At 41.3% G+C, this 72,016-nt stretch overlaps 1 protein-coding gene across 1 annotated transcript; it reads left to right on the forward strand.

Moving 5' to 3' along the window:
* Positions 1-11,064: 11,064 nt before the first annotated feature.
* Positions 11,065-57,492, forward strand: AMPD1 (adenosine monophosphate deaminase 1). The gene is made up of 16 exons (XM_056560170.1): positions 11,065-11,140; positions 17,722-17,896; positions 19,326-19,482; positions 26,454-26,504; positions 32,296-32,461; positions 33,424-33,643; positions 35,963-36,092; positions 37,425-37,619; positions 38,818-38,949; positions 42,372-42,535; positions 44,186-44,312; positions 44,844-45,007; positions 47,953-48,073; positions 52,049-52,222; positions 53,662-53,772; positions 57,308-57,492. Exons 1-16 carry the CDS (start codon positions 11,065-11,067, stop codon positions 57,464-57,466), a joined length of 2,322 nt encoding a protein of 773 aa, XP_056416145.1. The 3' UTR covers positions 57,467-57,492.
* Positions 57,493-72,016: the final 14,524 nt, after the last annotated feature.

Genomic DNA, 72,016 nt, shown 5'->3' on the forward strand with positions numbered 1-72,016 from the left:
AATTTTGCTGAAATGGTTTTTGGGGGAATGTCGCATTTAGGAAGCCCCTGTGGTGCCAGAACTGCAAAAAAAAACAAACACATGGCATACTATTTTGGAAACTGCACCCCCCAGGGAACGTAACAAGGGGTACAGTCAGCCTTAACACCCCACAGGTGCTTGACAAATTTCCGCTAAAGTTGGACGTGAAAATGAAAAATTCGATTTTTTTCCCCCACTAAAATGCTGGTTTTACTTCAAATTTTTCATTTCACAAGGGGTAATTGGCTGAAAAAGCCTCCCAAAATTTGTAACCCCATTTCTTCTGAGTATGGAAATACCCCATATATGGATGTAAAGTGCTCTATGGGTGAACTACAATGCTCAAAAGAGAAGGAGGGCCATTGAGCTTTTGGAGAGTGAATATGTTTGGAATGGAAGTCAGGGGCCATGTGTGTTTACAAAGCCCCCCCCCCCCCCCCCCCCCCGTGGTGCCAGAACAGTGGACCGCTGTAAAATCAGCCACCCCTGTGCAAATCACCAATTTAGACCTCAAATGTACATGGCACGCTCTCACTTCTGAGCGATATTGTGCACCCCCAGAGTACTTTACGCCCACATATGGGGTAGTTCTGTACTCACGTAATTGCGTTACAAATCTGTTTTTTTTTTCCTTTTACCGCTTGTGAAAATTTAAAGTATCGGGCAACACCAGCATGTTAGTGTAAAAATAAATTTTTTTTACACTAACATGCTGATGGAGACCCCAACTTTACCTTTTCATAAGGGGTAAATGGAGAAAAAGTCCCCCAAAATTTGTAACGCAATTTCTCCCGAGTACGGAGATATGTGGCCCTAAACGTTTTCGACAGGGCTCTGAAATGAGAGACCACCAATGTGCATTTGCGGACTAAATTGGGGATTTGAATACACCACAAAAATACCCTACGGCAGTGTTTCCCAAACAGGGTGTCTCCAGCTGTTGCAAAACTCCCGGCATGCCTTGACAGATAGTGGCTGTCCGGCAATACTGTGAGTTGTTGTTTTTCAACAGCTGGAGGCTCCGTTTTGGAAACACTGCCATACAATACGTTTTTTTTATTTTTTATTGTGGGGGGGGGACTGTGTAGGGGTATGTGTATATGTAGTGTTTTACCCTTTATTGTGTGTTAGTGTAGTGTTTTTAGGGTACATTCACACGGGCAGAGGTTTACAATGAGTTTGAGCTGGGAGATTGAGCTGCGGCAGAAAATTTGCTGCATCTCAAACTTGCATAAGAACTCGCTGTAAACCCGCCTGTGTGAATGTACCCTGTACATTCACACGGGGGGGGGGGGCAAACCTCCAGCTGATGCTTCAACTCCCAGCATGCACTGACAGACCATACATGCTGGGAGTTGTACTCATGCAACAGCTGGAGGCACATTGGTTGCGAAACACAGAGTTTGTTACTTAACTCAGTGTTTCGCAACCAGTGTGCCTCCAGCTGTTACAAAACTAGAACTTCGACCACGTACAGTCTCTCAGTGCATGCTGGGAGTTTTAGTTTTGAAACAGCTGGAGGCACACTGGTTACAAAACACTGAGTTAAGTAACAAACTTGGTTTCACAACCAATGTGTCTCCAGCTGTTGCAAAACTGCAACAATTAGCATGCATTGACAGTCAAAGGGCATGCTGGGAGTTGTAGTTTTTCAACAGCTGGATGCACACTGCTACAACTCCCAGCATGCCCTTTGGTAGTCTGTGCATGCTGGGAGTTGTATTTATGCAACAGCTGGATGCACACTTTTTCATAGAAAAATTTGCCTCCAGCTGTTGCATAACTACAACCCCTAGCATGCACAGACTACCAAAGGGCATGCTGGGAGTTGTAGTTGGAACTCCAGCTGTTGCAAAACTACAACTCCCAGCTTGCCCTTTGGCTGTGCATGCTACGAGTTGTTGCTAAGCCACAGCAGGAGGTGAACAGCCCTCACCTCCAGCTGTATCCTGCCATCGGGACCAACACCGCTGCTGCCACCGATCCTGCTGCTCCTGTCGCCGCCACCGATCCCGATGGGACCCCCGCCGGACCAGGTCAAGGTAGTAGACCCTCACCGGCACCGATCGCCGCCTTCTTCGCTGTCCCGATTGCCGCCCAGCAGGGGGTTGATTGGTCGGTCGCTCCGACTGATCAATCACGTGATCGTGAGGCAGCACCCATGCCACCTCACTCCTGCTGGGTAAGGGTGAATGGGGCTGTCCCGGACAGCCCCAATCGCCCTTTTTTCCGGGTCACCGGGTCACCAGAGACCCGATTGACCTAGAAAAGCCGCAAATCGTTGGTCTGAATTGACAATGGGGGGGGGGGGGGGGTCTCTGTAACCCCCAGGGGTTTGCACGGGGTGCCTGCTGATAGATACGCCCTCAGTCCTTAAGGACTTTAAAACGGGGGCGTATGGATACGCCCGGCATCCTTAAGGGGTTAAGCTTGCAGTCTACTCCCAGTCTTTGCTTGCTAAAGAGTTCTGTTTGTCTTCTAGCTAACTTTATACTGTATCTGTGATATCTGGCATTTTGACTTTGGCTCTGCTCTCTGACTCTCCTCTCTGGTAATAGCGTTTTTGTACTTCGTGCTCTCCTGGTTCGTGCATTTCACAACCTTTTTCAGTTTTATAGTTTATTGTTTTGACCTTTTCACTGTCCCTCACTTATTTAGGAAGGGACTGTCCCCGTGATTACAGACCTGTCGCCTAGGACGGGTACGTAAGTAGGCAGGGATAGGGGAGTGGGCGAGAATGGTGTGCATTCCTTCCCTGCCCGTATGTGACATACATATCCTTTTTCTGGAATTTTTTGGTCTCCCCTCCTGTCTCCAATAGATTTAGTTCATAAATAATTTTATATTTATATACACACATATTTTATAACAAATTTTAACCACACTTGTGTGTATCATGTTTCTGTTATGATATACACACATATTTTATAACCAATTTTAACCACACTTGTGTGTATCATATTTCTGTTATGATGAATTGATTCAATAAAATTATATTTCATATGTATTTTATTTATTTACTTACATTTACCTCATTGGGGGTTATATGTGTGCGCATCTTGTGCATTTATAGGTGTATATTGTTTGTTTTCCTAACCCCTTCGTATATTTATTCTCTGTGATTTAGGGTAAGGCTATATTAGTCCCTTTAAATAGGTTTTCTAGGATTTATATCTATCTCTATAAATATAGGCCACCAATTTTTGATTTTAAAAAATTGATCGGTGCGATATATTGTTTCTATAAAAATAATAAAAAAACTTTGTTACATAAACGTGCCAGAGTCTAGTATTACAAAATAAAAATAGCTTTCTGATCCCAATGATTTTTTATGACTTGATTCAGATTATATTTACTAAAGTAAAAGTGTCTGTATTGCATTATTGAGACCACACAACATGAACAGACAACCCCTTTAACCCCTTAAGGACCCAGCCAATTTTCACAGTAGGACACGGCCATTTTTTGCACATCTGACCACTGTCACTTTAAACATTAATAACTCTGGGATGCTTTTACCTTTCATTCTGATTCCGAGACGTTTTTTTTGGTGACATATTCTACTTTATGTTAGTGGTAAAATTTTGTCAATACTTGCATAATTTCTTGGTGAAAAATTCCAAAATTTGATGAAAAAATTTGAAGCTCTCTGCTTATAAGGAAAATGAATATTCCAAATAAATTATATATTGATTCACATATACAATATGTCTACTTTATGTTTCCATCATAAAGTTGACATGTTTTTACTTTTGGAAGACATCAGAGGGCTTCAAATTATAGCAGCAATTTTCCGATTTTTCACAAAATTTTCAAAATCGAAATTTTTCAGGGACCAGTTCTGTTTTGAAGTGGATTTGAAGGGCCTTCTTATTAGAAATACCCCACAAATGACCCAATTATAAAAACTGCACCCCTCAAAGCATTCAAAATGACATTCAAAAGGCCTGTTAACCCTTTAGGTGTTTCACAGGAATAGCAGCAAATTGAAGGAGAAAATTCAAAATCTTCATTTTTTACACTCGCATGTTCTTGTAAGACCCAGTTATTGAATTTTTACAAGGGGTAAAAGGAGAGAAATCTTCCCAAAATGTGTAACCCAATTTCTCTCGAGTAAGAAAATACCTCATATGTGTATGTCAAGTGTTCGGCTGGCGCAGTAGAGGGCTCAGAAGGGAAGGAGCGACAGTGGGATTTTGGAGAGTGAGTTTTTCTGAAATGTTTTTTGGGGGGCATGTCACATTTAGGAAGCCCCTATGGTGCCAGAACAGCAAAAGAAAAAACCCACATGGCATACTATTTTGGAAACTACACCCACCCCTCAAGACACGTAACAAGGGGTCCAGTGAGCCTTAACACCCCACAGGTGTTTGACGACTTTTCGTGAAAGTCTGATGCGTAAATGATTTTTTTTTTCGACTAAAATGCTAGTTTTCCCTCAAATGTAAATTTTTTACAAGGGGTAATAGGACAAAATGCCCCCCAAAATTTGAAACCCCCCACATGTGACCCTATTTTGGAAATTACACCCCTCACAGAATTTAATAAGGGGTGCAGTGAGTATTTACACCCTACTGGCGTTTGACAGATCTTTGAAACAGTGGGCTGTGCAAATGAAAAATTACATTTTTCATTTTCACGTACCACTGTTCCAAAAATCTGTCAGACACCTGTGGGGGTCACATGTGGGTATTTATTTTTTTGCGTTTATGTCAGAACCGCTGTAAAATCGGCCACCCCTGTGCAAATCACCAATTTAGGCCTCAAATGTACATGGTGCGCTCTCACTCCTGAGCATTGTTGTGCACCCGCAGAGCATTTTACGACCACATATGGGGTATTTCCGTACTCAGGAGAAATTTTGGGGGTCTTTTTTTCCTTTTAACGCTTATGAAAATACAAAGTATGGGGCAACACCAGCATGTTAGTGTAAACATTTTTATTTTTTTACACTAACAAGCTGGTGTAGCCCCCAACTTTTCCTTTTCATAAGGAGTAAAAGGAGAAAAAGCCCCCCAAAATTTGTAGTGCAATTTCTCCCAAGTACGGAGATACCCCATATGTGGCCCTAAACTGTTTCCTTGAAATACGACAGGGCTCTGAAGTGAGAGCGCCATGCGCATTTGAAGACTAAATTAGGGATTGCATAAGGGTGGACATAGGGCTATTCTACACCAGTGATTCCCAAACAGGTTGCCTCCAGCTGTTACTAAACTCCCAGCATGCCTGGACAGTCAGTGGCTGCCCAGAAATGCTGGGAGTTGTTGTTTTGCAACAGCTGGAGGCTCCATTTTGGAAACACTGCCGTACAATACGTTTTTAATTTTTATTGGGGGGGGGGGGACAGTGTAAGGGGGTGTATATGTAGTGTATTACTCTTTATTATGTGTTAGTGTAGTGTTTTTAGGGTACATTCGCACTGGTTGGTTACAGTGAGTTTCCAGCTAGGAGTTTGCGCTGCGGCAAATAATTTGCCGCAGCCCAAACTTGAAGCAAGAAACTTAATGTAAACCTGCCCGTGTGAGTCAAACCTCCAGCTGTTTCAAAACTACAACTCCCCGCATGTACTGACAGACCGTGCATGCTGGGAGTTGCAGTTTTGCAACAGCTGGAGGCACACTGGTTGGAAAACCTTCAGTTAGGTTCTGTTATCTAACTCAGTATTTTCCAACCTGTGTGCCTCCAGCTGTTGCAAAACTACAACTCCCAGCATGTACTAATCACCAAAGGGCCTGCTGAGAGATGTAGTTATGCAACAGCTGGAGGTACGCAACTACAACTCCCAGCATGCCGAGACAGCTGTTTGGGCATTCTGGGATTTGCAGTTTTGCAACATCTGAAGGGCTACAGTTTTAGAGACCACTGCAAAGTGATCTCCAAACTGTGGTCCTCCAGCTGTTGCAAAACTACAAATTCCAGCATGCCCGGACAGCAAACATCTGTTTGGGCATGCTAGGAGCTGTAGTTTTGCAAGATCTGGAGGGATACAGTTTAGAGACCAGTAGATAGTGGTCTCAAACTGTAGCCCTCCAGATGTCGCTAGGCAACTCACCGGCTTCCGTAGGATCCAGCCGCACGACATCGCCCCCCGCCGATCTCCGTCACCGCCCGCCGATCTACGTCGCCCGCAGCCTCCGGATCGGTGAGTGGATCTTCGGCGTCGGTCCCTGTCGGTTTTCCCCGTCCTGCCCCGCCTATTGTGGGTGGGCAGGACGGGGAAAACGAAAGTAAACCCCCCCGCCCCCGATCTGCTATTGGTGGTCGCGTCTAGACCACTAATAGCAGAGATAGGAGGGGTGGCACCCGTGCCACCTCACTCCTATCCCTTCAGGGGGATTGTGGGTGTCATGGACACCCATGATCCCCCTTCTATTCCGGGTAACCATAGGCCCGTAATGATCCAGAATCGCGCAAATCGCAAGTGTGAATTCATTTGCGATTTGCCGCGATCGCCGACATGGGGGGGGGGGGGGTCTGATGACCCCCCTGGGCCTTTGCACGGGATGCCTGCTGAATGATTTCAGCAGGCATCCCGGTCCGATCCCCACCCGGTGCGCGGCGGGGGCCGGAATTGTCCATGATGTACGCGTACGTCATGGGTCTTTAAGTACCAGGGTGTCATGACGTACACGTACGTCAAGGGTCCTTAAGGGTTTAAAGGGGTAATCTGGTGGAAAACATTTTTTTTTTATCTACTGGTGCCAGAAAGTTAAACAGATTTGTAAATGACTTCTATTAAAAAATCTTTACCCTTCCAGTACTTTTTAGCAGCTGTATGCTACAGAGGAAATTCTTTTCTTTTTGAATTTATTTTTTGTCTGGTCCACAGTGCTCTCTGCTGACACCTCTGTCCGTGTCAGGAACTGTCCAGAGCAGCATTGGTTTGCAATGGGGATTTTCTCCTGCTCTGGACAGTTCATGATACAGGCATCAGGTGTCAGCAGAGAGCACTGTGGACAAGACAAAAAAGAAATTTAAAAAGAAAATAATTTTCTCTGTAGCATACAACTGCTAAAAAGTAATTTACAAATCTGTTTAACTTTCGGGCACCAGATGATTTCCACCAGAGTACAACTTTAATATTGAACAACCATACATGTGTCATCCTGTAAGCTACAGTGGGGCAAAAAAGCATTTGGTCAGCCACAAATTGCGCAAGTTCTCCCTCTTAAAAAGATGAAAGAGGCCTGTAATTTTCATCATAGGTATACCTCAACTATGAAAAACATAATGAGAAAAAAAATCCATAAAATCACATTGTCTGATTTTTAAAGAATGTATTTGCAAATTATAATGGAAAAGAAGTATTTGGTCAATAACAAAAGTTCATCTCAATACTTTGTTAAATACCCTTTGTTGGCAATGACAGAGGTCAAGTGTTTTCTGTAAGTCTTCACAAGGTTTTCACACACTGTTGCTGGTATTTTGGCCCATTCCTCCATGCAGATCTCCTCTAGAGCAGTGATGTTTTGGGGCTGTTGCTGGGCAACAAGGACTTTCAACTCCCTCCAAAGGTTTTCTATGGGGTAGAGATCTGGAGACTGGCAGGACCTTGAAATGCTTCTTACAAAGCCACTCCTTCTTTGCCCGGACGGTGATTACACAGATTAGTCGTCCTGGTCCCTTAGTAGAAAAACAGCCCCAAAGCATGATGTTTCCACCCCTATGCTTCACAGTCGGTATAGTGTTCATTGGATGCAACTCAAAATTATTTTCCCTCCAAACGTTGAGTTAAGTTTTTACCAAAAAGTTCTACTTTGGTTTGTTCTACTTTGGTTTCATCTGACCATATGACATTCTCCCAATACTCTTCTGGATCATCCAAATGTTCTCTAGAAAACTTTCAGACGGGCCCGGACATGTACTGGCTTAAGTAGGGGGACACGTCTGGCACGGCATGATTTGAGTCCCTGGTGGCGTAGTGTGTTACTGATGCCTTGGTTACTTGGGTCCCAGCTCTCTGCGGATCATTCACTTGGTCTCCCCCCCCCCCCCCCCCGTGTGGTTCTGGGACTTTTGCTCACCGTTCTTGTGATCATTTTGACACCACGGGGTGAGATCTTGCATGGAGCCACAGATCAAGGAAGATTATCAGTGGTCTTGTATGTCTTCCATTTTCTAGTAATTGCTTCCAGAGTTGATTTATTCACACTAAGCTGCTTGCCTATTGCAGATTCAGTCTTCCCAGTCTGATGCAGGTCTACAATTTTGTTTCTGGTGTCCTTCGACAGCTTTTTGGTCTTGGCCATAGTAGAGTTGGAGTGTGATAGTTTGAGGTTGTGTACAGGTGTCTTTTATACTGATAACAAGTTCAAACAGGTGCCATTAATACAGGTAAGAAGTGAAGTACAGAGGAGACAAAGGTAACAAGTGGAGGATAGAGGAGGACAGAAGAAGTTACAGGTCTGTGAGAGCCAGAAATGTTGCTTGTTTGGAGGTGACCAAATACTTATTTTCCACCATAATTTGCAAATAAATTAATTATATCTGTCATAGTTGAGGTTTACCTATGATGAAAATTACAGGCCTCTCTCATCTTTTTAAGTGGGAGAACTTGCTCAATTGGTGGCTGACTAAATACTTTTTTGCCCCACTTTAAGTGGTGAGAAAATTATTGGCCAATTAAAAATACTTAAAAGTGCATTTCTGCACAGGCTGAATAGGAAATGGTATAGTGATCAAATGCTTTAATACAAAAATAATCTCGGATACGGTATCAGGATTCAATAAAAAGACTCAGATTCAAAACTGTCCAGAGAATTTATTGCATAAAGAAAATGTTAATTCAGCACACCTCTTTTCTGCACTTAGTATCCCTTAGGCTATAATCACATGATGTAAAATGTGCAAAATGTCATTCCACACATTTGCATGTTCTGGTGGCATTAGGGCCACGCGGAGATGCGCCATCTTTATAGGTTCATTGTTTCCTGCAACGCTAAAATCTGCTGTGGAAATTCCACCGTGTGCACAGTGCAGCAGAATCTTATTGAAATTAATGGGACTCTGCTACAGCGGAATTTCAGAGCAGAGTATTTCTGAGGCATTCCTTTTGGAAATTCCGCTGTATGAACATGGCCTTAGAGATCATAGAAGAGTGATTACTATAGCCATTGTTGTCCTCAGTCATACTTACTTGTTTCCTGTATAATGTCAGGAAACACTGAAAGTTCCTCAATCAAAGAGACTGTTCTTCTACTTCCAGAAAGTGATATGAGAGCAGCAATTTCCTTTTTATTAGCCTAGCAGGAGAGAACTAAAGTCCAAGGGTTGTCCACTTATTTTAGGAGTCTCTCAGACCAGGGATTAAAGGTGTACTCCAGCCCCAAGACATCTTATACCCTATCCAAAGGATAGGGGATAAGATGTCTGATCGCGGGGGTCCCACCGCTGGGGACCCCCACAATCTAGCATGCAGCACCCACCTGTAAGCACTGCTGGAAGCGCTGGAGGCTTTCAGTGTTATGTCTCCCGACCACGGGGACGGAGTATTGTGACATCACGACTCTGCGCCCGTGTGACCTCACGCTGGAAGCCTCCAGCGTTTCCAGCAGTGCTTACAGGTGGGTGCTGCATGCTAGATTGCGTGGGTCCCCAGCGGCGGGACCCCCACCATCAGACATCTTATACCCTATCTTTTGGATAGGGGATAAGATGTCTTGGGGCCAGAGTACCCCTTTAAGCAAGTATAGTGATATGATATTGCCATTTTATCATAGTGTAATGGCTTTATGTTCATTTAAAGGGGTTATCCAGGATTTAAAAAAAATTATAAAATGAACATTCATTGCAGCTTTCTTTCAAACACATCAGCACACCTATCCTCAGGTTGTGTGTGGTGTAACAACTTGGCTCCTTCCACTTCAATAGGAGCTGAGGAGGTGCAGTAACCCAACTCGGCCACTACACAATGAATAAAGTCGGAGCTTCTGGCCCTGGAATGCTCTGTGCCTTCCCCCCACCAATGAGGTTTTGATGGCCTGTATCAATAATAATAATAAAAAACTTTGATGTCTGTATATCTGGTGCTTTAGGACAAAGAAAAGGCTGATGTCAAAATGTCTGGTGGTCAAAGGAGGCTTTTTTCCTTTATACCTGGGATCCAGTGGTTGCTCACTACAAGCTTAACCCTTGCTGAGACTTTAACAAGAAGCTGAATGCTGATCATTCAGCTCCCCATTATTTGCCTATACTGATTATAGAGATTAGGGCAGGGATGGAGACTTCCCTTTGCTGTAACTGAACAGCCATTTAGTTTTCTGTATGATTAGGCAGAGTGTATCATGAAAACTAAGTAGGAGCTTTTGGGTTCTGCAAGGTAGCAGAATTTTCATTAGGAGTTTTAAAGAGTGTTTCCATTTGTTACATCACCATTTATTTTGTCGAAAATGCAAAAGTAAGCAGTTTAGCAAATACAACATAAAAAGTAAGCAAAATTGCTTACTTTTTATGTTATGCCCATTCTCCGTTTTTATTGTTTCCAACTTGTTGTCTAGGATACCGACCACCACTCCGCTGTTGAAGCAGGTAGTCAGGATCTTGGAAGTGCACTACCCTGCCTGGTCACTTTCTGTGTATTTTCCTATAGATTGTTAAACACTTAGGGGGAGATTTATCAAAACCTGTCCAGAGGAAAAATTGCTGAGCTGCCCATAGCAACCAATCAGATCGCTTCTTTCAATATTCAGAGGCTGAAAGAAGTGATCTGATTGGTTGATATGGGCAACTTGGCAACTTTTCCTCTGAACAGTTTTGTATAAATCTCCCCCTTAGAGTATTGGCAGTAAGTAGTCTTTAAAGGAAATCTGTCAGCAGTTTAACCTGCACTAACCTGTCGGTACCAACAGATTGTGCAGGTGACACTGATGACGATGGTACTCACCTTTTCCCGTTCTGTGGTGGGAATCACCGGTAATCTTGACCATTAGCTTCAGCTCCGGTTCTGGCTTGGGGCACAGATGGAGCTTAGTGACATCACCGCAGCAGTTCTCTAGCAGCAGACCCAGCAGGGAACAGCAGCGGTGACGTCACTAAGCTCCGCCCATGCCCAAAGCCTGGTGCCCGGAGCTGGAGCTAACGGCCAAGATTACCGGAAATCCCCACCATGGAACGGGACAAGGTGAGTACCGTTGTCATCAGTGTCACCTGCACTACCTGTTGGTACCTACAGATTATTGCAGGTGACACTCGTGACAGATTTCCTTTAAAGTGCAAGTCCAGTGTTGCTCTCTTACCCACTCTGCAAGTTTAGCGTGCCAGAAATTTAAACAGATTTGCAAATTTCTTTGATTTAAAAATCTTAATCCTTCCAGTACTAATCAACTGCTGTATGCTCCACAGGAAATTGTATTTCTTTCTGGAATTCTTTTCAGTCTGACCACAGTGCTCTCTGTTGACAGTTTTAAATAGAAGTAATTTACAAATTTGTTTAACTTTCTGGCACCAGTTGATTTAAAAATAAAATTGTTTTCCACCTCAGTACCCCTTTAACCATGTCAGAATATGAACTATTAGTGCACAATATAATTGCTAATCAAAGGGAATCTGTCAGTTGTATTTACAGCTACAGACCCTGTAAGATAACTGATAGGGTATTAAACAAAAACCTACCATATCCTGGAGCCGATGGTGGGGGCAAGACTTATAAAATTGCCTTTTCATTTCCCAGTCAAGTGTCAAGTAGGCAGGGCCATGCTGCTTGAGTGCCACAACCTGGCATGGCTCCTCACTTGCCCTCACCTCCTTGTAGATGGATAGGTTGTGAGGGGAGAGCAAGCAGGGAGACCAGACAGTCTGTGGCACATGAAACAGAATTTGCCCACAGTGCTCTCTGCTGACACCTCTGTCCATGTCAGGAACTGTCCGGAGCAGGAGAGGTTTGCTATGGGGATTTAATCCTTCTCTGGACAGTTCCTGACATGAACAGAGGTGTCAGCAGAGAGCACTGTGGTCAGACAGAAAAGAACAACTCAACTTCCTCTGTAGTATACAGCAGCTGATAAGTACTGGAAGGGTTAAGATTTTTTTTATCTTTCCAGTACTTATCTTGTTTCTTTGTGCTATAAATGCACTTACTTTTGTTTTGTCTAATCTGAATTCAGAAATGAAAATTACATTAAGACAAAGTGAAAACTGACATTACACCTTTACAACAATACTCTAACCACAGCTTGCGAACAGGACGCCCCTCTAAATATTAAATGCCCATACCACTGTCATTCACAATCTTGGCACAGATTAAACTGGATTATTCCTTTCCACCAAATACACTCTGAAATGTATTAAAGGGTTTCTAAAATCATAGCTGGATGATCCTAGGGCAAAATAGTCCTGTCGCCAAAGGGATAAACACTTATAAGACTGCTTGATGTTGTGATGTTACTGAAAGGCATACAGTATGTAATGTTAAATAGTAAATACTTTTGTGTCTAAGAAAATTGCTCATTTTATTTTTGGCGGAATGTAAATTCCGCATGACAGGAATGTGTTAAAGGGGTACTCCAGTTTAGGAAAATTTATTAACAAGTTAGAAATAAATATTATTATAAGTGTCTAATCCAGGGGGTCCGACCACTGGGACTCCTCATGATCTCCTGCTATGGAGCTCCGGCTCTCCTCATGAACGGAGCGGGGGTTGGCATACGCCCTCCATGCATCTCTATGGAAGCGATGTACTCGTGTATCTTCGGCTCTCCCATAGAAATACATGGAGATACATGTTTTATGTGGTGGTGGTGGAAACAGCTCCATGCGTGGGGAGAGCCGGGTCACCGGGCAGAAGATTTTGGGGGTCCCAGTGGTTGGACCCTCCGCAATCAGACCCCCCGCGGTCAGTCACAATTTTCCTAAACTTCTTCAATGCCTCTGCACCTTTGTCCATGCATAAGGTGTTTGTGTCATGCCGGATTGCTGAAATTGGTGAAAAAAGAGCTATACCTCTTGTCAAGGTCTTCCTTGGTCATCGCATAATGCTATATTATGTGAAGACACTTCTTTAAATTCTCTTATTATTGAATTGGTTATTAACTGGATACTATGCCAATGTATGCGTTAGGGTTTTCTCATCTCTTAAAGTGATGGCATATCAGTATCATTTTACATCATCTTATGATGATGGGAAGTCTGATTTCTTAGAAACCTGCTAATTGTGGGAATTAAGGGGACACAGAAAGAGCCACATCATTCTCATGATCTGTGAAGGTCCCAGAGATTGGACCCCTATATGCCATCACTTGGGATGGGAATACCCCTTTAAACCTAATATATACTTCAATATACATTATTAGTTCTCATACACTCCCCAAAATGCACCTTGTAAGTTATAACTTGGCCCAATATGGTAAAGTCATCGCTATTCACATCACATGCCATTTTCAAATAGCTGTATGTATAGTCTATCTGAAAAGTCTTCAAACCCTTTAACTTTTTTCACATTTTGTTATGTTGCAGCCTTGTGCTTAAATCTATACAATTCAAGTTTTCTCCCAGCAATCTGCATTCAGTACCCCATAATGAAAATGTGGAAACAGAATTTTAGAAACTGTTACAAATTTATTTAAAAATAAAACATAGAATTTTGTAGTGACGTAAATATTTAGACCATTTATTCAATATTTAGCTGATGCACCTATGGCAGCAATTACAGCCTCCCATATGATGCTACAAGGTTTGCACACCGGGATTTGGGATTTTTTTCCATTCTTCTCTGCAAATCCTCACAAGCTCTGTCAGGATGGATTGGCTAACTCTGAACAAGAACTTATATTATTCCATGAGCGGTTCAATACATTTCACCCCACCACTTTCTGTACACCACTATAAGAATTTGAAATAACACAATACAGATGTCCCTGAACCAAATACCTATTGATCGACCCACACATGGGACAGCTTTCACCCGAAACACATAAACTAAATGCAAGGCCATCAGATACAATGGTATCTGTTCCAACTCAACAGATGTATATGAATACTTACAACATCTCAAAAGGACATTCCCCAATCATGGCTTGATGACCAAATCCACCAGGATACTCAAGCCAACTACTAAGGTACAAGGACAAAGAAATCAACAATCATGTACCACTGGTGGTGACCTACTGCCCTTGACTAGAGGTACTGAGAAAAACTGTAAGAAAACTACAACATATACTACATGTGAATGACCTTCTAAAAATAACATTCCGAAACTCTCTTCTGCTATGTTACAGAAAACCCTCAAATCTGAGAAACACATATAATAAGAAGCTTACTGCCCTCTAAGACACAACAAGGAACCTATCCTTGCAATGCGCATCCCTAACACACAACGGGACTTTAAGATTCCTGGGACATACGCTTGCTCTACATCTAATGCGTGTTCCTGATTCTCTACAGAAAATGTCAAGTTAGGGGTCTTTAGTTTGGGGACACAGGACAGAGACTGAAAGTAAGGATGAGGTCCTATCACCACATAAGTACAGTAAAACACATCTACCTGTGGCCAAACATTTCTGTAGTAATGAAGATTATCTGAAAGTTGTGATATTTAAAGGCAACTTCAAATCACAAAATGACAAAAGAGTCTGGGAATTCAGATTTATGACAATGTTTAACAAACTGAAAACAGGACTGAATCTCTCCTAAGGTTTTATGGCCCTTCATAAGAGCTCTTTAAACGACCACCAAATGACGAGGCAAAGTACTATAGTGATTCCTGTGCTTCAACTTTTCTATTCTTAGTAGTTTTACAACCTTTCGTCATAGAATCTAAATTACTAGCACTGTAGATACTTTTATTATTAGACCTGTATTTTGGCAGACATTTATAGTCCAAGTGTAAAATAGCATAAATTGCACAGTGGAACATGGTGTAGTACTTTTGCATTAAAAAATAGACAAAGAAAAAAAGCTCTATATACAATGATACATTCCTCCCAATGTCCCTTAGACTCCATGCTCTAGTCTGGCCAACACCAAAACAGCAAACCGGAGGCCACTAAAAGCAATACACTTATATTTCCCTTCCACTGAACCAAGAAAACTATGACTTCTACAGGTAGACAAAATACTCTTGCCAAATATGTTTAAGAATACATTTATGATTTGCAATCTAAAGAAATATTTCAAACTTAAGGGGTTGTCACACCAGTAAGACCTATCCCCTATCTACAGGGGATAAGTGTATGTTCTCGGGTGGACTAGTCCATGATCACTGTCTATGGGAGCTATCAGAAATAGATGAGCAGTGTACTCTACGATGGGCTTGTTCACATCATAATTTGCGCATAAGAGTCACATATATGTTAACATTGTTGACAAAGCATGCATTGGCATGACACCATCACAACATGGTTAAAGTATACAAACACAAAGATTGCAGCGGCACATTATATATATATATATATATATATATATATATATATATATATATAAATGTTATCAGAATTTTTTTTATCTCAGAATTTTTTACATTTTTTTATATCAGAATTTTTTAAGGCTCTCAGCGCACTTTTTGATCAAAACGTGTCCCCCAACGTGGAGGTGGCCATTTTCGGATGGGTCCCTAACATACATTATGAGTCCATCACAACATGGTTAAAGCCCTCTTTATGCTATAATTCCTTATTCTAATGATTCACACACTTTAGCTTGCTTATTTGCTAAAACTGTTTTTTCTTTTATATTTATTCCATAACTATTCCTTCTTAGTCCCTTTATTGGGACACATTTTTTCTTTGTTAAGTGGATGTTTGTAAAGTAATATTTTTTAGTGGGCACCACATGTAAAACTTTTCCACTTTATATGAAATGACTATAGTTATAAAGATACTTAGTATGTCCTGAACTTGTCGCCTTGTGGTTGTTTTCAACTTTCTGACAGTTGTGTGTCTCTCCTTATACTGTTGTTTATCAATAAACATTTAAAGATATACTTTTTTTTTTGTTTTCCATGTTTTGCAGGTAGTATGTACTTTGGAGTTGGAAGTTACTTGTAACATGTCCATTATACTTTTCTTTTGTGTCTTTTTGATAAAGAATTATATACCTTAGCTAGAATACAGTCATGACTGTAAATGTTGGCACCCCTGAAATTTTTCTAGAAAATGAAGTATTTCTCACATAAAAGAATTGCAGTAACACGTTTTGCTATACACATGTTTATTCCCTTTGTGTGTATTGGAACTAAACCAAAAAAGGGAGGGGAAAAAAAGCTAATTGGACATAATGTCACACCAAATTCCAAAAATGGGCTGCACAAAATTATTGTCACCCTTAACTTAATATTTGGTTGCACACCCTTTGGAAGAAATTACTGAAATCAGTCGCTTCCTATAACCATCAATAAGCTTCTTACACCTCTCAGACGGAATTTTGGACTACTCTTCCTTTGCAAACTGTTCCAGGTCTCTCTTATTCCCAACAGCAATTTTAAGATCTCTCCACAGGTGTTCAATGGGATTTAGATCTGGACTCATTGCTGCCACTTCAGAACTCTCCAGCGCTTTGTTGCTATCGATTTCTGGGTGCTTTTTGATGTATGTTTGGGGTCATTGTCCTGCTGGAAGACCCAAGATCTCGGATGCAAACCCAGCTTTCTGACACTGGGCTGTACAGTGCGACCCAAAATCTGTTGGTAATCCTCAGATTTCATGATGCCTTGCACACATTCAAGGCACCCAGTGCCAGAGGCAGCATAACAACCCATTGAACCTCCATCATATTTCACTGTAGGTACTGTGTTCTTTTCTTTGTAGGCCTCATTCTGTTTTCGGTAAACAGTAGAATGATGTGCTTTACCAAAAAGCTCTATCTTGGTCTAATCTGTCCACAAGATGTTTTCCCAGAAGGGTTTTGGCTTACTCGAGTTCATTTTAGCAAATGTAGTCTCGCTTTTTTATGTCTCTGTGGGCATTGGGGTCCTCCTGGGTCTCCTGCCATATCGTTTTATTTTATTCAAATGTCGACAGATAGTTCACGCTGACACTGTTGCTCCCTGAGCCTGCAGGACAGCTTGAATATCTTTGGAATTTTGGGGGGGATTTTTATAATGCCCACACCTGTTACTTTCCCCAGGTGAGTTTAAAGGAGCATCACATGCTTGAAACAAATTTATTTTTCCACAATTTTGAAAGGGTGCCAATAATTTTGTCCAGCCCATTTTTGGAGTTTGATGTGACATTATGTCCAATTTGCTTTTTTGGTTTAGTTCCAATACACACAAAGGAAATAAACATGTGTATAGCAAAACATGTGTTACTGCAATCCTTTTCTGTGAGAAATACTTCATTTTCTAGAAAAATTAAAGGGGTGCCAACATTTACAGCCATGACTGTAACTTGGAGGTGTTTTTTCCCATATGAACATAAAATTCAAGAGACCACAGCACATACCAATGTATACAAAACTCTTTCTATTCAGTTTAATCTAGCATAACAGAGCATCAGGAATTAGTGTCCATAATTTGAAGTTTGTCTTTTATATTACATTGTGCAAGACAGTTTGAATATACAGCTGGCCCGCTGATAAACCACCTAGATGAAATGAAAAGGACATGGCAACATTGGGACGGCCCATTACTTATGGTTGGGGACATCTTCTTATCCATTTAAAGACCTACTTACAGCTGAAACAAGTTCAACTGTTGGATGTTGTCCAGTGTTTTATAATTGCATGACGAAGCTATGTTTACTCTCACTGATAATTGTATTGCTTTTTCAGAAAGTGCTGATGACATCCGGACTCTGGCTGAGAAAGTATTTGCTACAGAAGTTCTTGATGTGGGTAGCAAGGAAGAACTATCTCCCTTTGATGTAGAAGAAAACTGTCCCATTGCACAACATGAGTTGGCAGATCACATTGCTAAGCAGGACACCAAAGAGGCTCAGGATAAAAGGTATTTCCAATGAAGATAGTGTAATTTCCTATAGGAATTAAGTAATACCAACCATTGGGATGCATCAGGGCTGTACACATGGTATTGCTGTAGGGGGCCCAGTCTAAAGCAGCTCATCCTTACATGTCACCTCACCTGTTTCCCAGTATTCATCATACAGCATTTGTACAAGGACCTAAAGGGCAATAATGTGAAAAATGGGACCAATTTATTTCATGCTAATAAACCGTCTGCAGTAACCCACTAAATATGTGGTATAAACCCCAGATTACAACATAAGCCACAACGTGTAAAAAGAGGACTAATCCTTATGCTAGAGAAGGTTTAGTTTATCATCTCAGGTTTCCACCAAAATCACACAGCGGGGTCCAAGATGTAGTTTTTTCTGTGCTGGTTCCTGGTGCTTCTGATGACTTCATAAGCCTTGTTAAGGTCCCACCATCAGGAAAGCTGCACACAAAAACACAGCAATGTGTGAATTGTTTTTAGTTTATTACTGGGATATCTGTTTGATTTCAGCAAGAACCCATGGGGGAGATTTATCAAAACCTATGTAGAGGAAGAGGGGTGCAGTTCCCCATAGTACCAAATCAGATTGCTTCTTTCAGTTTTCAGAAGCCTTTAAAATAAATAGAAAAAGTGATCTGATTGGTTGCTATGGGCAACTGCACAACTTAGCCTCTACACAGGTTTTGATAAATCTCCCCCTATATGTTTTTCTACAACATCTTGTTGCATGCTATGTTAAAGAAATCTGTATTCAGTACAGGTGTGTAGTGCAGGTGACACTGATGACAACCATACTTATCTGATCCCTTTCTGTGCTCCGGTTCTCCTGCTATCTTTCTCTGTAGCTTCCGTTCTGGGGCACTTTTTTCACAATTTTGTTGCTGCATCTCCATAACCTGCTGCTAAAGTTTTAGGTGACTTGTTAAGATAACCTGTCATATGTGTACATGAGCAGTAGCACTCTTTCATGCCATTATATAGCATTTTTTTTGCAGATTTCTGCTCTGCAGGCTTCATCTCTAATTTTCAGTTTCCCTCTGAGCTAATAGGTTGAGCTTAAATTCTATGGCTTCCATACACTGCACCTACCCTGAGGAGAGGATCCTGCTTTTCTATATTTTAATATCACACCCTTTGAAGCAGCAGAAGCAGTATGGAGGACATTATAGAGCAGTACTGATGAGTTTAAGCTGTGGATAAAGCAATAAACTGACTGTAAGCTCTAGAAGTTTTTCTGCAGTCTCTCTGTCAGCCTCTTGTTCTGTCCAACTTCTCTCTCCTCCTCTCCCTTTTTTGCTCATCCCCTTAACATAGATATGTGTGGGCAAGATCCCTTTGGGAGTATATATATATTAAGTTAAGTTATGTATATTTACTTGTACTATTGATTTATGCTAAGTTTGGTATTTATTTTTAATAGGAAGAGGCGCATACTGCTGTTAAAGTCATTTGTTTCCAAACTTTCTAATGGTGGAACAAGGCCTTGTGGTGTGACATCTGTAGAAGAATCATCCCCTCTGTATAAAATCGTGCCGGATTTCCAAAGAGTACAAATCACAGGAGACTTTGCATCTGGGGTAAGGGAATTATATATAAACAGTGCAAATTACATTATTTTACTATGATATTACATCTCTCTTCTGTAGTGCTCCATCTTAGGCTCCTTTCACACTGCCGTTAGTGCCCGGCAGTGTGACGGCCGTTAGAAGATAGGGGGAGAAAAATTTGTGCTTGTGACGCCTTTTTCTCCCGCTATCTTCCTTCGAAATAACAGACGTCAGAGAATTCCATTCAAGTGAATGGGATCCTCTGTGCCCGTTATGCCTCCCGTTGGGCTCCATCACACTAACGGCCGTTAAAGGCAGGAAAAAAAAAGGGAGCCTTAACGGCCGTTTGTGGCGGAGCCCAGCCGCAGTCTGAAAGTAGCCTTGCTTTCTTTCTCATCCTCACTAATATATTCACACAAATGAACATCTAAACCGACTCAATTAGTCACTGGGAATCTATCTATGATATCTGTGTAAAATCCACAGCAGAAAATAGTAACAACAAGATGGATGAGTTTTAGGATGTCTTATCTACACTCAGAAAACGACCTGCAGTGCAGAATTACTTAGCAGTTCAATTTACACTGAATGCCCACTTTATTAGAAACCTGTCCTTTCACAATTGTAACCTCCCTGTATGGAAAGACACCGATACAAATGAATGCAGGGAGAGCAGATGCCTTTTCTGACAACAAACTATAGTTTATGCAAGTTATTTTAGATATCTATACATGACAGAAACAAAGTTTTCTTCAAATGTTCACAAAGAGATTATTTTTTTTTCAAAATTCAAAATTCCAGCAGGTTAGAAGTTTATATTCACCAAATTTGGTGTACCGCTAAATGAAAATTCCAGAAAATTATGTCATGGTTTTACAAGCTTTTGTTTTAAGGCCTACTTGCAGCTTTTCTTAAAGGGTCACTCCGGCGCTTAGACATCTTATCCCCTATCCAGAGGATACGGGATAAGATGTCACGCCCCCTCCCATAGGCTTGCATTGAGGAGACGGAGCATGACATCACACGGGGACTGAGCCGGGACGTCACAATGCTCTGTCCCCGTGATCGACAGTAATCAGACCCGGAGCGAACACGCTCTGGGGACTGATTCTAACGGGGTGCGGCGTGCAAGATCACGGGGGTCCCCAGCGGCGGGACCCCTCGCGATCTTATCCCCTATCCTTTGGATAGGGGATACGATATCAAAGCGCTGGAGTAAACCTTTAAAATTATGAGAAAATCAAAAGAAATCAGCCAGGACATTAGAAATATAATATTAAAGTGGTTTGTGCTGCTGCTGTGTATAGATCAATTAAAACTACCTACAAGTACAGTTGTAATGTTTCTGGATGATAACATGCATTACATAATAAGTAATCTGAAGACTTTTCCATGACAAGACTGTGAGATGACATGTCGGGGCTGCCGGCTGCACATTTGGATGTACTGAGAGAATCTATGTTAGGCTGTGTCTCCCTCCTTGATAAATTCGGCTATGATATGGGTCTCAGTTTACAAATGGATGTCAGCTGTTGACCTGTATAAATATGATATTGCTATTTATTAGGCCTACTTGAAATAGACTGCGTGTCTTCTAGACTATTCTGCATAGCCATTAAAGGGGTAATCCACCATAATGTGATTTTAGTTGTACGTACCTGGCAGAACTGGGTATTTCCTGTTGTATTTCCTTCTCTAAACTACACATCCCATAGTTCCATAGTTTGTAAGTATGAGGTCACTTTCCTTCCTCCGACATATCAGCCAGCACACCCATTGAAACACACCTATGATCCCCTCAATGCAATACACCAGTGTATTTTAATCAGGGTGCCTACAGCTGTTGCAAAATGAACTCTCTCCCACCCAGCGGTCGTTCCACCCATTGAAGCAAGACAGACTCCCTCTGATCCCCTGACTAGTGATGTCAATGGTAAAAAGGAATAAGCAAATACAGTATGCTCAATGGGCACAAAGTACCCAGCAGAACTAAGTCTCAATCTAAAACCCCCAGTGTGTCCCAATAGGGCATATAGAAAAGCTGGCATTCTAGGAACGACATTGAAGGAGTAGTCCAGTCTAAAAAAAAAACATATCCTATCCACAGGACCACTGCACAAATCGGTGGTCGACACGCCCCCTCAATGCATCTCTATGGAAGAGCCGGAGATACATGAACACTGTATCTCAAGCTCTCCCATAGAGATGCATGGAAAGAGCGCGTTGGCTTTGTGCCGTGGTCGACACACCTTATTCATATGGAGGGCCAGGGTGTCAGGCAGGAGATCGTGGGGGGTCCCACTGGTCGGACCTCCCATGATCTGCCACTTATCCGGGGATACTTTTTTTTTTAGACTGTATTACTCCTTTAATAATAATGAGAAGAAGAACAATTAGAAGAACACATTAGTTGTGAAAGCATATTAAACTTCAGCTATCCAGTGTGTACACTGTGTGCCCCAGATATAAAAAGACTGCACTCAATCAAATAGAAGAGCAGTATTTATTGGTCTACAGTGGAAAGAAATAGCATGCTCCATGTACTCATTAATTTAGGCATGCTTTGGCTGTTATGGGGACATGACCAGTATTTTAGGATATTAGTTAAAAAATATTTTAGGGGATAAGGGGATCGCCAATAAGGAGATATCACGTGGTGGCGATAATGTATTGACCTCTGCTCTGCAAAGCAACATTTTTGGCACACATAGTTGTGGTGTCAGTATGCCTAAAACAGCTGCACTTGTTGGCTGTTCCCGCATCACTGTATGAAAAGTGTAGCAAGACTGGATAAATCATAGAAGACATCCAACAGAAGATCACAAAAAGGAAGGCCACCTGTGGTTGACTCAAGAGGCAAGTGCTGATTGACACATTTAGTATTTTAGACATGACGTACAGTAGTTTAGAGTAGGGTGGTTTTGCACCATGTTTTTGCAATACAGTTCCCGTATAAGTTTTCAATTTGAAAACCGTATGGAACTGTATGCATTGACTCTCTATTGAAAACCGTATGCCAAACGATGTTTAGCATCGTTTAGCATCTTCTACGGTTTTGTCCGTCTTTTTCCCATACCCAAAACCGCAGCCTACCACGGTTTTTGGTTTGGGTAAAAAAACGTATGGAAACCATATACGTTTTTTTTTTTTTTAACATGGGAGTCAATTGGAACCGTACAGAACTGTATGTGCATACGGTTCCATACGGTTTGCACCATACGGTTTTTGACTTTGCACAGTTTTTTCTTGGAATTTCAATCAATCAAGTGAAACTTTATTCATAATAGAGTGAAAAGTTAAAACCATATCCGTTTTTTTTCTTAAAAAACGGATGCAACCGGACATATTTTTTCAAACCATATACGGGTTAAAATTCATACACACGTTTTCATACAGTTTAGTCAGGTTTTGAGGAATCCGTTTTTCATCCAAAAACCTGATACCTGAAACTGTATTTCAAAAACATGGTGTGAACCCCCCCCCGTAGCCGTATTAGGCTGGGTTCATACCACATTTTTGCAATACAGTTCCCGTATAAGGTTTTTGATAAAAGAACTGATTCATCAAAACCTGACTAAACTGTATCAAAACATGTGTACAAATTTTAATCCGTATACGGTTAAAACACGTCTAAGGTTTGAAAAATTAGATCCGGTTGCATCAGTTTTTTAAGAAAAAAAGTATAAGTTTTTAACTTTTCACTCCATTGTGAACAAAGTTTCACTTGTTTGGTTGAAATTCCAAGAAAAAAACTGTGCAAAGTCAAAAACCGTATGGTGAAAACCGGATGGACCCGGTTTTGTATGGTTCCCATTGACTCCCATGTAAAAAAAAAACCATATACGTTTCAATACGGTTTTTCAAACCGTAACTATGGTTTTGGGTACAGGAAAAAAACTGTCAAAACCGTACAGGATGCAAAACGGACACAACCTGATGCATCTTTTGGCATACGGTTTTCAATGGAGAGTCAATGCATACGGTTTTCAATACGGTTCCATACGGTTTTCAAAATGAAAACGTATACGGGAACTGTATTGCAAAACCGTGATGTGAACCCAGCCTTAGTCCAGTGATTAGGATGCTAAATCATAGAATGTTGCAGAATTTTGTAAGACCTTTTTTTATTGGAATAACAGTATTTTATAAAGACAAGCTTCCCTTTATCAAGCCAAAGCATTTCTAAGCACGTAAGCAGAAAACAGATTTCATCTCACAAAATATGCAAGGATTAAAACAACAGATGTAGAGAATTCACACTAAGTTGGGCAATAAATTGTCCAGCTATAGAATGAGGGACTACATACAGTCATGGCCGTAAATTTTTATAGAAAATGAAGTATTTCTCACAGAAAAGGATTGCAGTAACACATGCTTTGCTATATACATGTTTATTCCATTTGTGTGTATTGGAACTAAACCAAAAAAGGGAGGAAAAAAGCTAATTGGACATAATGTCACACCAAACTCCAAAAATGGGCTGAACAAAATTATTGGCACCCTTTCAAAATTGTGGGAAAAAAAATGTGTTTCAAGCATGTGATGCTCCTTTAAACTCACCTGGGGCAAGTAACAGGTGTGGTCAATATTAAAATCACACCTGAAAGCAGATAAAAAGGAGAGAAGTTCACTTAGTATTTGCATTGCGTGTCTGTGTGTGCCACACTGAGCATGGACAACAGTAAGAGGAAAAGAGAACTGTCTGAGGACTTGAGAACCAAAATTGTGGAAACATATCAACAATCTCAAGGTTACAAGTCCATCTCCAGAGATATAGATTTGCCTTTGTCCACAGTGCACAACATTATCAAGAAGTTTGCAACCTATGGCACTGTAGCTAATCTCCCTGGGCATTGACGGAAGAGAAAAATTGATGAAAGGTGTCTGGATGGAGAATAGTCTGGATGGTGAATAAGCAGCCCCAAACAAGTTCCAAAGATATTCAAGCTTTCCTGTAGGCTCAGGGAGCATCAGTGTCAGCGCGAACTATCCATCGACATTTAAATGAAATGAAACACTATGGTAGGAGACCCAGGAGGACCCCACTGCTGACACAGAGACATAAAAAAAGCGAGACTACATTTTGCCAAAATGAACTTGAGTAAGCCAAAATCCTTCTGGGAAAACATCTTTTGGAAAGATGTGACCAAGATAGAGCTTTTTGGTAAAGCACATCATTCTACTGTTTACTGAAAATGGAATGAGTCCTACAAAGAAAAGAACACAGTATCTACAGTGAAATATGGTGGAGGTTCAATGATGTTTTGGGGTTGTTTTGCTGCCTCTCGCACTGGGTGCCTTGAATTTGTGCAAGGCATCATGAAATCTGAGGATTACCAACAGAGTTTGGGTCGCACTGTACAGCCCAGTTTCAAAAAGCTGGGTTTGCGTCCAAGATCTTGGGTCTTCCAGCAGGACAATGAGCCCAAACATATGTCAAAAAGCACGCAGAAATGGATGGCAACAAAGCGCTGGAGAGTTCTGAAGTGGCCAGCAATGAGTCCAGATCTAAATCCCATTGAACATCTGTGGAGAGATCTTAAAGTTTCTGTTGGGAAAAGGCACCTTCCAATAAGAGAGACCTGGAGCAGTTTGCAAAGGAAGAGTGGTCCAATATACCGGCTGAAAGGTGTAAGAAGCATATTGATGGTTTCCTCCCTTTTTTGGTTTAGTTCCAATACACACAAAGGGAACAAACATGTGTATAGCAAAACATGTGTTACTGCAATTCTTTTCTGTGAGAAATACTTAATTTCTAGAAAAATTTCAGGGGTGCCAACATTTATGGCCATGACTGTAGCTAAGGATGAGAAAAGGGAGGGGTGGGGGAGCAGAGTGAGAATGGTGATACTGCAGGGCATGGGGACATGCAGGAGAGCAGACAATCAAGCACAGGTTATAAGAAGTTTTGATGATGAGCTAAGAAGCTTAAATCCACATTAAGTCATCTGTTCTTGGAATCATAAAAAAAAGTTTGGCTTCAAATTTATTTTTTCTTGAGTTTTTTTGAAGTTTCTTTTCAGTATCTTTATTTTATGGTCATGTATGGAGTGACCTCTTTGGTTAAAATGGTGTCCAACTGAAGTGAAATAGTCATTTTTCTATGGTGGTTGATGGAAAATCGGTGTATATTCATCCTTTCATGCAGTTTCTGGCGGGTTTCACCAATGTAACACCCCCTGTCCCATTGTATCATGTAGACCACATTCTTAGTTGTGCACTGTGCAGGAGTATATACCCTTAATTTTGTGATTAATTAATCACATAATTAAAATCAGAATTTTGTGGAGACACCATGGTGTGAGGACATGCTCACGCACTCTATCCTCTCCGCTCGATCTCCTCCCCTCCCCCCACTCCTCTTCCCTTTGGAGAAGAGCTGTGTGACCACTGGAGTTGTGAATCAAGAGCCCGGAACGTGTTGGGCTGAGGAAAGCTGCTAAGTAAACCAAGAGACGTACCTGAGGGAGTTGACGATGAAACGTGGAGGAGCGCTGTTGGAAGGACGGCCGTGTGTCCTGGGCTGAGGTGATCCGTGCCTGTGGGATGGCAAAAGGGCGAGGTGGGGAGAAGGGAGCCAGCCCCCCTACGCCACAGTGCTGGATGGGGAGGAAGCTGCAAGATCGGCTTGGAGTCTGTAAGTGTACAATTTTTCATCTGTCCCTGGGCTAATTTGGATTTCTACATTGGATACATCTCCACCATGATGACTGTGGGGGCCAGCAAATGGATGGGGCACATTTTATTACTTAATCCTGCATTGAGCTTTGTGTTTCAGATGTATGCGAGGATTACAGTTGGCAGCTTAACGTCTATAGGGGGTCCCTCTGACTAATGTAAGGACTTGGAGGGGGACCAAAGGGTTGATAATGGGCAACCTCTCTGGATATGCTTTGAAGTATTATACATATAAAAATATAATTAGGCTCTGAAGTGCAACATACTGAAAACTATGGGCTGTGTGGCAGGGACATTAATCTGCTCTTATATTTGTCGTACAGGATTCATGGTATCTGCTACAGCTGTTTGTGTATTCAACTGACCTTCTAACCGTGAGTTATATGTGCAAAGGCTATGATACCCTGTCATAATTTTGGCACAATGAGTGTATATACAGTTTGATAGAAAGGGTCCATTTCCGGTTTTCAGGTGGGTTTATGAGTCCAAGATGCACCTGGAAAGGTCGAACAACAGGAAGAAAATAATGCCCCCAAAAGCAATCAGAGGAGATCAGGAGGGGCCAGCTCCCCCAAAAATGTCTCTACACCTGGCAAGCTGGATACATTTGTGAAAACTCCACTAGTAGGCACAAAAACCCACGGCTCTAAGCCACTCTTCCCCGGCAGTATGGTTTCTGGCTCTCGCTTTACCTTGTTGCAGGAAAACTTAAACCCCTTAGAAGAAGATGAGGTCCAGGAACCCTCCCCCCCCCCTCTTTCTGGACACCATATTAAAAGGAGTTCATCAATGGAATAAACTCTCTGAGTAATTTAACTACCCAAGTGAGGTCATTGTCTTCAGAAATAATGGTTATACGTGATGACATTAATAGGATAAGGGACAAAACTTGTTTTATGGAAAAAACCATGGCCATAATGGAAAAGGAGTTAGTGGAGGTAAAAGAGGTCATGAAGGAATGGAGAAAAGAGCTTTCCCATCTGAAAGAGAAAATTACTGACATGGAGGACAGAGCGAGGAGAAACAATATTAGGATGGTTGGGATGCTGAAAGGGGCCGAGGCAGAAGAGATTATAAAGCTTTGTACAACTTGGCTCCAGGATAATTTGGGATTGGAAGGCCTCTCCCCGTTCTTAAGTTTAGAAAGAACACATAGAGTTCCATTTAAGAGACTCCCGGTAGGGATTCCCCCAAGAACTATCCTTAAAAAAGTCCTATGCTCAAATAATCTGACATTTTGTTCAGGAGGGCTAGAGAAAAAGGGGCATTTTTGTTTAATGGGGAAAAAATAATGTTGTTTCCTGATTTCTATAGAGCCACACAATTAAAACATGCATCATTTAGAGAGGTCAGGAACGATTGATATCTGCAAATGTGTCCTTTTCTATTTTGTTTCCAGCAAAATCCGGGTTATGTATAAGGGACTCAATGTTATTCTTTAGGGACTCTATTGAGGATTGTGAAGGTCTATGAGGATGAATTTTTTCTCTTTTTCTCTTTTTATGTGTAAGTTGTTTTGTTGGTCAGGAGGAGGAGTAAGTGGGGATGGTGGTGTTGGGGGAGGGTGGAAAGGAGGGTAGAGGAAATGTGGTAAAGTAGAGAGATCTATGCTGCTCTGGACAGTTCCTGATACAGACAGAGGTGTCAGCAGAGAGCACTTTTGTCAGAAAAAAAAAGAAATCCAAAAACTCCAGAAATCCAAGAAAGAACTTTCTCTGTTATATACAGCCATTAATATGTACTGGAAGCATAAAGATTTTAAATAGAAGTAATTTACAAATCTGTTTAACTTTCTGGGACCAGTTGATTTAAAAAAAAAAAAAAAATGTTTTCCGCCGGAGTACCCCTTTAAAAGTCATGTTGCTCTTACATTCTCTTGTCAAATGTTTTGAGACAACTTTGAATTTTCATGGTTTCTTCAATGAGCAGAAAGCACTGAAGACCTGAGGCAGGTAAGCAGCCCCAAACCATTATGCTCCCTTTAACATGTTTCACAGTTGGGATAAGCTTTTGGTGTTATTGTGCAATGTTCTTTTTCCTCCACATAGTGTTGTGCATTTGTTCTATAAAGTTACACTTTTGTCTCATTTGTCTATAGAACTTTGTCCCAGAAGCATTATGGGACATCCAAGTGGCCTCTTCCTGTATAAAATTCTTCCATGAGCACCATTCTTTTCAGTGTTTTTCTAATGGAGAGCCAGTGAACGGACATTTTTATAGTTTGTAGTCTGTTGTAGGTCATTTATTGTTACTCTTGGGGGTCTTCCTCACCTTTCTGGATTGCCCATTGTGCTCTTGCAGTGATGCTTACTCCTAGGAAGAGTTGCCACAATCCTAAATCTTCTCCATTTGTAAACAATTTGATGTACTCACTTTAGTAATGCTTTTGTATATCTTTTGAGCTTCATTCATCTCTGAGGTCTTCTGAATGCTGGAATAAGGCAATAATAAGGCAATATTCACACTAACCAGTCTTCGTATAGAAGAACAGATTTGTCCATAACCAGGCTTTGTGACCCTTTTTGTAATTGGCTAAACTCTTGTGAATCCCAAACCATTAATCTTATCTCATTAACACAAAAGTTCACAAAATGTTCTCCTTGCACTTTTGATGTTTAATAAGTGATCTGGATAAAATACATAAAGAGGGGAACTTATCAACTGGATATACCTGCAAAATTGCGGACGCGGTGGCTTTTTAAATTATCATCTAATTTTGAGCATTTTTTTATGTTGTCTGCGCTGGTTTTGTCATTTTTCTTGTGATGCGCTTCCAGGGGTGTGGTTAGTAGATGCGCTGACTTTATCACTTGTGCTTAAAATTATCATTGCGGCTTGCGCAAATGTATTCCAGGGACTATCTGGTGTAGGAATTTGTGTGAGCGATTCACCTTTTTACGTACTATCCAAGGACATGTAATTTGCGCAAATTTATGAAGTGACATGTGCAACATAATAACATTTTTTGCAGCAAGTGGTAAAGTGACACACTTTCTCAGTAGGTTTCACATTGCGCAAAAAAATTCTGCACTAATGATGAATTCACCTTGAAGAGTACAACTGTTTGCATGTTATTTCAGTTAAAATATCATCTAAGCTATGCTAAACTAATAACAATAAGACCACATTTATTAGTCACCATATCAGTAGAGAAATCCAGGTAATTCCAAAGGGTTCACTTACTTTCTCTTGTAACTGAACACACATTGGGGCAGATTTATCAAATTGTTGCAGAATCAAACATTTTTATATAAATTATTATTTTTCTTAGTAATGGCTGTGACATGTTCCTTAAAAAGTCTCGTGGTTCATGAGAAAGGTCTTTACTACTAAAAACTTTTGCAAAACAAACCATTTTAAATGACAAAATTTAAGAGTCTTTTATGGTTATTCACAGCAAAAAACAAAAACAAAAAAAACTGTGCAACAGCGCACCCTAATGTTAGAACATGACTTGAGCACTAAATAAATACTATTTCCAAAGCAATTATATTTGTATATACAGAGGTGACATTTAAAACATCAAACAGAAATAATAAAAAGTTTCATATTCCTATTTGGTGCCTAATAACTGAGATAGGTAATATAGGATTGCTGGAAATTGATTAATCATTTTTAAAACCTGTATATTTTGTCTGAATTAAAATACTGTTCACTTTCAGAGTTAGAAATGCCAAAATTCTTTATGCTAGGCTTTCATACTGTTTTTTTTTCTGAACTGACACTGCAGTTGTTGAAACAAAGTCAGAAGTGGATCCAACAGTAAGGAGAAGTATAAGTCCTTCCTTTATATTTCCGATTGCTTTTGAATAAAAAAAAGCCTGTGTGGAAACCTAGCCTTAAAGGGGTACTCCAGTGGAATTTTTTTTTTTTAAATCAACTGGTGGCAGAAAGTAAAACAGATTTGTAAATTACTTCAATAAAAAAATCTTAAAGGGGTACTCCGCCCCTAGACATCTTATCCCCTATCCAAAGGATAGGGGATAAGATGTTAGATCGCCGCAGTCCCGCTGCTGGGGACCCCGGGGATCACTGCTGCAGCACCCCGCTATCATTCATGCGCAGAGCGAGTAATGATGGGCAGTACAGGGGCCGGAGCATCGTTATGTCACGGTTCCGCCCCTCGTGACATCACGGCCCGCCCCCGTCAATATAAGTCTATGGGAGGGGGCGTGGCGGTCGTCATGCCCCCTGCCATGGACTTGCATTAAGGGGACGGGCCGTGATGTCATGAGGGGCGGAGCCATGACGTCACGCTGCTCCGGCCCCTGTATCGCCCGTCATTACGCACAGAGCGAACTCGCTCTGTGCAGTAATGATGGCGGGGTGCCGCAGCGGCGATCCCTGGGGTCCCCAGCAGCGGCATCTCGGCGATCTAACATCTTATCCCCTATCCTTTGGATAGAGGATAAGATGCCAGGGGTGGAGTACCCCTTTAATCCCTACAGTACTTATCAGCTTCTGTATTCTCCACAGGAAGTTCTTTTCTTTTTGAATGTCTCTGCTGACACCTCTGTCCATTTCAGGAACTGGCCAGAGCAGGAGAAAATTCCCATAGCAAACCTCTCATGCTATGGACAGTTCCTGACATGAACAGAGGTGTCTGTGGTCGGACAGAAAAGAAATTCAAAAAGAAAAGAACTTTCTGTGGTGCATACAGCAGCTGATAAGTACTGGAAGGATTAAGATTTTTAAATAGAAGTAATTTACAAATCTGTTTAACTTACTGGCACCAGTTGATTTAAAAAAAAAAAATTGTTTTCCACTGGAGAACCCCTTTAAGGGTAGGGTCACACGTCCCCTATTCTGATGCTGATTTAGCTACTTATAGATTTTAACCTCTGCCCTGCGCACTGCTCCCCCTCTATGACACGGGCTCAGAAGCTTAGAAGATGTCATAACCCTTGTCTAATGCCGGACATCACCGATTGCAGTGATGCCCGGCATTGACTCCTTAGACGCTGCGATCAAAGTTGACCCCGGCATCTAAAATAAAAATAAAACAACATTCCAGGCAGCTCGGCTGTGCTGATCGGAACCACTGATCACCCTTCCTTTTCCCATAAAAAAAAAAATGTAAACAAAAATGAACGTAAACATATGTGGTATCACCGCGTGCGTAAATATCCGAACTATAAAAATATAACATTAATTAAACCGTATGGTCAATGGCGTATAGAGAAAAAATACCAAAATTGCGTATTTTCGGTAATTTTGTATATCATAAAATTTTTTATAAAAAGCAACCAAAAAGTTCCATCAAAACAAAAATGGTACCGATAAAAACTACAGATCATGGCACAAAAAATTTGCCCTTACACATCCTTGTATACGGAAATATAAAAAAGTAACAGGGGTCGGAAGAGGACAATTTTAAATGTACAAATTTTCGAGCACAAAGTTATAATTTATTAACAGAAGTAAAACAAAATTAAACCCATAATTTTAATCGTGTAAACCTACAGAATAAATTTAAGGTGTAATGTTTAACCCAAAAGTGCACTGCATGGAAATGGAAGCCACTAAACATTTTTTGGGTTTTGCCATAGATTTTGCGGTGAAATTACTAAAATTGGTAGCGCATAAACTAAGTCCTCATATATGTCTGATGGTAAAAAACCGTTATGATTTTTAGAAGGTGAGGAGGAAGAAGCAAAAGAGTAAAATGGAAAAACCCTTAGTCCTCAAGGGGTTAATGGGTAGGAAAATATGCAGCAGCCTACCCTCAAAATACGACTTTCTGCTGCAGAAATTCCTTTGCAGACTTGCTGCAGAACCACTGAAGTTAACGTGTAGCAACATAATCTGCTGCGGTTTTTCCATATGAACATATCCTTAATGTATCCACCATCCATTTGTATCTCAGGTGTCTGTGGATGACTTTGAGATTTGGAACGGTTTACCATCGTATGTTGAGGGACCACTGTATACTATTTGGGCTCATACCTCTAATCCGCTCAAAAACTGACATATAAATTACAACCCCTATAACACAGCAAAATGCGGCATGTGTGACGCCTACCCTCAAAATACGACTTTCTGCTGCAGAAATTCCTTTGCAGAGTTGCTGCAGAACCACTGAAGTTAACGTGTAGCAACATAATCTGCTGCGGTTTTTCCATATGAACATATCCTTAATGTATCCACCATCCATTTGTATCTCAGGTGTCTGTGGATGACTTTGAGATAGCTGGAAAGGGACTGTTTCGGGCACTGACCATACGAGAAAAGTATATGAGGGCCTCCTACCAGCGATTCCCAAGGACAGTGTCTCAGTATCTTCGTGACATTGAAGGTGCAATCTGGAGAGAGCAAGAGGAGATACACCCAGGTATGAGAATAACAGGTTGTAAAATGTTAATATTTCTTCGGAGCATAAAATGACAGTTTGAAGATGAATAACATATCACTGATAAACACATAAACCTAGAGGTTACATCGATCAACTTCATCCCCACCTCTACTTTATCAGGTTGCCATATTAGAGGGTTATACTTGCAGGCATGCTGGTACAGTGACCCCCTGACCTACGATGGCCCCAACATACGATCATTTCAACATTCGATGGCCTCTAGGAGGCCATCGCATGTTGAAGGCAGCATCAACATACGATGCTTTCGTATGTCGGGGCCATCGCATAAACGGCTATCCGGCAGCGCAGACTGCTTCAGCTACCACCGGATAGCCGTTTACGGTGGTCCGCTGAGGATCACTTACCTGTCCTCGGGGCTGCGACGCTTCCTCTTCAGGATCCCCTGCATCGTCGGCACTCTCCATCGTCGTCATCACGTCGCTGCGCACGCCGTCCCTTCATCCAATAGGAGTGGCGTGCGTAGCGACGTGATGGCGGCGACGGAGAGCGAGGATGCCGGGGAAGCAGACGCCTTGCCGGAGCGTCGGGGACACCCGGGGACGTGGCGAAAGCGATGGAGGGCGACATCCAGGGCAGCGGTGACGAGTGGTGACAGTCCGGAGCGGTGGGGACATGTGAGTATAACCTCTAATACCAGTGGTCTTCAACCTGCGGACCTCCAGATGTTGCAAAACTACAACTCCCAGAATGCCCGGACAGCCGTTGCACGGATCCCTCAACATACGATGCTTTCAACAAACGATGGTTCATTTGGAACGGTTTACCATCGTATGTTGAGGGACCACTGTATACTATTTGGGCTCATACCTCTAATCCGCTCAAAAACTGACATATAAATTATAACCCCTTAGAATACAATTAAAACAAGCCATAAATCGCATACAATTAACACAAGCCATAACTGCATTTTTTCTATACAGTCTTTACTTCTCCAATTAAAAGAGATGAAGATCCTTTCAGGACAGATAATCTACCTGCTGATCTTGGATATAAGCTAAAGGTCAAAGATGGTGTGGTTTTTGTGTACCCTGATGATGATGCTCTGGCAAAAGGAAAACCAAAGGATCTCAATTACCCAGATGTCCATGAATTTGTAGATGATATGAACTTCTTAATAACACTCATTGCTCAAGGACCTGTGTAAGTACAACCAGCTGATATCCCCTCATTTCACTATTAGGGTACGTTCACACGCGCAGATTTTTTAGTGGGTTTTCCGCTGCGTATTTGAAAGTGGGCGGGCTCTTCTAGGCTGTCCGCAGCCGATTTTCCGCGGCAGAATGTACACTGCGGAAAATCCGCCGCAAGCCCCGTTGAAGTCAGTAGGGACTGTGGCGGATTTTCCGCAGCATAAATTCCGCCACGGAAAATCTGCTGTGGACAGCCGAGAAGAGCCCGCCCACTTTCAAATACGCAGCGGAAAACCCGCAAAAAAATCTGCACATGTGAACGTACCCTTAGAAGTCTTTTTGTTTTGTTTCGCTCTTCCACTTTTTTTTAGGCAGGCCCCATTCTGAGCTCTGCTGTGGGACCACTGCTGTGGCCCAGCTCAATATATATGGAAACTGTTTTTTTTAATATAATTTTCTTAGAAGTTTCATTGAGTAAGCTTTTTTGCCCTCTGGGTATTAACATGAGCTGATTCTGCTCATACGGCCTTGTTCCTACTGTGGATATTTCACTAGGGAGATTCTGCTTGTCGCAGAGTCCCATTGTTTTCAATGGGATTCTGCTGCTTTGTACACACTGCAAAATAGTCAGAATGGAATTTCGCAAGGAATGAATGTCTGTCGAAAGAATGAGCAGAACACGTCTACGCACCGTGCACATCCGTGCGGTCCTACCGCAATCATTTCAGCAGGGCCTGCTGCAAATGGACTTTCAGTCAGTGGAATTCTGACGGCTTAATGTCCACAGTGTTAATGAGCCCTAGACCCAACTTTTAGGCTATGTTCACATGGCAAAATGTCCAAGCTGAATTCTGTGGATTTATTTAGCTCAGAAATTCTGCAGCACTGTGCTCATGCCAGAAATCCCGATTTCTGCATCCACAGAAACAATGAACCTGTTTAGTGTTTCTGCGGATTCTGCTCGGAAATGCATTGCTGTTTATGGAGATGGCACATTTTAGAGTAGTCCTAGCGCTACCAGAACAGGCAAATGTGCAGAATGTTGCACATTTTACGCTGTTTCGAAAAGCTTTTTGCACATTTTATGCTGCGTGAACATAGCCTTAGGTTATGTTCAGACGGTGGAATATCCGCAATTCCTCAATAATCGGCTAGAAAATTCTGCTACATGAAGTTAACATTGTGGTCAATGGGATTTCCGCTGTCACATTCAAATGGCAGATATTGTGGAAACTCCGCAATCCTGATTCCACAAAAACAATGAACATATCAACTGTTTTAGCAGAATCTGCTGGGAAATGCATAAGCAGTCAATGGAGAGGCTCAAGTCCAAGTGCTGCTGCTGAATTTCCTAGCTACATTTTTGGATTAATTTCACTCGACAATCCTGCTGCGTGAAAGGGTCCTATGGGCCCAGCACACTACACAAAACCTGCTCAAAATTAATTCTGAGCAGATTTAGCTTACAGTGAAATCCCACTGATCTTAAAGGGGTACTCCAGTGGAAATATATATATATATATATATATATATATATATATATATTCTTTAAATCCACTGGTGCCAGAAAGTTAAACAGATTGGTAAATTACTTCTATAAAAAAATCTTAATCCTAACAATACTTATCAACTGCTGTATGTTCCACAGGAAGTTGTATTTTTTTTTCTGGAATTCTTTTCACTCTGACCACAGTGCTCTCTTCTGACACCTCTGTCCATGTCAGAAACTGTCCAGAGTACAAGCAAATCCCCATAGCGAACCTCTCCTGCTCTGGACATTTCCTGATACAGACAGAGGTGTCAGTAGAGAGCACCGTGGTCAGATAGAAAAGAACTATACAACTTATATATCTGTAGTATACAGCAGCTGATAAGTACTGAAAGAATACATTTTTTTAAATATAAGTAATTAACCAATCTGTTTAACTTTCTGGCACCAGTTGAATTGAAAAAAATGTGTTTTCCACCAGAGAACTAATTTAATCCCTCAGTGCACACCAAAATAGAAGAAGGAGCAGGCTCATCCTTCTTTGTGGACTCCACTCGGAAAAGCCCATTAGTCAGGGGGACATTGAATTCTGACGCTTATTTCCGCAAGTAAAATTCCACACAATATAATCACCGATTCTGGGGCGACACAGATCCACTGAGGAAATTCCTTGCATGGGCCCTTACAAATATCTAGGGTCACTTTTCCATTCACATAATCCCAGACTCACATAAATCCACACAATTTTGTTTTCTTTCCATAAGAAAAAGAACACAGAGAATAATAAATATAGAGCCATGTTTTGTAGAATTTACAGTCAGGTGTTTTTTATGTTTGCAGCAAGACTTACACTCATCGGCGCCTGAAATTTCTGTCATCTAAATATAAGGTCCATGAGATGCTAAATGAGATGGAAGAACTGAAAGAGCTGAAAAACAACCCACATAGAGATTTCTACAACTGCAGAAAGGTAACATATTTTCTTTTTGTTTACATGGCTTTCAAATGTATTTGTCTTTCATGTTTCCATATATCTCCCCTACAAGCCCTGAGAATAAGGTGCGATATACAGCATACCACATAACAGAAAAGGTTATATATACAGTATATATATATATATATATATATATATATATATCCTATATAACAGAAAAGGTTGTATATATATATATATATATATATATATATATATATATATATATTATATATCCCACATAACAGAAAAGGTTGTATATGCTCTTAGAGATCACTTCTTCACAGAAGACATTTTCCCCGGTGTCTCTATTGGCAATGATGTTGACCATTGGTGAGGCTGAGATGTTACAAAGTCCTGAAGCCCCCGTACATGAGCCAAAACTTGGGAGCAAGTTTGAAGTATGCCTTGAAAACGGACAATTTCCAGGAGGCTTGTGTCACTTAACCATAGTCCATGTTCTGCACAGAACCTGACTAGGTCTTAGTTACAGATATCCCCACTACATCCTATGCACAGCTAGCTACCCTTGACACATCACTCTATACCTTATATATGTTGGCTCTGATGCTGACTGGGTGATATGCAGTTTTATTTATAATGCCCTATGCACAGAAGAGGGTTGTCCTCTGAACAAATGGCCCCATATACCTATTGTGTGACTTCTGCCATTCCATTTATATTGCTGGTCCTTATGGACAGGGACCTCTCTTCTTCCATCCCTTTGTTTGTTCTGTTTTTTTGCTTTCTTGTTCATTTACTTGTGTGAAATCTTCCCAGTTGTAAAGCTTTGTACAATACCCGTCATACAAGATGATTATTATTTCTCTTATTATTCATAAAATAATCATATAACTATTAACAATTTTCATTGCAAAAAAAATCAGCTGAAAGCAGGTGAGAACATCTCAACTAGTGACTGCATTTGGGCCATGTTTATTTTAGAGTTTATAAAACTGAGAGTTTTTATATAATGGCAAAACAAAAAAAGTACTCCCTTTTCCACTCACTTATGGTCCAATGCTGGACTGTCTGGTGGTAGTGTTCGGTGACATGACCATACCCTTTGCAGCCGCTTCAGTAAATCACTGGCCACAGCTGTCATGCGCTGGAGGTTGTGATTATTGAGGCCAATGACTGGCTTCGGATGTCTGTGCAAAGTCTACAGTTATGTCACAGTACACTTCCACCAGACAGTCCAGCTGGCGACACAGGCCTGGAAGCATGTGGAGAAATATTTTTATAATGTTTTTTAAGGTCATATTAAACATAAATGAGACATTATTCACTACTCAACTTTTACTAAATATGCCAATGTGTGTTTTCAAGGTTGACACTCATATCCATGCCGCAGCCTGCATGAACCAAAAGCACCTTCTCCGTTTCATCAAGAAATCTTACAGAGTGGATGCAGATCGTGTAGTGTATAACGCCAAGGGTAAACAGCTGACCTTAAGACAAGTGTTCGAAAACCTGAAACTCCACCCTTATGACCTGACAGTAGATTCTCTAGATGTCCATGCTGTAAGTGCCTTCTTTTTTTTGGCTATTGTATGCCCCTGCCGGTCAGTGTAAAGTTGCAGATAGATTAACTTTCTCGCATAACAGTAAAGCTGTACTACTACTGAACCATTACTACTAAACTGCGGAATTGAATATAAAAACATGATGCACGTTAATGTAGATTGTGCATTGTATGTCATATGATTTTACACCTTAGAAGTGAAAAGGAATTGAAACCTATTACCCTGTGTGTTTCGCTATGTTGTATTATGGTCCGTCCAGCTATAGAAAATATTTAGGATGAACAGCACAGTTAAGCAAGGCATCCACACCACATGGTCTCATTACCATGGCATTTTTTTTTACAATCCAATTGATACATTAGCCTTTACTATTAGCCTGCTGAATCTAGTAATATAGAAGAAACAACCCCTAATGAAGGGACAATTGATAGGAAAAGATTGCAGCGTTGGGCCTTTCTGTTCAAGGTAAGCATTCTTTTAGGGTGAGCACATAATAGACAGAAATTATGTCCGCAGCCCTAGCTGGATTGCGGCTGCTTTCAATAATATACAGCAAATGTTTTTATGTATTACAGTATAAGAGTTAAAGGGGTCGTCTCAAATGGCTGCTTCAGTTTTCTGGCCAGAACCTTTCGCCTGTTTGCGGCTGCAGGAGGTGGTCAAAGCAGGAAAGTTATGCAATCTGCGTAACTCCTATTGACTTTAAAGGGGGGGGGGGGGGGGGTACGCAAACAGTGCAGCCCCAAGAGCTACACTGTTTAGGTAAATTTGGTAGTAACGTAAACAGCATAGCTCATGGAGCTATGTCATTCTCTGCTGTGCAGCACTCCTCGGAGCTGCAGACACCATATCATATTGCTGCTCAGCCAGTCGCTGGCCACAGAGATGTTCTATCCGAGTCAGTGTATGGATGAGCAGCAATGTGATGTGGCGTCTGCAGCTCCATGAAGTGCAGTGGAGACAGGGTGCCGATACAGGAGGCTGTGAGGGAGGTGTGTAGAAGCTTTTTTTCTTTTAATATGAAGCCTGGGCACAATGATTAAATAAAAATCAGATCCATTGAATAATATTCTGTTTATTCTGTGTAGGTAGCTGGTTGATTTGAGTTATGCTTCGGAGACATTTCTTTCTTCTACTCCATATAGTATTATATTTGTATGATATCAAGTGAGCCCTTACTTTACAATCTTTTTCAGGGAAGGCAAACTTTTCAGCGCTTTGACAAGTTTAATGCTAAGTACAACCCAGTTGGTGCCAGTGAATTGCGAGACCTGTACCTAAAATCTGAAAATGCTATTGATGGTGAATATTTTGCCACTATCATTAAGGTAAGAATCTTTGGTGAAGAAAATGTTGGTAAATACATTTTATACATTTAACATCTGATGACTGGGACACCTTTAAGCATGAACGCTCTGTACACTGGACACTTAAAGAGTTACTGTTATTAGAAAGAAAATTAAAAAAAATGCTCAAATCAGTGTAGTAATGTGCCCTAAGACCTGTATGCATAACAATATGCATGTGTTTATATGTAAAAAAAACCTTTTGATCTATGTATTACTATACTCAGTCTTTTCTTGGATGCTGGGGGCGTTTCTCCAGGAGCAGGATGAGCTCCTTTCCTCCCCCTCCCTCTCCGCTATCATGAGGTATGCACAAACATTTTTACATTTGCAAAGCTTTGTGGCTTAAGTGCATGCTCTATATACCTTTAATGCAGCCATGTGGAACCTATATGGTGCAAGCACACAAAAATACCTAAATTTTGTGCCAAAAAAAGAAAAGAAAAATTCTTACATTTGCACAGCTCTCTGTCCAAATTGCATGATTTTTATAACCCTAAATCAGCCATGTGGAACCTATATGGTGCAAATACACACACAAAAAAAAAGTTCATAAAATGACCAAACATAAACCATTTTGCATATAAATAATTATTGAGCACCTTGTATTGCTTGTCAGTGTGCATGGAAAAGTTCCTCTTCGAAAAGGATTGCAAGTTGTCTCACACTGGTGAAAGCTGCCTGATATACTACACTGAGACACAGCAGGGAGCAGAGCAGGGAGAGAACCACACCCCTCCTCCCCTCTCTTCTGAGAAAAATGGTCTTGGCTACCAGGGTTCGTTTGCAAAATTAAAGAGGCAGAGCAATCCATTTTTTCACATCTTTAGAAATTACATTTTTTATGAAGTATATTAGGAAACTGTTAAGTTTTAAAAGAAATACTAAATGAAAAAAGTTGTTTCTATCGACAGTAACGCTTTAAAAAATTTCATGAAATACAATCTTTATTTAGAAAATACAAATATACAATAAATACATATAAAACAGAGCTCCAGTAACCAGATTGAAAAGACACAAGGATGGGAGTTGTAGATTAAAGATGACTGCAGATAATTCTTAAAGTACAAGTATATTCATACCTATACCATTGCAGTACAATACAAATAAATCAGAGCTGCACTACAAATGCCAGCTTCACTAGTAGTATTGGTATTTGAAGCTAATGGCTTACAAGTATGCATGCAAAATTAAGGTGGAGAGGATACTCTACAGGAGAAAGAGATAGGAGGTATATATCATAGAGATTTTTTTTTACCTGCAAAAACACACCACTTTTTTAGAAAACTTCAGATATGATGTGAGTATTTGCCATTTTCGTTAGTATCTGCTGGATGGGCGTGGCTTAGAGGAAAGGGCCTGGTTTTGTGAAGGGGGGTATGGCTGTACCGCTGGATGGATTCATGGCAGTTTACGCAGGGAAACCATGGTAAACTACTGTTGAAATCTTTATCAGCTCACAACTAGCTGAGATTTCAGCACTGGTACACTGGCTTGCAGGATTTATGTAGAGGTGTCCTGTAAAGCCACAAGCAGCACACCTATACATACCAATTGCAGGCCATCAATGAACCAACCGCCTAAGCAATATAAAGTTTAACCCCTAGCTGCAGGCCAGTCAGTTTGAGCATCTATTCACCTTCCTCCACAACACAATAAAGGGATGGTAATAAGTTGTAAGCCAGCCAAAAGCTTCCATGGCTGCCAAGTTTATACTTCTATTAGCACAAAAAAGATACAATCCTGCACCGCTCACATGTATTGAAGGCTGCAGTTCGGGCTGAGAGGCTTGATACCGAAAGTCCCATGCTTAGTGCTAGAAGATAAGCATATCAATAATCCATAAAAGAAAGGAAATCCACGGCATCAGGTATTTTCATGCACGTAAAATCTTCTTTTATTCAAGCATTGCGGGACAAACAGAGAGGTGAAACAGGGCGCCAACGATTCGCGTCAAGTGACACTTTGTCAAGGCATAATGGGAGGAGACAGAGCCCTGTCTATATCCTCCCTCTAGCCAATCAGTATAAAACACAATTAAAAAACACATATAGTATCAAAAATAGTATCAAAACTACATATGATTATTCACTGATGCAAACAGGTATCCAAAATACAAAGAGATCTATAAAAATGCAGACAGATTGTTCCAATCATTCAAGCCGAGAGCACCTGTTGCCCCGGTCCGGATGATCCACTTCGCCTCAGCCTGCAATAATTTGGTAAGACAATCCAAGCCTCCTTCTGTATACAGGATCCTGTAATCCCAGGAACTTTAATACATTACTGTTGCTATCATGCACTTCTTTGACATGTGTAATCAGAGGAGGACAGCCTTTGCCAGTCCTAATCGAATTGAGATGTTCACAAAACCTATGAAACAGAGGGCGGATCATTTTACCAATGTAAAACAGACGACAGGGACACAGCACAGCATATACCACAAAGTCGGAATGGCAAGTAATGAAATATGAAACAGTATGATTAATACAGCCCCATAATATTTATAAAAGGGACAGTGCTAACATTTAAAATTGCCTTTTGAAAGTTGACTCTGCTGTATCCAACTGTGGCGGATGGTCGGCAGTCGTCTTCCATAGGTCCGCCACAATTGGATACAGCAGAGTCTTCCAAAAGGCAATTTTAAATGTAAGCACTGTCCCTTTTGTAAATATTATGAGGATTTCAATTATTGCAGTGCACTGTAAAAATGATCAAATTGCTGTTTTTTTTATCCCCTCCCAAATAACAGAAAACTTGGATTTAAAGACACCGAAAAGTCACATTTACCCCAAAATGGTATCCATAAACACAACAGCTCACCCTGTAATAAAATGTGCTCTAATTACGATATATGGTGACGGACAGCAGTTTTTTTTTAAGTAGTACAATGAAACAAAAACTATATACTTTGTTAGTTACAAGTTGGTATTGTTGTAATTATACCGACAGTACAAAAAAAGTACAGGACAGGGCAGTTCAATGCCAAAGGAGTTGGTGTTGTAAGACCAAGCAGGCTTGTGCATGTGAAACAGCAGTAACCAACTCTCTTGCACTGTTTTTTGTATGTTAGTGGTTTAAATAAAGCATCATGATTGTTTTAGGTATTTTGGTGAGTTCCACTCTGCCCCTTTTTACAATGGACATTAAATTCTGGAAATTTGAAATTGTAAATTGCTGCAGTGGGAGGAGTTAAACACTTTCTGCTGTGTTCCCTTTTTGAATGCTGAGGCTCCCTGCAGCTGACCAACCTGTAACTGCAGACTCTTCTTACAGAAAAGTATTTTGAAACATGGGAATTTTTTCATAGTTATGTCATGGTTATATCATGTGGTAGTTCTAGTATTTCTATAAACTCTGATTATATTTAGCTATATTATATACATGTATCTTATTGATAACAGGAAGTGGGATCAGACTTAGAAGATGCCAAGTATCAGTATGCTGAGCCTCGCTTGTCAATCTATGGACGATCCCCTGATGAATGGAATAAATTGGCCTATTGGTTCAATAAGCACAGGGTTTACAGTCCCAACATGAAATTCATGATCCAAGTTCCTAGAATTTAGTAAGTATTGCATTGGATTACCTGGATATACAGGACCATACAAAGGAGAATTAATTGCCCTATACACATAGTTTCCTCCCATGTCAGAACTGGAATGGGCTTTTAATTATAAGGTTAGATTTTAAAAGGGTAAATGAAAGAAAGTATATAGGGTGGATAGGAAATACAAGGCTTTGACATGTGGCCGCACTCCTGTTTTCTGGTTCTGGGGGTCAACATGTCAGAGTGCTGCTCAACCAATAGTCATAGTAGTTAATTAATCCATATGCAAGGTAATGCAAGATAGCGAGTCGCTGCGAGTCGCTATCTTGCATTACCTTGCATATGGATTAATAAACTACTATGATTCAGCATACCCAGTGAGTGCCGGGATTTCTTCTACCTCTTATTTGCACCCCTGGTCTACGTGCACCACCACTTTTACGAGTGCCGACTCCCTACTACTTTTATCTGCTCAACCAATCACTGGCTAAGACAGGGCACTGCTGCCACCAGTGAGTGGCTGAGCAGCACTCTAATGTATTGACATCCAGCACCATCTGATAGAGCGTGGTGGAGACCAGAAGCAGCGATACTGAAGACTGCATGGGAGAGTGGGATGTAAGTATGGTTTTTTTTGTGTTAACCAAGCAGCCTGGGCATTGTTTTTTTTATTTTTTTATTGTGCTAAAGTACCTTTTTAAAGCATTGAATAGCTAATAAAAATCATATTGGTATTATATTCAGAAGCATATGTAAGCTTTCCTCCACTTCTGGTGAAGTTACAGTTTGTTGCTCTGGCCCTATAAATATCTTTTTTTTTTAATTTAATTTATTTTATTTTTTTGTAAAACTGTTTATTTACAGTTTGTTAAAGAACATTTTCAAATAGTTACAGATAGAAAGAAACAAGTCAACACAGGTTTATACTTCTCAGTTCGGAAGGAATAGCAATTCCCAATGTGGAAGATCATAACACCCTGGCTAATGCAGGGCTAATGCAGGGTAGCGTGTTGGTCACTCTCTGGCATTAACCACCTGGGGCAATCCCCTACCAGTTCCCTGAGCATAAGTAATTCTACTGTATGAGGGCTAAAACATATTTGTGTGTGACTTCTCTGAACGATTAATTTACCGAAACAGTCTGTTGTTGTAGTGAGTCTCTCGGGCATAAGTCTATGTGTAGATTGATTAGTTGTCAATGGATTAACAAATGTGAAGTAAATGATATGCATTGTTAGTTTCACTTCCATTTCATGTCATAAGAAGTAGGGCAGCTGGTTGACTGCCATGAACAAAACAATCAGGGTGGGTACAGGGAAAGGTTATTATTTTAGCAGAGAAAGCAGGAGGTGCCTAGAAAATACCTGATGAAGGTGTGTGAAATGCCCCTTTCCTTCAATTACAGATTGCCAAACCACATCTATTTCCACTAAGCAAAGAAATAAGACAACAACAAACCAGTTTGCCAATACATGCTATTAAATTGCTCTGCAATAGATTTACAGATGGATCGTTATAAATTATAGCATACCAGATACACAGCACTGTATAGAAAGTCAGTATAATATTCAGTGGAGTGGATTTCTATCATACTATATGCAATATAAAATGATTTGCATGGAATGTGGTCATATACAGTGATTTCATCTGTGTAATTGATTTTCATAGTGACATTTTCAGAGCTCAGAAGTCTGTACCTAATTTTGGAAAAATGCTGGAAAATATCTTCAAGCCAGTGTTTGAAGCTACAGTCAACCCAAATGGCAATAAAGAGCTCAGCGTGTTCCTGAGACATGTAAGTTTGGTTCTTGGACACAAGTACAGCTCAACTTTTGGTGTTTTAAAGTAAGATAAAGTAAGATATGATGTGACCGAGTTAACAAATCTCATTCACTTACGTTGTAAAAAAAAAATCAACAGTGGATTATAAACATGCATCAGATTCTGCATTCCTGGCTGAATCTGCATCAACATTTGCAACAAAATTCGATGAGATATCTATGCCCCCTCCCATAAACTTGCATTGAGGGGTCGGAGCTGTGACATCACGATGAGGAGGGACCGTGACATCACGAGGAGGAGGGACCGTGACATCACAATAGTCCGGCCCCTGTATCACCCATAATTAGGCACGGAACAAAGTTTGCTCTGTGCAGCAGATGACACAGGGTGCTGCAGGAGAGATCGCGGGGATTCCCGGTGGCGAGACCCCCGCCATCAGACATCTTATCCCCTATCCTTTGGAGTACCCCTTTAAAGCTATATGGATAATGTGTCATAAAGTACAATAAATTAATTACAAAACTCTTGTATTTTCATTTACTAGATAACTGCCTTTGACAGTGTGGATGATGAGTCGAAACACAGCGGCCATATGTTTTCAGCAAAGAGTCCATTTCCCCAGGACTGGACCAGTGAGAAGAACCCATCATATACATATTATATCTACTACATGTATGCCAACATCAGAGTGCTGAACAACCTAAGGAGGTAAGCCAAAGGGCCAGCCACTTCTTGCTTATTAGAAAATGCAGTTGGCATGCTCTGTAGGAGAAAACACATGGATCCAGTTCCCCATTTTGGTTATAATTGTATTTACCTTATATTTGCATTGGTGGTAATTAGAGATAAGCAAGCCAAATCCAGTGAACCCGGATTTGACCAGAACTTTAGGATTTTTCCGGCTGGGCGAACACTTGACTTTTTACCAGTAAATAGCACGTAAAACCTTAAAGCATGTTTTTTTGCAGACATAAGAAGCAGAGGTGGCAGGGGGTGGTGAGATGATGTAGGGACATCAGCAGATCACATGATAACCCAGGTCTATCATGTAATTTACTTCTTACTGTTTCAATCAACACAAAGGCCAATAGGACACAGCCTGGGACACAGATTAAATGGCAATGACGTCACCCACAGCGTTCAGAGCGCTGGAACTTCTGCACAGAGGAGACGGAGAAAGAGAGAGAGGGAAACATAGGGACAGTTAGTGGTTAGAAAGATGGAGACTGAGATACAGATTACAAAGAGAGGAGAAATAGGGACAGTTAGTGTTTAGAAAGAGAGAGATAAAGATTAGAAAGATAGACCTTCAGGCAACTAATGGGGTGTGGTCAGCTCAGGTGGCGCATACCTGGTTGCCTCTACAATTATGTGGCGGAGAGGGTGGGCCACTCTATTAACTTGTCCGTGTGCAGAACAGTGCATGCCACAGTTGATAGCTACGGCCAGGGGCAATACATGTCCCAAAAAAGGTTTGCTCCATTGCTGTGGTCTCAGTGTGATTTGCAGCTGGGCCTGGGCTGCCTGGCTGGGGCAAAATACTAATTTATTGCTTTAGCTTCTGTAAACGCCCTGCAGCCAGCCAGGGCTACTGGCCAAATTAAAATAGATTTTTTGGCAAACCTGCTACTTCCAGCCAGGCCTGAGACGCCTGGCTGGCTGGGGCAAAATTCTAATTGACTTTAAAGGTTTCTCAACCTGCTGCTGTAAGTAGGCTGCTACTACTTACTCCAGTAAACCACTGTGACATGCTGAAGGCTATTGAAACCTCCTTCCCTTCCTCCAGCCAGCCAGGCCTGGGTAACCCTTATGCCCTTAGTAACCCATAGTATCCATGACATAGGGGATAAGTATTAGATTGTGAGGGGTCCAACTACTGGCACCCCCAGCAATCCATGGATCTCTATTGATTTGAATAAAGCAGCAACTCTTTAATTTACTTGGCTCTCTTCAGAAGCTCCATACACAGTGAATGTAGTAGCGCACACATGCACAAGTCACCACTGTGTTCAAAACAATGGAGTTGGGGCCCAATTCTGGAATTCACAGGGGTCCAAACGGTCATGCCCCCTGTGATGTGACAGTTATTCCCTATCCTATGAATATGGGATAGCATAAAAAAACTCTGAATATACCTACTCATGAACAATGTTTTTACCATAAAAAAAACTTGATAATAGGTCATGTTGTAAAAATACATTCCTTTTAAGCATTCACTCTATTGAGGACTTTTGACTGCATAGTATGCGCTAACTCTAGGTTTTCGGATGTGGCCCAATTTACTTTAAAAGCCAACCAACCTCTACTCTATTCATATAATATATGCAGCTAACAGTGGTAATTGTCAGTTGTTTTATCCAGACCCTCCTATCTTCTGACCCACATTAGATACCATTATATGTTTTTATTCTACCCTTCCTAACACCAGTCCAAAATTTCTTTAAGCAAGAACGCGATTGAAAGCTTGCCAACTACTTCTACACATTCCATATCCACCCTATGGGAAAGGTGCTGTTAAGCAATAATAGCTGGATATAATAGCAGACTTAGCTGGATTTGACTTAACATTATTTCCTCTACCATTGTCTTTAAATAGTTGTCTATAGCTCAAATCTCACTATATACAATAGACTTGTAAATTAGATTATTAGGAAGACTCAGTCTACTGTAAACTAATAATTACTATCTTATGTATGAAATAAAAACCAGACGTGTATGTAATGGGAAATCATCTATATGACAATTGGCTTGTAAACCATGGGATTATCATAAATCTATACTAGCACGGAAAAACATATTGTAAAACCTCACAACGAACACAAAGTGACATGGTAGTCTGTAGTTCGAGAATGCTATTTGTAAGCCAAGACGCAGATCCTAGATACTAGGTGGAACAAATCATAATGCTGCCATCCTGCTAGGCTCCCAAGATTTGTAACATTTTTATTGTACAGTTTTGGGTACAATGCCCTCGGGTGTATAAGAAGTGTTTTAACCTGTTTGTTTATTTTTACTCTGACTAGTGAGTGCAAAAATGTGTACTACCTGAAAACTGTCAGCAAACAGGATAGTCACCAGCCATACACATTAGACAGAAGTGGGTTGATGGTTGCACAACCTTTCAATGAATTATCATCTGCTGAATGATCATTTCATCTATAGTCAATAGCCTCAGAAACCTGATCCAGACACAATAGAGTAAGTGTAGGTAATGCGTTCTTGTGCCGACAAGTGACGTTGTTGTACTCTGATGCCACTTGCCGGCACTAGATCGTCATTACCAATGCTTATTCTATGCTGTCTGGGTCAGGTTTCTGATGCTACTGCCTTCCTCCATCTCATCCGTTTTCTTACTTACGCCAATCTGATGAAGGGCATCGGCCTAAAACATTGTACGCACATATTTTTGGCATAGATCAAGTTATTCATCTTGTTGGTATGCCAACTCTTATCTTTATTGACTGTTTTCTTCATCAAATTTATTCGTAGTTATTAATTTTCTGTGAAACTGATTGACTTTTTATCCAGGATGCTAAAGAAGTTTAGGACAATCCTGAACTTTCTTCTTCTTTCTGTAGCACTCATAAACATAAAAGATAAGTAGTGAGTATAAGTATGGAGGACACATAGTAAGAAATATATTTTCGTTCCAGGGAGAGGGGAATGAACACTTTCCTCTTCCGCCCTCACTGTGGGGAGGCTGGCGCTATCACTCATCTACTAGCAGCATTCATGACTGCAGACAATATTTCACATGGATTGAACTTGAAAAAGGTAAATGTGCAAACTTTTAAATGGCTATTTTGAGTACACTACCACTTCTCATCTTTTATATGTTGATAAAACAGTACACAAACAAGTATACCAACACACAGTGTAGTTATAAAGACTAGTTGATAACAATAGGTACACAAAGACATACTTGATCCAATAACCCTAAGCTGGTGAATTTTTTTAAACATATTTTTTTTATTGAATTTGGTGAATTTTTAAAACAGTGTCCACTAGATGGAGCTCACCTCTGGGGCTTAGTTGTATGCAATACTAATACAATACTATATCACCTAAAGGTGTGTAAGAACACACCCCAAAAAGAGGTGAAACCCCAATAAAAATTGAAAAGAATAAAATAATATAGTACAATAAAAATACCGTACTTAGTTAAAAATATTCTTTATTACAAAATATATATAAGTACATACAGAATTAATTCATACGGGCATAAAAAATAGATGATGAAAAAAATATAAATGGATAAAAAGGATCCGGGTGCTGGGTTGGAGAGTCCTGTATAGCTAAAAAGTGGTCATATCATATAAAGCAACATATAGGAAAGTACAGAGAGCCTGTGCTGTTGGTATAAAGTGCTGGTGCAAAAAGGTGAAAAAATTAATAAAAAAAGATGCAGTGCTGAGTCTATAATACACATCAGGTGCAGTGCAAAACAAAGGGACGGTGGGTGGGGAGGGACAATATAACAAGTGTAAAAAACCAAACAAAGTGGCAATAAATGATATAATACACAACCGTGGTGTATGGCACAAATTCATGCAAAAAGAAGAACAATTGAACACAGGGAAATAACAATTATACAAGGTGACTTAGTGCAGTATAGTAGTAAAAAAGGGATGTATAGCAGCAGACAGCAGTAGTTAACAGACAGGCTCAAGATAATGGAATGCAATAGATACAGGACTCACCACCAGCCCCACCACCACTAGTCCGACGCGTTTCGCCTGGAGCGGCTTTGTCTAGACTTTGTACTACTAGGCTTTGTACTTTCCTATCTGTTGCTATATATGATATGACCACTTTTTAGCTATACAGGACTCTCCAACCCAGCACCTGCATCCTTTTTATCCATTTATATTTTTTCATCATCTATTTTTTATGCCCGCATGAATTAATTCTGTATATATTTTGTAATAAAGAATATTTTTAACCACATATTTTTTATTGTACTATACTATTTTATTCTTTTCAATTTTTATTGGGGTTTCACCTCTTTTTGGGGTGTTTTCTTACACACCTTTAAGCGATATTGTATTTGTTGGTTCTTATGAACTCCCTTATTTATTTACTATTTGGAGCCTGGTATTAGGAAAGTTTTTTCGGTGTGTGAATAATACAATACTGTTTAATACTCCTATTGGTGGCTTCAAGCTTCCAAAATGTATAATTTAAAAAGATATTAGCATCAATAATTTTGCTTCATGTATTGACAAGCAATATGTAACAATTATATGCATTTTAAAAGTGTTTTCTTATAGTAGTTTACTTCCTTATCTTTCTGATTCACCCTTTTTTGGCTCTGATTTCAAAACCACCAGACCTACTTAACACTTCTTAATAAGCCAGCACTCCATCTAGGGAGGAATAAAGGGGAGCTGTCTATTCACTCCTCCACTATTCATTATTAGTGTTGCTCGCGAATATTCGCAATTCGAATATTATTCGCGAATATCGCATATTCGCGAATTCGCGAATATAGCGCTATATATTCGTAATTACGAATATTCGTTTTTTTTTTCTTCACAGTGCACATCACAGTGATCACCCCTCTCTGCTTCCAGCTTGTGTGGTGTAAAGAAGGCTGTAATACTACTGTGTGAGACTGCCGTGCGAAAATTCGCATATGCTAATGTTCGCATATGCGAATTTTCACATATGTTAATTTTCGTATACGCGTATTTTCGCATACGCGAAAATAAAACGAGAATATAACGAATATGCGAATATTCGCGAATATATGACGAATATTCGTCCATATATTCGCGAATATTCGCGAATTCGAATATGGCCTATGCCGCTCAACACTATTCATTATGGCTACATATGACTTCCCAGCAACATGGCTGTGCCCAGTATTCTGTGCTCTTACACTGCATATTGGGGGACTCTGTATGAAACAACACACTCTTTACATGCGCTGTGATAGAAGGGCGCTTTCACTACCACTTTTTCAAAAGGTAAAGGTGAGGAGTGTAAAAGGATCAATAACCCAGGGGTAAGTGTGTGGTGTTGAGGATTATTGAGAGGGCTGTGTGGCCAAATAATAGAAGTTCTTTTCTGCCACAATCTGGTCAGCTTTTCCCAGACTTTCCACTAGAGCCTCCATACACCTTGGTATTGTACAGTGATGAGGTATGATGCTGGTAGTGTCTCATTGCTGGTGTAAGGTGAGGGGTCTTTTATAATGAAGTGCAAATGATAGGAGACTTGGGTAACTTTGAACTGTTTACTTGTGGTTTTCTTTACGTGACATAAAGTTGGTTGAATGCTTCCAATTCAAGATGGAGGTATAAAGTCTTTAATTAACACTGTTCCAATCAGGCTCTCTGGGCTGAAGCAGGGTATATGAGGTTTCCCAATTTTTGTCTTCAAAAAAATCCCTCTCTAGTTTTGTTATGTGCACTTCCCGACTACACAGGGCAGATCCTCCAAAATATGCAGCGGTTCAAGCTTCCAGGTTGCAAGGCCAGACTAAAGGCCTGAGAAACCTAGTCAAAGCTATAAGGTAATTTGGCCTACATTTTTTCTCCCAGGCTTATCACACTGTCTTTACAGACAGCTGACACCTCTGCTCCTCTCTCTATACTTTGTTAATGAGAAACCTGTTCCAGGCACAGTAATACTCAAGATCAAAGGCACAGGGTTTAACATAACACGTACCAGTCTATAATAAATGACAGTGTAAGCAGAGAATAATATAAAGGATCCCTTCACGCAATCTTTTATGTGACTTTTTTTTAGGTTTACAAAAAGCCTCCGAAAACAGCAGCAAATTATTATTATGATTATTATTATTAATTTTTTTTATTTATTTGGGCTTCATGCTATTTTTTTTTTTTTCATTTTGTTATGCAATTTTTGAGACATTTTTTTCAAAACTGCGTCATTTACCACATGTGTTTTATTTCTTTCTTTTTTATTGTGTTTTTCCCATAACCATCCATTAAATTTTTTGGTCAAGTTATTTAAAGGTTTATCTTGAAGAATATGAAAAAAAAAAAAACACAAAAAAAAATAAAAGTGGTCTGTAGGAGAAAAATGCCACAAACTAGGTAAAAAAAATATGCTACTCCTAGGGCATGCCATGATTTTGAAAAACTGTCACTGACCTCGAAAACTGGTTTCTGCAAAAAATAAATATATAAAAACAGCAAAAACGCTGCCAAAAATGCAAAGTTCTATATTGTCATATATTCCACTTGTCATTGCCTCTGTCTGTCTAGACCATCTTTAGGCTACGTTTCTACACAGGTTTTTTTCTGGCATTGGAAAGCTGTTACTGCAACTGTTACTGATGAGTTATACACTATTCCCTTTTTGGGTGCGATCATCTTCCTGAGCTTCAGCGTCACCCAGGTCCAACACGTCACGCTGCAGCTCAGGGAGACGACAGCATTGGAGGAATGCAGGACACCAGAGGCACAGCGGGAGCGCTGGCGGTGAATTAATGTTTATTTTTTTTATATTTAACACAAAGCCCATAGTTAGGAAAAAAAAAAAACCTTTTACCAGATAACCCCTTTAAGGCCATGGCTGTGTGAACAGAAAAAGGGGATCTAGAGCTCTGTATCCAATAGATAAATCTATAAAATATAGTTAGAAATTAATTGAGCTTAAATTTAATAATACAATGGTGTTTAGTAGTGGGCATTCGCATTGAAATTCCTTCAAAATATAATTTATTTAGTGATTTATGATTCTTATTTTTGTAGAGTTTACTAAGTTTGTATTTTACAGAGTCCCGTGCTTCAATACCTGTACATTTTGGGAAAAATTCCCATTGCCATGTCACCTCTGAGTAACAACAGTCTGTTTTTGGAATATGCCAAGAATCCTTTGCTTGACTTTCATGAAAAAGGTTTGGTAATATCCTTGTCTACAGATGATCCAATGCAGTTCCATTACACCAAGGTAACAACATGCTCATACTGTACTTTACTTTTATCATGTTGACATTCAAATCTGAAGGGAAATACATAATTGGCTTAAAGGGAATGTATTATCTAGAGCTTTTTTCTACTGATGCAGATACTTAAACAATCTTTTTTTCTAATCGTTTTCCTGTTTGTGATTTTATTGTTTTAATTTTTAGTAAATTTTTAAGGAAGAAGCCATTTTGCCTTATCATCTCTCTAACAGTATTCAGAGACATGCCTTACAGCAAGCAACATGGACATTAACACAATAGACTGGACCAGACCATGTGCACTGCAATGGAAAAATTTTTTAGGCATGCTGTGTGTCCTGTTCAGAAGTCATTCAACAAAGGCGGGAGGCTAAACTCTAAGCTGTTCTAAGTGGCGTCTTATCTATGTACTGATCACTATCACTTTTCACTGTAATCCTTCTGGAGACTGCTGAAAAGTGATCTATACAGAATAGGAAGACTCAGCTTAGTTTTAGTTTTTATTTATATCTGCCATTTACAAGTTATTAAAATGATCAAGTAAAGATTTATGACATTTCCTGCCACCTAGTGTTAAAGGTGTATAGTGATGTGTTTGTCTGCCTTATGAGCCATATGCTGGCGGGCACACATGCTCAGTTTCCCACAGCCAGATCTCTGCACAGTGATGCTCTATACAATCCAGAACAGCCAATACAAATAGCTTTCTGCTCTGCTTGTCACTCAATGGACTTGCCTTTTTTCAAACGCCTTACGTCATGAAAGAGGGGCAGGGAGCAGGGAGATAACGAGCCCTAACTGTCCCTACAACAGCTGTCCCTTCCTATTACCCATCCGCCCTAAACAACGGATCGACAACCACGTGGACCAGGCAGGATATAGCATACTAACAAACAGGTCAAGAACCAGGATCAATCTTAATGGCAGATATGATAATATGCAGAAGACTAAATATGAGGCAGACTATGCTTGGCAGTTCCAAATACACCAGGTGGAACAGGAAATGTAATGTTCTTAAGAGGTTCTTCACTAGAGCTAGGACAGTTCAATGCTTCACTGGTCCATCGACCCTCAAACTTCTGTTCCTAGGCTTTGATAGGAATTGTTCCAGACACTTGAAGTTAGTAGGCCATGCACATACGGTGGTTCTTGTGACCGCTAAGTCATTGGTATACCACAAAAACTCAGTTCATGGGTAATGATCAGTTTACTGCTAGTATGCTTGTTCAGACCTTGAGGGTTATTGGCTAACCGAGTCATCACTACCAAAGCAAGTCTTTGGAATCCGGAATCCCCTTTAATAATTTTTAACAAAGCTGGCCTTAGATAACTGTTGGCTGAATGCCTTCACCCCAAACTGCTCTCAATGAAGTATGCATGTTTATCTCGAAAAAGGGATATGCTCTTTCCAGAAACCTCTAACTATTCATCTTTTTGGCTACAGGAGCCTCTGATGGAAGAATTTGCCATTGCCGCACAGGTTTTCAAGCTCAGCACCTGTGACATGTGTGAAATTGCAAGGAGCAGTGTTCTGCAATGTGGATTATCTCACGAGGTGTGTACTTACAATACATGTCTTAAAATGGGGTATATTTACTTAAAGGGGTATTCCGGGCAAAAAACATCTTATCCCCATCAAAGGATAGGGGATAAGATGTCTGATCGCGGGGGGCCAGTCGCTGGGACCCCCACGATCTCCCTGCAGCACCCGCATTCTATGCGCTGCTGCGTCTCCAGTTTCGGACACCTCCGGGTTTCCTGGACTGGAGATGGGATGTAACGCCACGCTCTTTTGTGACGTCAAGCCCCCTCCATTCATGTCTATGGGAGGGGGCATGTTGGCCGTAACGGCCATAGACATGAATGGAGGGGGCATGGTGTGATGTCACAAGGGGGCGTGGTGTTACACCACATCTTCAGTCCTGGAAACCTGGAGATTTTCAAAAGTGGAGATGCAGCCCCGCATTGAGTGCGGGTGCTGCAGGGAGATCGTGGGGGGTACCAACGGCGGGCCCCCGTGATCAGACATCTTATCCCCTATCCTTTGGATAGGGGATAAGATGTTTTTGCCCGGAATACCCCTTTAATATACTACCCTGTTTCCCCAAAAATAAGACATACCCATAAAATAAGCCGTAGCAGAATTTCTAAGCATTGGCGTAATATAAGCCATACCCAGAAAATAAGACATAGTGGTAGGCGTAGCTAAGTGTACCGGCGCAGAGAAGTAAAGAAGACAATCAGCCCTTCTCATCTGCCCCATCGTGACAGCTGCTATCTAGGAGGTGACCGGAGAGGTGTCTGAAGCTCTATCACCAAGGTCGGCTCCCCCCGTCAGGTCCCGGTCCTTCTGTCCGTGTTGCCAGCTGCGGCATAAAGGGAGACAGAAAGTGAAAGTCTCAGTGAAGCGAGGAACAGAAAGTTCTGCTTTGTGGGTCCTCAGGGGGAAGAATAAAGCTGTGGCTGCCGTTTTACTCAGCACTGTGGGTCTCTCTCACGCAGCACCAACCAGCAACAGTCCTTGGGTCTCTGTATTGTTGTACCATACTTAATAAAAATAAGATATCCCTTGAACATAAGCCATAGTGTGTCTTCTTGAGGAGAAGACAGTGTCTTATTTTCGGGGAAACACGGTATTAGTGTAGTTTCTACCTGCCATTATTTGCTGCCACTTTCAAACTGAAAAGTAACAAATCTTAATTAAACAAGATGCATGGAGTGAGAGGGTCAACTGACAGATAGGAGATAAAATGTTAAAATCTAAGTGGAAATAAGTGCCAAATAGAAGGGAAAGTGACACCACATATACTTTCCTACCACTGCTATAAACTATAGCGAAATAGCCATAGTTATTCTGTATGCTAACAGTCCATTGGTGCACTGGAGGTGGTCCAAGTAATGCCAGATCTTGTGCATGCACTGTGCCTCGGGACTGTCACAAGGCTCCATATTACTGCTGAGAGGCAGCTTGGGCTCGGTCGTCTTGCTGGGCTGCCTGAAGAGACAGGGCTTCAGGAAGGGACGGAAATTGGAATGAACATGTTAATTCTTCTTCAATTTCTGTGCAGAATGTTGCACGGCTGAAATTCTGCAGTGTGAATGGGTCAGCAGAAGACCCATTCACACTAATGTGTAGGTTCATGTGGTGGAATTCCTGAGTGAAATTTCCCACACAGAAATTCTGTAGTGTGAACATAGCCTAAGACAACTAGTATACCATACTCTAATACGCAAGAACAGAAAGTTGTACTATTCTTTATTCCGTAGTGGTGGCTAAATTAAAGAGGACCTGTTAGTTCCTCTGATGTCTGTTTAAAAAAAGGTTAGTATTTGAAATAACAATTCTGGGGTACATTATCTTAGAACTTTCTTGTGCTGTCCCTCTTGTTGCTTCTAGAAATTTATGAATAAATTGACAGCTGGGTGTTACTAGCTAAGGGTTGTGCCCATACACACTGTAACACGGCCCAGTCAGTGCCGTCAACATCAGACACACTTCTTGGGAATGGCAAGGCCTGGTTGTCAGTGTCGTAATAAAAAACAAAGAGGAATAACTGAGAAACAGCACAATCCAAAGTTATGAGAAAAGAATAGCTATCTCATGGGTCATAGAAATAGTCACTAAAAGTGACAACTCTATAGTGTCAACAAGTTCTCCTTAAGTTAACGCTTTTGAAGCAACTCAGCAACATCTGATATATACAATAACTGAATCAATACTTACCTTGAGTTGACCTAAAACAATACAGGTTGTACAGTTCTCAGGTGTTGGCATAGGACATTTTCTCTGCTTGAAACTTGTTCAGATCAATACACCCTCAGTGGCAATTATTGCCTAAACCCTGAACAATATGTGCAACTGGGAGAATGGAAAGTTAAAATGGTACTCCAGAGAAGTATATATATTAAAAACAAATATCCAAAGCCTCAACGCTACCTGGATATGTTCCCTGTAAACCATCCTGCCTAATGTGGTCCCTGTTGTTTTCTATGGCTGCTTAATATTCCTTGCAATCCTACCCTCCCTTTGCCAACTCACTCTCTGAGGGCAGCCCCACCCTCCTGCTCTGAGCAGCAGAGAGAGATTCAGTGTCTGATTGGCTGAGGAGGCACACAACGCTCCCGGTTCTCAGCACTAAAGAGAGCATGACTCATCAGTGCAGGGCAGAAACTACACGGTCTGTGTCTCTCAGGAGGGTAGGGGCTTCTTTCATAGAGGGATTTGGACAGAGACAGAGTGGATGGCTGGATGATGTAATTCTCTTACTTCATGCATGTAAGTGACAACCAAAGATGGGGGGGAGGGGGGGACTGCTCTATATAGCTAATGAATGGTATTTAAACAAATAGGTTGATGAGAGGGAAAGGATGGGCTATAGGTTTAGATCTCAGAAGAACTCCTTTATGTTTATTTCCAAAGGCAGGTATAAAAGGTATGTGACCTTTGTACACATTTATTACAAAATGTCATAGAGACAGAAGAGAAGACAATGCAGGAATGGGGTTCCCCAGTGCAATGAAGGACCAAAAACTTTTCTTGTGAGTGTCAGGCATCTTCAGGCTCATATCTTGGGCATATACCTTTTGAGCCTTTCTGTTTACTTCAGGAAAGCTCTCATGTATTTACCTGACAGCATAGATTGGAGATATGAAATTTTTAGATCACAGTCAGATGTACAATGTTTTAAAGACCTTAAATAGCTCCTCAGCTTTAAGAATAGGTGGTGGTCCCAGCTGTCTTTCCACACAGAAAATTATGCTCAGAGGTGCACATACCCTTAATAACATACGGTACTTGAAGACAATGCATGGAATAATAAGCATAATCATTTACTATTAAATTACTAGTAAGAAGTAAATTGCAGCTAATTATTCTACCTTTTGTGGATTAAGCAGCACAAAAGAAATTTTAGATATGTTTTGATTCTTTTTAACACAATTATACGGACTTACATGGCAGTACAGTAATATTAGTATGTACCACAATATGACCTCTCATTACTGAGTTCAACCATAGCATGCTGCTTTACAATGCTAAGCAGGAGATGTAAAATTAATTAATTTTAACAAAATTTCCTTTTAAATTGTAGGAGAAGGCACATTTTCTTGGACATGACTATAGAATGGAAGGGCCACAAGGAAATGACATCCGCAAAACTAATGTGGCCCAGATAAGGATGGCTTACAGATATGAGACCTGGTGTTATGAGCTCACACTGATCCTTCAGGCTCTTAAAACTGCTGAGTAAGGGGCATTACAGGTTGTCCTCATACATTTCATACCCTTAAAGGGGTACTCCACCCCTAGACATCTTATCCCCTATCCAAAGGATAGGGGATAAAATGTCTGTCGGTGGTCCCGCCGCTGGGGACCCTCGCAATATAGCACGCAGCACCCACCTGTTACTGCTCCAGAAGCGCTGGAGGATCTGGCTCCCGACCACGGGAACGGAAGATCGTGACGTCACGCCCCGCCCTGCCCCCTCAATGTAAGTCTATGGGAGGGGGTGTGACAGCTGTTACACCCCCTCCCATAGACTTGCATTGAGGGGGCGGGGTGCGACGTCACCCGGGGGCCGAGTCGTGACGTCACGATCTTCCGTTCCCGTGATCGGGAGCCAGACCCTCCAGCGCTTCCGGAGCAGTAACAGGTGGGTGCTGCGTGCTATATTGCGGGGGTCCCCAGCGGCGGGACCCCCACGATCAGACATCTTATCCCCCATTCTTTGGATAGGGGATAAGATGTCTAGGGGTGGAGTACCCCTTTAAAGATCATCGCTGAGGAAACTTCAAGCAAGCTCGGGTAAATCCTTTAGCATTCATGTTAAAGACCTAATAAAGTTATAACCCTACCATTGAATTGCTGCTGATAAATTAAATGACCTGTTCTTAAAATTGTATTAAATTTGAAACGTATGCATATCACCCGTGTCCCTCTTTGGAACCAAATCCCTCTGTATCACTGTGCTCCCTCTTTTTGAGCATATAAATATTTGTATTAATAGATGTAGAAGATTGCTTCAGAAATTGTATATCTGGTTCATAACAGAATATTTTTAATGATCTGATGCAGTTTGGGCCATAAATGTCTATAAACAGATGATTTTACAATTATGTGTAACGAAAAACCAAATGTCCCTTGTTTATCATGCAAAAAATTGGGAGTATGCTTATGTTTAAAAATATATATTATATTCAGACCATATTATTCTGTTAAGTTAAAACCTCTATTCAACAAAAGAATTAAAAAATTACATTTCCAAATCCGGACCATTCAGGTAAAATATGGAGAACGCTGTTTATGTTGTTCAGGTGTTTTTACGGTTTGCTTGTTCAAAAGAAATATTTTTGGGTTCCTTGCCATGTACCATGGATGTCCTCAGCAATAAATTGCATTCATCATATGAAAAGTCTCAAGAGCCTTTCCTTTCTTCTACCCATTTCCTTCCATATGACTTCCCCCCACTGCTATAAATGAAAACCTGAACAGCCGAATAGGATGCAGGGTCAAGGAACAGATATCAAAACAACCAGTGAATTTACGTAGCGGAGAAGGGTATTAGCAGGTCACTCTTATGACTTTACGGTGAGGAAGTAAACAAAATAACTTTCCCCTAAAAGCTTTATTGTTTTTAGAATGCACAGTACCATGAGTGTCTGTCTAGACTATACCAAGATTGTGCAATTTCTAAATTAAAATCTGATGTAAGTGTTGGCTGCTTTCTGCGGAGGACCAATCATGTCAGCAATTCTCACATCCTCATCCTCAGGTCTATAGAAGCCAGTTTAATGTACATATAATCATGTTTTAATTTTGAAATTCCTTTAAACAATAGATTAAAAAAGATACAGATATACAATTTATGCATTTATTTTCATTGGAAATATAGTTTTCTAGTCAAGCTCTCTTGATGTTTTTCCTTGCATAGGCTGTATATAAAAATGGCTACGATGGAATATTGGACACTGGGTGCAACACCCAGGAGCTGATTCTGGCCACATGAACTCTCTTTTCTCCAAACTAACCCCAGCCAGTAGCATTAGGGTACCCCATTGATTTGCATATTTTTACAGTCCTTTCCCACTACCTAGGAAACATTTCCATCAGGTACCCTGTAACAATTGTAAATCATTTTCTGGCATTAGACAAACCTTTAAAGTTCTGATGCCCTTCTTATCTGCGCTACTAACTAGATCAAATTCAGTGGCTGTGTGTTCATGCTTATTTCCAAAGAGAGAAGGTGACATTATGATATTCAATGAGAAGAAAAAAGAAAGGAATGGAGTACACACCTGGATATCTTGCTTGGGATGATTTATTCAACGAAAACCAGCAGGTTTCAACATCCCGACACCCCTAGACCAAGCAGAGCTGGAGCGGTAGGAGCTACACACCTAGACGACAGTATGTTTCACGCTCACGGGTGTTTCCTCAGGTCCCTGGTCACCACATGAACATGAAACAGCGCTGTCGTCTAGGTGTGTAGCTCCTGCCGCTCCAACTATGCTTGAACTAGGGGTGTCGGGATGTTGAAACCTGCTGGTTTTCGTTGAATAAATCATCACAAGCAAGATATCCAGGTGTGTGCTCCATTTCTTTCTTTTTTCTTCTCATTGAATTTTGCATTACTTTTTTTTGGACGTGAGCACCACACAGCACCTTGCTCTATATCACATCCCACCTCCACCGCCACAGAGACATTCCTTTGCTTCATTTCATTTATTTTTGCCCGCTTGCAGTGCCCGGTTTTTGCTCGTTTTTTTTTATCCATATAACATTATGATATTGCTAAACCCTTGCTAGGTTTTCTTACGAATGATCATGTTAAAAACAACATGGCTGTCCATGTGTTCCCCAACAGCAGACATCGGGGGACAGTTGGCCTGCTTACATACGCAACAGATTGTAGGTGAATCCTGTTGAGAAAGTCAGAATCTACCAACAGTCATCCAATGTATATGGCCAGCTTTTATTAGTCACACAATATATTGTTACTGGGTAGTAAGCCCTGGGCCCCCACAAAATGTTTTGCTTAAGAACCTTCTTCTACCTTGATCTAGCCCTGATCATCAGTCAACACCCACATTGTAGCATTATCTTTTAGAGAGGCTATACCAAATCACACTGTAGTTGGCCACAGTGCCATCCTGGACAGTCTGAGGCTATTTCACTTTACAGAGTTCTGACTCACTTGTATTAGTCAAGCTCGTTCTGTGGGTCGTGGCATACAGGAAGCGAAGAATAAAATGGAAAAGTGACAAAAGAAGTTTCTAAAAATGGTTCCCTGTTTTTTTTTTTATTGGATATGTTGCTGTATATAACTGTAATGTCAGCAGATGACACTTAGGCCACATGTTGTTGACACAGTTAGTTTATCAATACTCACTAGACAAGGGTGTGTTGCGTTTTCATTAAAAGACAAAGCCACTAACTGCCTGTTTAAAAAGAAAAAAAAGGGGAGGTACTTTTTTTTAAATGAGCTCTACATTGCAGGTTTAGATATACAGTGAAATCAATTTGAGATGATCACTCAAAATTGCACAAAAAGTGGTCATCTAGGGGGTGGTCTTCTAAAAGAATGCATAATACATGTGACACTGAAAACTCTGACACAGAAAATCTGGTCAGGGTAATGGGGAGGTCGTCTCAAAAAGGTGGTCTTTCAGAGGGGTTTTACTGTAAATTTGAAACATAATGTGGTGTCCCAGTCCCGGAGTGGGTCCTGTCAGGTTGACATTGCTTCAGGTGCCTGCGCTGGACCCTACTGCTCAGGCCATGTCTTAGTATTCATTATAGTCTTTGCCTGTTGATTTGTAATGTTTTCCACTGTATCCTTAACAAATGTAAAGGACATCTGTTAGGAGGTTTGATGCAGAGTACCCATGCGACCCTGATTGCCCAATAGGAGGCCCCTAGCTAGGCCATATATTGTATAGGGAGGTAGGAGTTATTCAGTTAGAGTGTATTAAGTGAAGAAGAGTGTCCAGTGTTCTGTGTGCAGAGCTCAGTGCAAGCTACAGTGTGGAGAGGAGTCAGCAGGCTTGTGACGTGATTCAATGGAAGCCTAAATAAATGTTTCAGCTCCTTCCACAGATGTTCTTGGGTTTAGATCAGGGTTTATAAAAAGACCACTTCAGGATAGTCCAATGTTTTGCTCTTAGCCATTCTTGGTGTTTATAGCTGTGTGTGTTAGGGTCATAATCCTGTTGAAGGACCCATGGCCTGCGAATCAAAACATAACTGAGCCTCCTGCAGGCTTCCCAGTAGGTACAGTGTTCTTTTCTTTTCTATGTTTCATTTTTGTGTCTGCGAACATATGGGGAGATTTATCAAAACCTGTGCAGAGGAAAAGTTGACCAGTTGCCCATAGCAACCAATCAGATCTCTTCTTTCATTTTAAAAAAGGGCATCTGAAGGATAAAAGAAGCAATTTGATTGGTTGCTATGGGCAACTGGTCAACTTTTCCTCTGCACAGGTTTTGATAAATCTCCCCCATAGAGCTGATGTGACTTGCCACATGTCCCTCCAGTTTTGTCTTATCTGTGTAAAGGACAAGCCACAAATTTTATGGGAGAATGTCCTTTGGACAGATGAGACAAACCTGGAGCTTTTTGACAAGTGACAACAGCTCTATGTTCCCATAATGCAAACATAATGTATACAATGAAAAGAACACTGTATCTACTGTAAAGTATAAAGGAGGCTTGTTAAAGGGGTACTCCCCTGGGAAACATTTTTTTTTATCAACTGGTGCCAGAAAGTTAAACAGTTAAAGTACTTCTATTTAAAAATCTTAACCCTTACAGTACTTATTAGCTGCTTTATGCTCCATAGGAAGTTCTTTTCTTTTTGAATTTCCTTTCTGTCTGACCACAGTGCTCTCTGCTGACACCTCTATCCATTTTAGGAACTGTCCGGAGCAGAATAGGTTTGCTCCTACTCTGGACAGTTCCTAAAATGAACAGAGGTGTCAGCAGAGAGCACTGTGGTCAGACAGAAAGGAAATTCAAAATGAAAAGAACTTCCTCTGGAACATACAGCAGCTAATAAGTACTGGAAAGGTTAAGATTTTTAAATTGAAGTAATTTACAAATCTTTTTAACTTTCTGGCACCAGTTGATGTAAAACAAAATATTTTCCAGGGGAGTACCCTTTTAAACCTTTGCTAGGTTTTGTTACAAAGAGTCAAGTATGTTTAAAACAACATGGCTGTCCATGTTTTCCCCAACAGCAGATATCTGGGGACAATTGGCCTGCTTAAATATGCAACAGATTTTACAACTGGGCCAAGATACCTGGAGACAAGTGCAGAAGTCTCATTGACAGTCATAGAAATCACTTGACCTCAAAAGTTTGTGCAACCAAATATTAAGTTCAGGGGACCATCATTTTGTCCAGGACAGTTTTATTATTTTGTTTTTCAAAATGATTCTGTTGAACCACAATTCAAAAGCAATGTCTGACCAGTAATTTTTAATCAGTAATTTTTATTTATTATTACTTTTGTCAGTTTCAAGTTATGTCAGGGAGCATTGTGGGCTTTCTGGGGGAGATTTATCAAAATCTGTCCAGAGGAAAAGTTGCCCAGTTGCCCAAAGCAACTACTGTGACCCCCTGACCTACGATGGCCCCGACATACGATCATTTCAACATATGATGGCCTCTCAGAGGCCATCGCATGTTGAAGGCAGCATCAACATACGATGCTTTTGTATGTCGGGGCCATCGCATAAACGGCTATCCGGCAGCGCTGACTGCTTCAACTGCCACCGGATAGCCGTTTACGGTGCCCCGTGTGGTCCGCTGGCGATCACTTACCTGTCTTTGGGGCTCCGGCGCGTCCTCTTCGGGATCCCCTGCATTGTTGGCGCTCTCCATCGTCGTCATCACGTCGCTGCGCATGCCGTCCTGTCATCCAATAGGAGCAGCGTGCGTAGCGACGTGATGGCGGTGACGGAGAGCGAGGATGCCGGGGAAGCAGATGCCTTGCCGGAGCGTCGGGGACACCCCGGTGACGCGGCAAAAGCGATGGAAGGCGACATCCAGAGCAGCGGTGACGAGCGGTGACGGTCCGGAGCGGCGGGGACACGTGAGTACAACCTCCAATACTAGTGGTCTTCCATTGCACGGATCCCTCCACATACGATGGTTTCAACAAACGATGGTCCATTTGGAACGGATTACCATCGTATGTTGAGGGATCACTGTAATCAGTTTGTGCCTTTCATTTTAACAAGGCCTCTGCAAAATGAAAGAGGCAATCTGATTGGTTGCTATGGGCAACTGGGCAACTTTTCCTTTGCACAGGTTTTGATAAATCTCCCACTCTGTCTTTAACAGAAGGGTACCAACCATTTTTTCCACATATGTACTTCCAGCTTGAATGTGGTTGGTGCAGTTGTGTCAAGTGCTTATATCTGCACCTCCAGATTGAGGCCCAGCTTTAAAAGGGTAGAATGAGATTTCAATGAAGTGCTCAGAAGTGCTCAGATTCTTAAAAAAAAAAACAAAAAAAAAAACAGACATTTTTTATTTCATACATGATCCTTTTGAGGTACATACAGGAGGTGCAATTTGTTATAATGATTTTCTTATGTTATTTCCAGCGCTCACTTATAGGGGATACTTGACATTATGCAGAGTCCATTATTTTTCTACACAATAGACATGTTTTCTCTTGTACATAAATCATGAGTATAATTGGAGGATTCGTCATAAGATTTTAAGTTAGGTGTGTGCAACTTTTCTCATGACCACACCCCATGTATTATACATGCATCTAATTTCCCTTTGCCTCTTTGAGGTCACAAGTTGCTTATATTTAACTCACGATTGTAAGTTGTGCTCAGACATGTTCCTCATGATTAAACTTTTCACATCCACACCCTGGTATCTCTATATGAGACTTGGTTATAGACACTTTGCCAGGTGAATAACTTTTCCTAGTATTACCGTATATATTCCTCTGTGCTGTATTGTGATGGTTCGTATACATATGGTAAACATGTGAACTCCTCCTCTATAAATATGATGACTATGGATGGATGTTTTTTCAGTGCATGGCTGGATTCACACACAGAGTTTTGTAGCATTTTTACTGTTTTGTTTTTTTTGTCATTGAGAGATTTTTGTGTGCGTGTGTGTGTGTGTGTGTGGGATGTGTGGGGGGGGGGGGGTATGTCAGGGTCACAAATGTTGCGACCAGTTATACTTTAAAGCCTATGGGAAATTATAAAAAAAAAAAAAAAAAGGCTGCATACACATTGATGTTTTGTGGCATTTAAGGGTTTTACAAAGTTCAGCATACTCTGGGTAAGACATTTTTCTGTGATATATGTATTTGTATGTATATAAAGTGGTCCCTCAACATATGATCCGTGTAATGTAAAGTATAGGAAGTTGTACTCACCTGTCCCCGCCGCTCCGGACCCGTCACCGCTGCCCTGGATGTCGCCATCCATCGCTGTCGCCTCATCCCCGTGGTGTCCCCTGCCGCTCCGGAACGTCTCTGATGCTCGGAATCGTCGCTCTCACGTCGCCTCCATCACGTCACTACGCACACTGCTCCTATTGGATGACGGGACGGCATGCGTGGCAACGTGATGACGACGATGGAGAGCGCCGGCGATGCAGGGGATCGTGAAGAAGACGGTCTGGAGCCCAGAGGACAGGTAAGAGACCATCACCGCAGCACACGGGGCACCGTAAACGGCTATCTGGCGGCAGCTGAAGCAGTCAGCGCTGCCGGATAGCCGTTTATGCGATGGCCCCGACATACAAAAGCATCGTATGTTGATGCTGCCTTCAACATGCGATGGCCTCTGAGAGGCCATCGCATGTTGAAATTATCGTATGTCGGGGCCATCGTAGATCGGGGGGTCACTGTATATTTATATTTATATATATATATATATATATATATATATATATATTTTTTTTTTTACAAATATTGATAAAATGTGTTCATGAAGGAGTCAACAATAAAATACTGAACAATTAATTCAAAAAGTGGAGTAAGACGGCCCATACAACTGTGGTGGTTGCAGTTCACCATCATAGTTATTAATAAGCTAAGACCTTTTTTCAGACAGCCAACAAAACCTAAGACATGGGAGTGGTAGGGGTGTAGTGGGGGTGTGACATGCCAACTCCTGCTTGATGTGAGGGTCAGCATGTGCCCTACATGCATCTCTATGGGAGAGCCGAAGCAGTGTACTCTTATATCTCCAAAATACAAGACGTACCCTGGTGGGGTTACAGAAACACAACATAAACATAAATGCACTGGTGTGGTGGATGTAACAATGACATAAGCTAACCCTCAAAACTGATGTAAAATTGAGACATTAGCCAGTATATCCTTATATGAAGGACATACCTGAGCCCGCATACCACGCCAAGGTTTCTCAAGTGATGCGGGACCTAACCTAAACCTGCCTGTGCATGATAAGCAAGAAAACAGGGGCAAATGCGCAATTACAAAAGCTTTTGGTCCGACTTACAGACTGCTCCCAGTGTCAACTCCAGTGTGTGGTCACACAAACAATGGGAGGGAGGAAGAAGGCTATAAGCCCCACCTAAGTAGGCTGATGAGTTGCCGGCCTCACAGGTGCATCTAAATGCTACCTATACATGATAATAAAGGCGCATTAGTATATTATTACAAAACTCTGAGAGGCCATCGCATGTTGAAATTATCATATGTCGGGGCCATCGTAGGTCGGGGGGGGGGTCACTGTATATTTATATATATATATATATATATATATATATATTTTTTTTTTTGTGTAGTTACAAATATTGATAAAATGTGTTCATGAAGGAGTCAACAATAAAATACTGAACAATTAATTCAAAAAGTGGAGTAAGAAGGTCCATACAACTGTGGTGGTTGCAGTTCACCATCATAGTTATTAATAAGCTAAGACCTTTTTTCAGACAGCCAACAAAACCTAAGACATGCGAGTGGTAGGGGTGTAGTGGGGGTGTGACATGCCAACTCCTGCTTGATGTGAGGGTCAGCATGTGCCCTCCATGCATCTCTATGGGAGAGCCGAAGCAGTGTACTCTTATATCTCCAAAATACAAGACGTACCCTGGTGGGGTTACAGGTAAGTTTACTTCTAATTACTCAAGATCCCAGTGAAATGGGATCACTCTACCCTCTTGCTTACCCCGCCTAAAACATAACTTTTATTAGATACTAGCTGAGTACCCGGCGTTGCCCGGTTTTTCCTTCTTATTCCTTGTTGGGGAGGAAAATCAACAAAGGAGGAAGCTTTTGACTTCATATCCCATCATCATATATTGTTGTTATATCCCAACCCCATATCCTGTCCCCATATCCCGTCCTCATATCTCAACCTCATATCCCGTCCTTATATCCGACCGTATATCCCACCCTCATATCCCGTCATCATATCTTGACCTCATATCCCGTCCTCATATCTTGACCTCCTATCCGACCTCATATACCGTCCTCCTATCCCGACCTCCTATCCCGTCCTCGTATGTTGACCTCATATCCTGTCCTCGTATGTCGACCTCCTCTCCCATCCTCATATCCCGACCTCGTATCCTGTCCTCCTATGTCGACCTCTTTTCCTGACCTCATATCTCGACCTCCTATCCTGACCTCCTATCCCGACCTCCTATCCCGTCCTCATATTCCGTCCTCATATCTTGACCTCCTATCCAAACCTCATATTCCGTCTTCATATCTGGAGCTAATATCCCATCTTCATATCCCGACCTCATATCTTGACCTCATATCCCGTCCCATATCCCGTCCTCATATCCCGACCTCCTATCCTGTCCTCATATCCCGTCCTCCTATCCCGACCTCATATCCCATCCTCATATCTTGACCTCCTATCCAAACCTCATATTCCGTCCTCATATCTCGACCTCATATCCTGTCCTCGTATGTCGACCTCCTCTCCCATCCTCATATCCCGACCTCGTATCCTGTCCTCCTATGTCGACCTCTTTTCCTGACCTCATATGTCGACCTCCTATCCTGACCTCCTATCCCGACCTCCTATCCCGTCCTCATATTCCGTCCTCATATCTTGACCTCCTATCCAAACCTCATATTCCGTCTTCATATCTGGAGCTAATATCCCATCTTCATATCCCGACCTCATATCTTGACCTCATATCCCGTCCCATATCCCGTCCTCATATCCCGACCTCCTATCCTGTCCTCATATCCCGTCCTCCTATCCCGACCTCATATCCCATCCTCATATCTTGACCTCCTATCCAAACCTCATATTCCGTCCTCATATCTTGACCTCATATCCTGTCCTCGTATGTCGACCTCCTCTCCCATCCTCATATCCCGACCTCGTATCCTGTCCTCCTATGTCGACCTCTTTTCCTGACCTCATATGTCGACCTCCTATCCTGACCTCCTATCCCGACCTCCTATCCCGTCCTCATATTCCGTCCTCATATCTTGACCTCCTATCCAAACCTCATATTCCGTCTTCATATCTGGAGCTAATATCCCATCTTCATATCCCGACCTCATATCTTGACCTCATATCCCGTCCCATATCCCGTCCTCATATCCCGACCTCCTATCCTGTCCTCATATCCCATCCTCCTATCCCGACCTCATATCCCATCCTCATATCTTGACCTCCTATCCAAACCTCATATTCCGTCCTCATATCTCGACCTCATATCTTATCCTCATATTCCATCCCCTTATCCCGTCCTCATATCCCGACCTCATATCACATCCTCATATCTTGACCTCCTATCCCAACCTCATATTCCGTCCTCATATCCCATCCTCATATCCTGTCCTCCTATCTAGACCTCATATCCCGTCCTCATATCCCGACCTCACATCCCGTCTTCATATTCCGACCTCATATCCTGACCCCATCTCCCTTCCTCATATCCCGTCCTTATGCCCCATCCTCATATCCTGTCCTCAGGTGGGACTGATTTGTGATGAAGATATTGTAAGCTGAAAATAGAAGGGGACGTGGCTTTGTGAGACTGGGCGTGATTTGCAAGCCAGACCAATGCACAATAAGGGTAAATAATAAAAGGGGTGGGGCTTAAACAGTGGGTGTGTCTTTGTGAGAACGGGTGTGGCCTGCAAGCCGGACTGACACATTCACCAGGAGATGCAGAGCGGAGCTTGTCGAGTAAGGTACTGGAAGTCCCATATACTTGCATAGGACTTGAAACAAAAATTGTTTTTATATTAGGGTGTAGGTAAAGGTAAATTTAACTATCATATATATTTATTTGAAATATAAGTAAAATGTGTACCAGGTATTATTGAAATATCTCCAGCTGTACGGAAGTTATGCGGGAACATACATTTCACATTAATTTGCATAAGACTTTAAACAAAAACCCCGACCCTCAAAAATAGGGGTGAGTAAGGGTTAAATTACCTATCCTATATTTTAAGTGGACATATAAGTAACATGTTACCAATTATTATCAAAATATCTCCAGCCGTTTGGAAGTTATGTAGTAACATATATTTCCCATAGACTTTTATGGGACTTTAAACAAAAACCCCGACCCTGGCAAATGGGGGTGAGTAAGGGTTAAATCGCCTATCCTATGTTTGTTGTTGACATATAAGTAACATGTGTGCCAAGTTTCATGTTAATATCTTTACCCTTTTGGACACACACACATACATACATACACACACACGCACACAATGGGGGAGATTTATCAAAATCAGTGCAAAGGAGAAGTTGCCCAGTTGCCCATAGCAACCAATCAGATCGCTTATTTCATATTGCAGAGACTTTTTTTTAAATGAAAGAAGTGATCTGATTGGTTGCTATGGGCAACTGGGCAACTTTTCCTCTGGACAGGTTTTGATAAATCTCCCCCATTGAGTTTTGTATGCATAGATTTATTTAAAAAAAACGTGCACAAAAACTCTAAAAATACCTATATGGCCAGAGTATAAATATAGTTGCGTGCCACAGGGCTGAATACACCATTCACTATACCTCAATGGTGCTTATAACTGTACATTGTATTGCACAACCGGCCTCTTCTATTGTTTTAGCACATTGGTAGATGCAGTCCACCAGCCTGCTCTGGTGACACTAGACTTTCAAATATTAACCAACCTAGCCCCCTTGACATGTTTCGCACAGCCGAGCGTCTTCAGAGGTATGGGCTAAACCCCGTAAGGCTGGTTCACACTACGGTTTGTAACTGCGGTTCCCATATACGGCTGGGAGGAGGGGTGGGCGGGGCTTAATCGCGGTGCCCACACTCAGCCGTATTCGGGAACCGCAGTTCTGTATGTCTATGAGCTGACCGGAGTGAACCGCAGCCTCCGGTCGGCTGCTTTTTTGGCCGTATGCGGTTTCCCTACCACAGGCAAAAACGTGGTCGACCACGTTTTTGCCTGCGGTCGGGAAACCGCATACGGACGAAAACGCAGCCGACCGGAGGCTGCGGTTCACTCCGGTCGGCTCATAGACATACATTAACTACGGTTCACGAATACGGCTGAGTGCGGGCGCCGCGATTAAGCCCCGCCCACCCCTCCTCCCAGCCGTATACGGGAACCATAGTGACAAACCGTAGTGTGAACCCAGCCTAATTAGGGATATAATTCTAGCTACAAACAGCTGTTTTTTTGGATTACATCTTTAAATACGGACAAAATGGTCAAAACAAAAGGGCCAAAAAACATCACAAAAGCAAAAAGGTTAGAATTTTTTTTTAAATATTCAAACTTTTTTAGCCTGAAAAGCAGCTGTAATTTGGGCTCAAAACCAGCTTAAAAAATGGTATGTGCACATAGCCTTCCATAGTTGGGTAAGTTCTACTAAGTAGCCATGTTGGATGTCTCACTGCAGAAGAATGTACAAATCTCAAATATAGACAATCCACCCCTGTGAATAAGTTCCAAATCAAAATAATAAGAGACATCTAAAATTGAACATTTTTGTAGAACAATGCACAAAGTACAGATGAATATACATGACTATAACAAAGGGTTATGAACTCTTCCTCTCACTTCCTCATTATGCTGTTTATTTCACAATCATAAATAACAATGGAGCATTTCCTAATATTTATCATGTCCCTTTTGCCTTCAGTATAAGGCCAAGTTTCCACTTTTTTTTTTTTTTTGGGCAGTTTTTGGAAAGCTGCCACTGCAGTTTTTGAGCCAAAGTCAGAAGTGGATCCATAAGGGAGACGCTCCGCCATATAAGACGCTCCGGCATATAAGACGCACCCAATTTTAAAGGAGGAAAATCTAGACACAAAATATAGTATAGGACAGTGATCTTCAACCTGCGGACCTCCAGATGTTGCAAAACTACAACTCCCAGCATGCTCGGACAGCCGTTGGCTGTCCGGGCATGCCAGGAGTTGTAGTTTTGCAACATCTGGAGGTCCGCAGGTTGAATACCACTGTTATAGGAGGTAGTACTCACGTGTCCCCGCCGCTCCGGACCCGTCACCGCTCGTCACCGCTGCCCTGGATGTCGCCCCCCATCGCTGTCGTCGCGTCCCCGGGGTGTCCCCGTCGCTCCGGAACGTCTCTGCTGCCCGGGATCCTCGCTCTCCGTCGCCGCCATCACATCGATACGCACGCCGCTAAGCACGCCGCTCCTATTGGATAACGGGACGGTGTGCGCGACGACGTGATGACGACGAAGGAGAGTGCCGGCCATGCAGGGGATCCCGGCACGGAGCAGTCATTCGCCGATCGGACACCGAGGAGGCAGTTAAGGTCTCTCCCGGTGTCCTGTAAGCTGTTCGGGATGCCGCAAGTTCACTGCGGTGGTCCTGAACAGCCCAACTGAGCAGCCGGGTTAGTTTCACTTTCGCTTCAGACGCGGCGGTCAGCTTTGATCGCAGCGTGTGAAGGGTTAATACAGGACATCACCGCCAGCTTTGGGGAAGAAAAAGTGCGTCTTTTACGGCGAAAAATACGTTAAGTCCTTCCTTTATATGTCCTATATGTTATGGAAATTGATTATAAAGTCAGCCAGTTATTTCAAATTTTTTAGCCATTTTATTACTATTTTAAAGGCCGTAGGAATTAGACTATTTTATACAACATGTGCACTAACAGCCGCATTTCCATACACCTTTATATAACCCATTAACACAAAAAAACCTTTTTATTTTTTAATTTTTTTTTACCCTTTTTATGAAAAATACAGCTGTGTTTACAGTGTGTTACAAGGCATTTTAGCTGTTTAAATGTTAGCTGAGAGTCAGTAGAGAAATATAAAACATGAAACCTGCAATGCCAAGGCTAGGTTTCCACACAGGTTTTTACCCTGGCCTTAGCATTGCACGTTTGTTTTTTTCTCTGGTGTTTTTGGGAAAACTGCCATTACAGTTTTTGGCTCAAAAATGCCAGAAAAAATACTTTTTTTTTCTTTTTTCAATAGGCATTTTTTGAGCCAGAGACAGTTTTTTTTGGCTCTGGCTTTTGTGTGTGTTAATTCTTCTTCTTTAGGGAATGGTCACAAGTGCCGTTTTTTGCTGCGTATTTGCTGCTGCATATTTTCCTACCCACTGAAAGCAATTAGTAGCAAAATCAGCTACAGAAAATACACAGCAAAATATGGCACGTATCACCCTACCCTTAATGGCAGTCTTAGAATCACATGATTTGTAATAACAATAACACAGGTAAAAGAAATGCATATACAGGGGAAACTTGAAAAAGTTCATTTATTTCAGTAATGCAACTTACAAGGTGACACTAATAAATGAGAGAGACTGTACTTTTTTTTTTAGATCAACTGGCTCCTGAAAGTTAAACAG

Source organism: Hyla sarda, chromosome 2 (assembly GCF_029499605.1).
Source record: "Hyla sarda isolate aHylSar1 chromosome 2, aHylSar1.hap1, whole genome shotgun sequence".
Classification (NCBI taxonomy): Eukaryota; Metazoa; Chordata; class Amphibia; order Anura; family Hylidae; genus Hyla; species Hyla sarda.

Bases quoted from the DNA above. Each gene is read 5' to 3' on its own strand.
- AMPD1 (XM_056560170.1), top strand. From the start codon at position 11,065: ATGCCCAAAGCCTGGTGCCCGGAGCTGGAGCTAACGGCCAAGATTACC. The intron at 42,536-44,185 runs GTAAGTATTGCA...TGATTTTCATAG, and splicing joins ATCCAAGTTCCTAGAATTTA to TGACATTTTCAGAGCTCAGA. The intron at 53,773-57,307 runs GTGTGTACTTAC...TTTAAATTGTAG, and splicing joins AATGTGGATTATCTCACGAG to GAGAAGGCACATTTTCTTGG.